The sequence below is a fragment of the Ascaphus truei genome, chromosome 2, assembly GCF_040206685.1.
Source record: "Ascaphus truei isolate aAscTru1 chromosome 2, aAscTru1.hap1, whole genome shotgun sequence".
NCBI classification, from domain to species: domain Eukaryota; kingdom Metazoa; phylum Chordata; class Amphibia; order Anura; family Ascaphidae; genus Ascaphus; species Ascaphus truei.
Genome location: NC_134484.1, coordinates 211,498,655 through 211,570,743, shown reverse-complemented (window position 1 = coordinate 211,570,743; position 72,089 = coordinate 211,498,655). Strand labels below are relative to the sequence as shown.

At 42.8% G+C, this 72,089-nt stretch overlaps 1 protein-coding gene across 1 annotated transcript; it reads right to left on the bottom strand.

Moving 5' to 3' along the window:
- Positions 1–40,300: 40,300 nt before the first annotated feature.
- Positions 40,301–59,458, bottom strand: LOC142488186 (uncharacterized). The gene is made up of 5 exons (XM_075588559.1): positions 59,405–59,458; positions 52,202–52,292; positions 50,729–50,806; positions 49,957–50,363; positions 40,301–40,342 (listed from the first exon to the last, which is right to left on the bottom strand). Exons 1-5 carry the CDS (start codon positions 59,456–59,458, stop codon positions 40,301–40,303), a joined length of 672 nt encoding a protein of 223 aa, XP_075444674.1.
- Positions 59,459–72,089: the final 12,631 nt, after the last annotated feature.

The following is a 72,089-nucleotide window of genomic DNA, read 5'->3' as shown; positions in this document are numbered from 1 at the left end:
GTTAGACCAATTAGTAGAATCTTCCCCATTCTGGGTCAGTGCCGTGATGGGTGCTACTACCGATAAGAATCCCTGAATGAACCTCCGGTAATAGTTGGCGAAGCCAAGAAAACATTGGATAGCCTTGAGGGACAGAGGATAGGGCCACTCGAGTACGGCTTTGACCTTGGTAGGGTCCATAGCGAGGCCGGTATCAGATATAGTGGATCTTTGTTGGAATTGACATTTCTCGAGCTAGGCGAACCAGTGGTTCTCTCTGTAAGACTTACTTGATGTGAGCCGTATGTTCAGGCGTGGTGAGCCGTATGTTCAGGCGTGGATCTGGAAAAAATTAGAATATCGTCCAGGTATACTATCACATAACGGTCTCTGAAGATTTCATTGACAAAGTCTTGGAAGACAGCAGGGGCATTACATAGACTAAACAGCATGACCCGGTACTCATAGTGCCATCGCGAGTATTGAATGCAGTCTTCCATTCGTCTCCTTGTCTGATTCTGACCAGATTATAGGCGCCTCTGAGATTCAATTTCGTGAAAATCCTTGCTCCTTGAAGTTTGTCAACCAATTTAGCTATCAACGGAAGGGGGTAGCGATTTTTTATGGTGAGTTTATTGAGACCGCGATAGTCTATGCAGGGTCTGAGGGTTCCGTCCTTCTAATTGACAAAGAAGAAACCTGCCCCTGGGTTTGCAGGTATAGACAATGGATATGATCCTCCCCTCGGGGGAATGGCGCCGGGTATAAGATCAATCGGACAATCGCACGCATGATGTGGCGGAAGTTCCTCCACCTGGCTTTTGTCGAATACATCGCGGAAGTCTTCATATACTACCGGCAGTTGTATCTTGTCAGGATCCGTGACCTCCATGCCTGCCACTGCCTTAGGGTCGGACATACAAAATTCCAAGCATAGAAACTCCATCGTAAATGCATGGACTCTGTCCAGTTGATGACCGGATAGTGGATCTGGAGCCACGGAAATCCCAGAATAATGTCCATGGAGAGGGTGTGGGGGGTGTGGATAACGTCCAGTGTTATGGTCTCGGAGTGGAAGTCTCCGGTCGAGATCCTGATGGGTGTAGTTTGAAGGGAAATGAACACAGGCTTCAAAGCCTACCACTCGATCTTTGGGTACCAAGGGTATCCTTTTCTTGATCACAAACTCCTGATTAACAAAGTTTCCCCCTGACCCTGAATCTAGAAAGGCCCGTGTATTAACTGTGAAGGTCTCACTGGATATGGAGATGGGTAGGTAAATCCTAGTAGAGGGTTGAGGAGGGGGATAGGTTTCGGTGCCCAGCGTGATCCTCCTAACTCTAACTGGGTTATGGCATTTCACCGGACATTCGATCACCAAGTGTCCGTTGTGGCCTCAGTAGAGACACAAACCCGCCCGTCTTCTCCGTTGCCTCTCAGTAGGTGAAAGACTAGTCCCTCCCAGCTGCATGGGTACGTCTAGAGCGGGAGCTGTGGGGACTACAGGACCTATGGTGGAAAAGGAGGGTGATTGTATACCTCAAGGATGTTTGTTTCTCTCCAACTTTCTCTCTTGGAGACGCTGATCCATGTGGATGCAAAGGGTTACCAGGTCATCAAATCCAGCGGGGCGATCGAGGGGTGCCAGTTCGTCCTTCAAACGTTCGGACAGGCCCTGCCAGAAGACTGCAGATAGGGCCTCATCATTCCAGCCGGTCTCCGTAGCCACCGTCCAAAATTCCAGGGCATAGCAAGCCACGGTACGGTCTCCCTGGGAAATATTAAGCAGAGTAGATGCAGCGGTAACCTTACGCCCCGGAGTGTCAAACACCCTTCTGAACTCAGCGATGAAGAGGGCGAAATCTGACATAAGATCGGGGCGTTGCTCCCAGATGGGAGAGGCCCACGCCAGAGCGGCGTCAGTCAGCAAGGAGAGTATGTACGCCACCTTTGATCGTGTGGAAGGGAAGTGAGAGGGAAGCAGCTCAAACTGTATAGAACACTGGTTCAGAACCCACCGACAACTGGTGGGATCCCCTGCATACCGATTGGGCGTAGGCAGTCGCGGCTCAGAGGTAGGCGGGAGCGGTTGCGAGTAGACCGGGGTTGGCTGTTGACAAGGTCAGGTGGCTAACTTGCTCGGTAAGTGTGTCAACGTCTTGTTTGAGTTGGGAGACTAGTTGTTCCTTAAGTGCGACTGTTCCGGTAAGTTGCTGGAAGCATTCCTCATGTGTGTCTAAACGTCGGCCCACTTCCGTGGGGTCCATGTTTGTTGGGCTGAGCATATTGTCACGCTGCACTTACCACAAACAGGACTAAAGACTGCGGGGCAGAGATGGGGATGGAAAGACACCGACCCACAACCACGCAGTCCGGTCCGGAATACGTAGTCATACAGCGTAGTAGGGTTGGAGAGGTCAGGGTAATCAGGGTGCTTGCCGTAGTTCTGTGTTGGAGAGTAGAGGATGGTAGATATCCGTTTGCCAAGGTCCAGGGTTTGCGAAGGTAGAATGGTCAAGGGACGGAGCCGGTGTCAAGCATTGGAGAGCGTGGGAATCCGTAGAGCAGTTGAAGGTCAGGACAGGAGAGAACAGACAGGTCAATGGCAAGCAGGGTACAAGGCACAACGAAAGAGCAGCAGTAAGCACAATGCATAATAGGAGTTCATGCTCAGCAGGGAAGGAAAGGCAGGAGTAAGTATATACTGCTGCGACACACTTTATTCGAGCAAATACCCAGTATGTACCTGGCAGATACCTGGAATGCGCCGCTCCTCACCTCTGACAAGCCCCGTTGCGTTTGCCTTCCCAGCCTGGGTTCATGCCTGGCTGACGGGCGGCTGATCTGTTAAATGATAACGAATAGGATTTAATAGGCTGCAATGCTTCGCGTGTCTACCAGATGGCATAAATTCATGAATTGTAATGCAGTATATATATATATACTGTGCAGTATTGCAGCCAGGGGGAATAAAATGCTTCAATCCCTGCTTGGAAAATACCTCAATGCACTCGGGCAGAAAACAGTCACAAACCTCAATACACCCGGGTATACCCGAATTCGTGGGACTAGCCAAGCTCGAATAAAGTGTGTCGCCAGTGTAACAGTGAAGGATCCAATTACTATGCAGGGGTGTGATCTGATCCTCCAATAGCACCAGGAAGGTAAGTAGCTGAAACAGCGTTCAGGTGAGGTATTCCTGGGTTCTCTCTTGATTGGGTGCCGGGCGACCTGCGCACGTACGCGATGCGTGGAGCACTGACGTCACGCGGGCGCACGGCCGAGATTCCTCCATGTGGGAGGCGATGATGGCAAACCTCAGAGCGTGCGCGCACCGCTTGGCAGTGCGCGGGTTAGTGGCTCTGCCATGTGACCCACCAGCCGGGCGGGATCTGGCAGCGGTGCTTACACCCCCTGACTCAGGTATGATGGGGGGGTGGCCAGAATTAGGCACTCAGTTTAGGGAAGCGGTGCAATCTGATCCCACCTGGGAGTGCATGAGACTTCGGGCGTCCGAGTCTAAGCCAAATGAGGGGTCTGATTACTACCTGTGGCACCACGTGCTTTTGTATAGTGAGCGGGGGGCTACAGGGTTAGATAAGGTTTGGACTGGCAAGCGACAGTTAGTGGTACCCACGGGGTACAGACAACAGTTATTACGGTTTGCCCACACCATCCTGCTTGTGGTGCATCAGGGGGTCGGACGCACGAAAGCCTGGCTCTTGCAGCATTACTGCTGGCCAGGGGCATCCAGCGAGGTGGCAGATTTCTGCCGCTCCTGTGATGCCTGCCAGCTAGTAGGTAAGGTGGGTGATCGTGTGGCGGGTGATCATGTGAAAGCAACCCTGAGACCGTTACTGGTGATAGGGGAACCCTTTCAATGGGTGGCAATGGACCTTGTGGGGCCTCTTATGATTCCAAGCTGGACAGGGAAGCGCTACATTCTCACGGTTGTGGATTTTGCCACCCGGTACCTTGGGGCACTGGCTACTACTGATGCTAAGGCAGTGGCTACGGTGTTGATATACATTTTCACTAGGTTAGGTTTCCCTAGTGAGGTCCTAACCGATCAAGGGTCACAATTCATGAGTGAATTGCTACAGTATTTCTGGGATGCATGCGGGGTGAAGAACCAGCGCACGACCCCTTACCACCCCCAAACCAATGGACTATGTGAGAGGTTCAATGATACCTTAAAGCAGATGCTTAGGATGTTTATAGAGGCAGAGGGGAAGGACTGGGAGATTCACCTGCAGCACTTGCTGTTTGCGTACCGAGAGGTACAGCAAGAATCTAAAGGCTTTTCTCCCTTTGAGCTGCTATATGGTAGGAAGGTACGGGGACCTCAGGACCTATTCTGGGAGGGACACTTCTGGGCTTCAATATGTGGTAGATCTCAGAGACCGGTTAGAGATGTTCATGGGGTTGGCGCAGGATAACCTTAGGGTTGCTAAGACCAAGCAGGAGACTTGGTATGATCAGAATGATCGTAGTAGAGTTTATCCCAGGACCAGCAGGCCACAGGATAGACGAGAACACAGGCCTTTACGTGGAGAGTAGCAGCAGGCCTCAAGATACTCAGGAAACACAGGCCTCTGCATGGAGATTAGCAGCAGGCCTAAGGAAAGCAGGAACTATTAACAATAATTAGAGAGGTTAGTACACAAGGAGACAAGTCAGGCGGCTTGTGACAGAGACAGTAACATCTAGAGAAGGATTATGCTCGGCTCTGATTCAGTGCCAAAGCCCAGCATATAAAGGGCGGAGATCCAACCACAGGGGGAGGGTGTGTGAGCATTCCTCTAATGACGGAGCACAGGCAGAAGCTTCAATGAGAGGCAGCACATGTGTCATTGATTGCCAGAGGAAGCCTTTGTAACTGCAGAGGTCTGCAAGGCAAATCAAAGCCAGGAGCGGATTCCTTACACTATGTTGTACAGGTAGATGCTGAGATAGATGCTGAGACAGGGAGGACCACAATCTATCATATCAACATGCTCAAGGAGTATGTAGCTCCGAGTGTGGCATCAGTGCTAGCCATTTGCAGCCCACCGATGGGGGATCCGGCGAGCAATGCTCTGCCAGATATCCAAGGGGAGGCAAGGCAGGGGGTACCATAGAGCAGGTGGAGATAGGTTCTCAGCTGAGTGTCAGGCAAAAAGCAGATCCCAGGGCTATGCTAGAGCAGTATTGGGCTCTGTTCACAGATAAGCCAGGGAGGGCACACATTACTGATCACCCAGTATTACACTGGATTTGTGACCCCTACACAAGCATGCTTACCGAGTCTCAGCCGAGATGAAGGGCAGTATAGAAAGGGAAGCAGAGAAGATGCTGGCCCTAGGGGTAATTGTACCATCTACCATCCCTTGGGCTTGTCCGGTAGTCCTAGTACCTAAGAAGGATGGGACCACCCTGTTCTTTGTGGACCACCAGCATCTCAACGCAGGTACGGTTTCAGATGCCTACCCATGCCCCGCATCGATGAGTTGCTGGATGAACTCGCGGGGGCAAGGTATCTGACCACCATGGATCACAGTAAAGGGTACTGGTAGATCCCCTTGACCCAGGAGGCTAGGGAGAAGTCGGCTTTCATCACCCCAAGTGGCCTCTATGAGTTTTTAGTGATGCCATTTGGGATGAAGAATGCACCGGCTACCTTCCAACGCCTGGTCAATCGTTTGCTAGATGGAATGAAAGGGTTTGCAAGGGCATAACTGGATGATACTGCTGTGTTCAGGAACTCTTGGGAATCACATTTAATTCATGTAGCTGCGGTGCTAGCCAGGATTAGGGAGGTATTTCTCACCTTAAATCCTACCAAGTGCTTAGTAGGGATGGCGGAAGTCTGGTACAAAGGGCATAGGATGGGTGGAGGCCACCTCAAGCCAGAACCAGCTAAGGTAGAGGCAGCAGTGCAGTAGCCCACTCCCAAAACCAAGAAGCAGGTTATGGCTTTCCTAAGCACCGCAGGCTACTATAGAAAGTTTGTTCCACAGTATAGTGCCATTGCCAAACCCCTGACTGACTTGACCCAGAAGCAACTGTCTGTGCTGGTAGTCTGGTCTCCAGCCTGTGAAAAAGCATTTCAGGATTTGAAGACTGCATTGGCCAGTGCACCCATCCTCGCTGCTCCAGATTATTCAAAAAGCTTCCTGGTGCAGACTGATGCCTCAGACTTTGGCTTTGGGGCTGTGCTCAGCCAGGTGGGGGAGGAGGGCAGTGAACATCCAGTGGTTTATCTGAGCCTCAAGCTGCTGTCCAGAGAAGTGGCCTATGGCACTATTGAGAAGGAATGTCTGGCCATAGAATGGGCTCTCAAAAAACTCCAGCCCTATCTGTATGGCAGATCCTTCACTGTTATCACAGACCATAACCCCCTTAGTTGGTTACAGAGGGTGTCGGGAGAGAATGCCAAACTCTTGCGCTGGAGTCTTGCCTTGCAAGTATTCAATTTCACTATTCAGCACAAGAAACGCAGCGAGCATGGTAATGCTGATGACCTCACCCGGCAGGACAATTCCCATGAATTTCTGACCAAAAACCATCAAGTCAGCCCAACCACCAGACGAGGTGGCCAGGGCAGACCTTGGGCTGTGAGTGGGGGAGGTGTAGCGAAAATAGGGTTAATCAGTGCATTAATAAAGGCAGAATGCTCGTCTGGTTAACCATATTTCATATTGGGGATGAAGGGTTTAATTTCATATGCACTACACATGTATCATTTCCCCTCTGTACCTTATTGTCCCCGTTTTGCAGGATTGTATGTGCCTGCAGTACTGAATTCCATTTTATACCTGTTTACTGTTTTATAGGCACAAGATAGCGCTGCGAGAGCCGAGCCACAAGTTAATTGGAGAAACGTTTCATGGTCTCTTTGTTCCATTGAGTAACATAGGTATCCATTACTGAGGTTGAACTCGCAACTGCAAGGTCAAATGAATGAAAGGGCTGCGGTTCAGACTCAAGTGGGTACCGGTTACAAATGTATCAAGTCCTGGTTAGGAGCGTAACTTGAAAGGCGGCAGGCAATTGCCGTGGGAAATAGGCTCACCAAAAGTCAATTGACGTGGGAAGGACATAGCCCAGCATTGCAATTTCAAAGAGGAGCACCTAACTTGGGAACGGAATGGGCTACCACCCTGATTTTTGGTATGCAGCCCCAAAGTAACACCCGAAGCACACATATTAAAAATATAACTTTGGGATAAGTGGAACACATATTTTTAATAAAGTGTCCCTCTGTCTGCAGTTTTAAATGTACAGGCAGGATACGATTTTTTCTACCTGCCTTTGTAAGGCATCCAGTGAACAAATGTTATACACACATGAGCTGGGGGCCCTTTCTTCTCTAAACTTCAGAGACCCCCTGTTGTGGCCTATGGGTCTAGAGAAGTGTTGCGGATGAAAGCCCCCAGAGCCGCAAAGTGTTAATTAGCCGGGATTCTCGCTGAATGGCAGATCCTGTTAGTCATCTGGGCTAATTCACACCTTGGGTCCAACTCCTAGTCTGGGAGACGACAGGAAAAAGGGGAGTATCCATATGGTAAGCAGACAAAGTGTCAGATTGGCAAAGGCGCTGAACCAACCAGAAATCCCTGTAGTGCCCACTCTGTAAACTGTGGGCAAGTTGGAGATTGGTGGGTTGGAGGTTCCCACAAAGGGGATTGGGCGGGTATGTTGTAGATATGCTATCAGACCCTATATACATGCCCTCTGAGCTATCCCCATTGTCTTTCTTTTACCATGTAATCGAATTACCACCTCGCTTCTAATAGGACCTAACTCTGCTTCGGGAATTCGTTAGTCGAACTTTGCATTACTCACGGACATATTGGGCTGGCAACTAGCGACCCTTGGAAAAAGACTGCATTTTAAAAGACATTTTTCCGGTGCTTTGTTTAATCTCTGGACATTTTATCCCATTATCTCCCTAAGTAAGTGTTTGTCAAATGTATTCTAAGGTTGTCGTGTGTCTGTCTATCAATGAAATAAATGTCAGTTTATTTTGCTCAACTTGTGTGCTCAATCGAGATCCCCAAAATATAAAAATGTTGAAAAGGTCCGTCCATCGTGACAGGTGCGGCCAGAGGATTTGTCCCGGGCACTGGCATGCAAGTGACCATGCCAGATGGAGGACCGCGGTTCATCCAGGTAGCCCGGGTATTTTTGGATTGGAGGTCCGGACGTGGCATGAGGGAGGTGGGGATATTGCCCGGGTTTGATGCCAAGATCCTCCTTGGCAATGACCTGGGGCATGACCCGTGTTTTCACAACTGAGCTGGACCATGTTGCAGCGATCACCAGGAGCCTGGCAGCCAAGGTCGCACCGGAACCAGCCCCTGTCCCCCTGCATTTGGGACCTACAGTTCTAGGGGTCCCTGCGGAGACCAGACAGATAAGCCAGACTAAGTCGCACACTGACCCTGACTTACTGTTCCCTTTACCTGTTCCCAGTCCCCCCGAATTAGTCTTGACGAGCGGGTGGCCAGAGCTAGGTACCCAATCTAGGGATGCGGTGCGATCCGACCCCAGCCTGCAGGGCATGAGACTTTGAGCATCCGAGTCTAAGCCAGGGGATGGGTCGGATTAATTATTGTGGCACCGTGGGCTCCTGTATAGAGAGCAAGGGACAACAGGTTTAGATGAGTTCTGCATAGAAGTTGAAATCCAAAGATTCCTGTGGTGCACAGCAAAATAGGGTAGAGGACCAGCAAGGTGTAGTTTAAAAATATACTTTATTGAAACAGCATGGTACAGGGGACACACACTCTGACGCGTTTCGGACTGGTATAGTCCTTAGTCATAGAGCTGATCCGCGCCATTCATCCACACTGATTTAAAGGGCTAAGCCCGCCCCCCTACGTCATCGCGCTCCCCGTTTTTGGCGCGAAAATCGCTGATATGTGATCTAATTGGCTTGGACTCCCAGCGCATAGAATGACTAACTGCCGTATATATGTTTGAAGGGGAGTGATGTACATCCCCCTGCGTCATCGCGCTACTCATTTTGGCGCGAAAATCGCCACACTATAGCCTCATTGGCTGAGACTCCCAGCCAATAGGAACGCTGACTGCCCTAGGTATGCCTGAGGATAAGGGGAATGACGCGCATCTAGCTTCAGCGCCCAGACCCCTCTGCCGACACGTAACGCGTCGTTGCTAGGCAACGACTATAAACAATAACAAAAGAATCCTCAATCCTCCCAGAGCGATACCAGGCTATATAGTACTAATAGGGTATCCAGGGAGGCGAGGAAGGAGGGGAGGGGAAGAGAGGGAGGTGAAGGGGAAGGGAAGTGAGGGGGAGGGAAAGGGAGGGGAGGGGGGAAGGGGGGAAAGGGGGAAGGGAGGGGTAGGGGGGGTAGGGGGGGGGGTAGACTTGCAAGAAAATCATGTGGGGATGAACTAAACAAGTTAAAACTAACACAGTAAAAACATATTAAATCAAGTACAACAAAACATGAATAACATACAAATACATAATGTAGCGAATCTAAAATCTGAAATGGAGGTTACATGTATAGATTGAGGAAAAAAGTTGTTCAACAATATTTATCATATTAATGTATTCAACTAATGTTATTGTTGATAATTAACTTTTAGTAATGCATAAGTTTTGATCTATGAATAAACATATGTCATAAAAACATATACAATATAATAAAGTATTTTTTTATTTTTGTTTTCACAACTGAGCTGGACCATGTTGCAGCGATCACCAGGAGCCTGGCAGCCAAGGTCGCAGTGGAACCAGCCCCTGTCCCCCTGCATTTGGGACCTACAGTTCTAGGGGTCCCTGCGGAGACCAGACAGATAAGCCAGACTAAGTCGCACACTGACCCTGACTTACTGTTCCCTTTACCTGTTCCCAGTCCCCCCGAATTAGTCTTGACGAGCGGGTGGCCAGAGCTAGGTACCCAATCTAGGGATGCGGTGCGATCCGACCCCAGCCTGCAGGGCATGAGACTTTGAGCATCCGAGTCTAAGCCAGGGGATGGGTCGGATTAATTATTGTGGCACCGCGGGCTCCTGTATAGAGAGCAAGGGACAATAGGTTTAGATGAGTTCTGGACCGGCAAGCAAAAGCTAGTGATACCCACGGAGTATAGGCAGCAGTTGTTGCGGGTAGCCCACTGTGGCGATGAAAGGATTAATCAGGCCATTAATAAAGGCATTATACCCGGCTGATTAAACCTAAATCGCATTGGGAGTGAAGGGGTTAAATGTATGTGCATCACACTGATATATTTTCCCCTACACCATCCTTCTTGTCCCCATTTTGCTGTCTATTCCCTGACTGTAGTAATAAGAATTAATACAAACTGTGCCAAATGGTTTTCAGACACAAGATGGCACTGTGAGCGCTGAACCAAGCGCTGAATGAAGATGCGTGGCTATGTACGGGTGGCCGTGTTGAAAGTATAGTTATCCATTTCTGAGCTCTCGATCTTAAAACCGCAAGGTTAATTGAAGTAGTAGTTTGCGGTTTAAACTGAAGTGGTTCCTGACAGAATGTATCTGTTGCCTTGTTAGCTTCTTAATTTGAAAGGGGGAAATTATATTGACGTGAGAACTAGGTTAACCACTGAACCCACATAATAGCCCTTTTAATTAAGTAAGCTAACTTGCGAACGGAGTGAGCTCAGGATAAAGAAACCCTACACACACATATGAAATTTACAGTAGTGGCACAAACATAACATATTCTGTAGTATACTGTTAATTTTAAATGTACATTCAGGATAAACTTTTTATGTAAGCCCGGGAAATATCCTTTAGCATGCAAATATGCTAAGGGTGAATGAGCTGAGGGTATTTTCCTCTCCGTACTTCAAAGAGCCCCTGCTAAGTGGGAGCCTCTGAGTCTAGTGAAGACCGGAGTTGAAAAGCCTCAGAGATCCAAAGTGTGAAAGTGGCCGGGATGTTGCTGAGTGCCAGATACCAGTACTACCGATACTCAGCATGGGCCATTCACACTTTGTGACCAAACCCCAGACTGAGCGTCGACAGATAAGGGGTGGACCTCGGTATGGTAAACTGCCTATGTGTCAGGCTGACACATGCGCTTTGCAAACCAGAAAGCCCTTTTTGCCCGTTCTGCTAACACCGGGCAAGTCGGGGATAGGAGGGTTAAATGTTCCCATGGAGGGGATTGGGCCCGCATGTTAATGATAGGACTGTAAACCCTATAAACCTGCCTGCCGAGCTATCCCCGGGATGATTCATGATTTATCCAAGCGTGATTCAAGATCCCGTCCAAGTACAGCGAAAGCGGTTCCAGAACGCAAGGGGTTAAAACATCGTAACCAAGGATTTACCCTTACTTCGGGAATTCATTAGCGCTGGGGATCTCAGAACGAACCCCAACGAACCAGAACAAACTTTTTACCTTTTAGAGACAAAAGTGTAGTCCGGCGCGTGGTCTCAATGATCTTCCTCTCCAAGATATATGTGGAAAAAACTGAAATCAGGGGAAGGGCAAACCCCAGACAAGCAGTGTAATATAGGTAAAAATTAAGCAGAAAAAAAGAAAGAACTAGTGAAACAGATTGTGGATCTTTACACTTGCCTGTGTCTGTTTCCCACGATGTGTTCTTCTCCATGTTGCCTTCTGGTATACCTTAAGGATGGAGAGGAGAAGGACATAGCATAATACCGTTTTATTAGAGATAAACAGACAGTGTTAAAAGTTCTACTCACAAACGTTCAATAAAATAGGCTCAGTGAATATGTCCCCAGCGTATGCAGGAGCAATCTCCACATTGTTCCTTGTGGACGCCGTCTCAGCGTTCAATTCAGCAGCTCACAGTATGTGGAGGTTCCTCCAGGCTTGCGCGCAGTCTGGAGCCCTCTCCCATGTCACATCCTCTGATGGGGACTCGGTCTGCGCATGTGTGTGTGTCCGTCTGATTCAGAAATCTGATTGGGCAAAATGATGCTCACTCAGGGTACGGTGGGTCCAAATGTCCAAAAACAGTCACCAAACGCGTTTCGCCAAATGGCTTCCTCAGTGATGTAGTGTTAGGTGTGGGTACAACATATTTATAGTGCAAATTCAATCTCTTATGATATACAGCTGATATTCAATTACCTTCTAATAATCTTTACATACATTCTCAGCATATTGACCTCAAAGCATCTAACAAGTATATTCTTAAAAAAACCTCTTCATAAATTGTAAAATCTTGTAGCCCATAACAATATACATCTTCTTAATTGTGAACTATGGGTGGTATAATTAAAATTAATGCTCACAGCATTATAAATAAATAAATTGATGTGTTATTTTACATAAGTGCTCCTACAATATTTATAATGCTGTGAGCATTGCCATCATGAATGCAATGGCAGTAGCTAAAGCATTATTGACCATTTTTACTAGGGTAGGTTTCCCTAGCGAGATCCTAACCGATCATGGGTCGCAATTCATGAGTGAATTGCTCCAGTGTCTCTGGGATGCATGCAGGGTGAAGAACCAGCACACGACCCCTTACCAACCCCAAACCAATGTACTATGTGAGAGGTTCAACAGTACCCTTAAGCAGATGCTGCGAACCTTTACATAGGCAAAGACTGGGAGATTCACCTGCAGCATTTGCTGTTTGCATACCGAGAGGTACCAAAAGAATCTACAGGCTTTTCTCACTTTGAGCTACTATATGGTCGCAGGGTATGGGGACCTCTGGACCTATTCAGGGAGGGATGGGAAGGGGAGACTACCAATACTGATGCTTCTGTGCTTCAATATGTGGTATATCTCAGAGACTGGTTAGAGATGCTCATGGGGTTGGCACAGGATCACCTTTGGGCTGCTCAGACCAAGCAGAAGGCTTGGTATGATCAGAATGCCCGTAGCAGAGAGTTCATCCCAGGACAGCAAGTACTTGTTCTCAAACCAACTCGGGAGAACAAATTGATGGCTGCCTAGTTGAGACCGTATCCGGTACTCTGAAAGATGAACGAGTGCAACTATGTTTGTCTAGTGGAGTGCAGGGATGAAAAGCCTCAGAGATCCAAAGTGTGAAAATGGCCGGGATGTTGCTGAGTGCCAGATCCCGGTACTCAGCATGAGCCATTCACACCTTGGAGACAAACCCCAGATTAAGGGTCGCCAGTTAAGGGGTGAACTCCAGGTATGCTAAGTCACATGGGTGTCAAGCTAACACATGCGTGGTGTAAACAGGAAAGTCTTTTTGCCCGGTTTTACAAACTATGGGCAAATCGGAGATTGGTGAGTTAATTGTTCCCACCGAGGGGATTGGCATGCATGTTACAGTATATATAGGTCTGTGAACGCTATAAAACTGCCCACCGAGCTATCCCCTGTGTGAATCATGACATATCCAAACTTTGCACAAGATTCTGTTCGAGTACAGCGGTAGCGGTTCCAGGATGCTAGGGGGTAACAACATCGCAACTAAGGATTTACCCCAAACTCCGGAATTCATTAGCCCTGGTGACTCCCGAACTAATTCTTACGAACTACTACAAACTTTCTTTATTTGACGGAGATATTAGATCGGCAACTTGCGATCTAGCAAAACAGACTTTAATCAGAGACTGCATTTCTTGCGCTTTCTTGCAAAGGACAATTTATTTCGTTTTCCCATCCTAGTAAGTGTTGTGTTAAGTGTATTCTTAATCTGTCGTGTGTTTGTCTATCAAGGAAATACATTTTAAAAAAAATTGCCTCCTTGTCGTGTTCAATCGAGAATCCCAAAAATATAAAAAAGTGTTGATAAATTCTGGTCCACTGTGACACAAACCCCTGACTGACTTGACCCTGAAGTGGAAGTCTGGGCTGGTAGTCTGGTCTCCTGCCTGTGAAGTCTCCTTCCAGGCTCTGAAGTCTGCACTGGCCAGTGCCCCTATCCTAGCTGCACCAGACTACTCCAAAAAGTTTTTGGTGCAGACCGATTCCTCGGACAATGGCATTGGTGCTGTACTAAGCCAAGTGGGGGAGGAGGGCAGTGAACACCCAGTGGTGTATCTAAGCTGCAAGTTGCTGCCCAGAGAGGTAGCTAATGCCACCATTGAGAAGGAGTTTTTGGCGATCGTATGGGCACTGATAAAGCTTCAGACTTATCTCTATGGTCGACCATTCACTGTGATCACGGACCACAACCCGTTAAGTTGGCTCCAAAGGGTGTTGGGGGAAAATGCCAAATTACTGCGCTGAAGTCTTGGTTTTCAAGAATTTGACTTCCCCACCCAGCATAAGAAGGGCAGTGAACATGGCAATGTGGATGGACTTTCTCACCAGGACAATCCTTGTGAGCTAACAACCTCAAGAGCTGCCAGGCCAACCCAACCACTGTACGAGGTGGTCGGGGCAGGGCCTGCGCCTTGAGTTGGGGAGGTGTGGCGGTGAGAGGGTTATTAGGCCAATAATAAAGGTAGCTAGCTGCAGTTAAATGTATGAATGAGAAATGTGCTAACTGTATTTGCGACACAAGTGGGAGCTTCTAGCGCTGTTCCAAGCACTACATTGAAGAAGTGTGCCTGAGAGTAAGTAGCTGTATTAAAGATAGGTATCAGTTTCCAGACCACTGACGTTGAAACCGCATAGTCAATTGAATAAGTGGTCTGTGGCTTAGCTGAAGTGCTTTCTTACTACAATCTTTCCGGCTGTCTCGTTATCCATTTAAGCAGAATTGGTGGTGCGTGTCTGCGGTTACCGATCAAAGCCAGGATGGATACATTGTATGCCGGCTTGTAACCCAGACCGACTATAGGTCAAACTGCAGCCCACATCACAGAGCCCCTTCAATTAAGTGGAGAGCGCACAACGCCAAATAGTGAAGCAAATTCAACAATATATTATAGAATTAAAAAGGGGGTAATATATCTGCGTACATAAAAAAGGTTGGTAAAAGTTATGTACTGCACCGACACACTTTATTCGAGCAAATACCCAGTATGTACCTGGCAGATACCTGGAATGCGCCGCTCCTCACCTCTGACAAGCCCCGTTGCGTTTGCCTTCCCAGCCTGGGTTCATGCCTGGCTGACGGGCGGCTGATCTGTTAAATGATAATGATTAGGATTTAATAGGCTGCAATGCTTCGCGTGTCTACCAGATGGCATAAATTCATGAATTGTAATGCAGTATATATATATATACTGTGCAGTATTGCAGCCAGCGGGAATAAAATGCTTCAATCCCTGCCTGGAAAATAACCCAATGCACTCGGGCAGAAAACAGTCACAAACCTCAATACACCCGGGTATACCCGAATTCGTGGGACTAGCCGAGCTCGAATAAAGTGTGTCGCCAGTGTAGTGTGTATCACACTGTTTACCACTCAGCTGTTAGCTGTAGATTCAGGTGCTTGTTTCCCTCTGCTGCTGCAGCTCAGTTGATTCTGGGGCAGGACGTCAGTCTTTTCACTCCCAAGGGGATTTCCCTTCATGCATCCAGGTTCAGCAGCTGGTACTGGGGCTCGGTGAAATCGCTCCTGCTTCCTGGCCGATATGAAGCTGCTCCTGTACCGCGGCAGGTGTATCCTCTGCACAGAGGTTAAAACGCAGCTTGCTGCTGTCTTCACAGCAGTGGTGGATTCAATAGGGAAGTTTGAACAGTCTTACAAAGTCTCTCACAAGTGTCCAAAACAGCACACAGGATGAAATAAAAACAGGACAGGCCAACACATAGACAAAGGCCAATGTAAGCAGATATAAGGCAATAGAATGTTACATCCAACTAGTTTCGTAGAATTAACTACTTCTTCAGGGAATAATTAGGCCATTACCCAGAGGTCTTAAATACCTCACATAGATACCTTATTGGTCAACCAATTAGGGATAGACCAATCATCTATAATAGGTAATGGTCTGCGTGATAGGGAAGATGTGTAGTTTACTTTTAAAACAACAACTTTATTAACAAAAAAACAAAAAAAAAAAAAAAAAACAATACCTATTTAATATAAACTTACATATAGACAAAACCTAGCATAAATAATTAAAAACATGCTGGAATAAAAGAAACACAATATTAGTCGACTTAAAATAGACACCATCATTACTTGCATAAAAAGATGTAACTAGAAAAAAGCGTAGGATAAAGAAAGGAAAACAGAGATACAGAGATAAATGATACATCCCCTAGGTACAGAGGGGTGGTGAGCTAAAGATTCAATAAAGTGCCCAAATATCCACATCCTCATTTAACCCCTTAGGGGACATAGTATCTAACTTATGTATCCAATATGTCTCTTTAGAAGACAATGTTTTAACTCTGTCCCCTCCTCTTCTATTTACAGGAATCAACTGAATCCCCTTAAAAGTGAGACTTGACGGATCTTTATTATGGTGTATCAGGAAGTGTCTAGATACACTATGTTTTTCAAAACCATTTTTAATATTTCTGACATGTTCCTGAATCCGAACTTTAAGGCTGCGTTTGGTTCTGCCTACATATTGATACCCACAAGCACATTCCAATAGGTATACAATATGTGTAGAGGTACATAGAATAAAGTCATCAATATTAAAAACTTCCTTCGTTACTTGTGAATAAAAATTGTATTTGTCAGGATGTTGGTATTTACAAATCGTGCAATTACCACAGATATAGTTGCCTTTTGGTTTAGGCCCTAGCCAGTTCTTTTTCGATGTAGTATTGCTCTTACTTATAAAAACATCACTAGGAGCTAACAAGTTTTTGATATTTTTTGCTCTCCTGTAAATAAACCGTGGTTTAACGTCAAGATGTGATCCCAAAATGGGATCATTGCACAGTATACCCCAGTGTTTGTTAAAAACCTTTTCAATGTCTCTATGAACCGAATTAAAGTCTGTAATGAAAGCCACATTAAGAGTGTCCTTTTTTGTGTTTTGACCTTCTTTATTTTTAATCGTGGATCTATTTTGAACTAACATATCCTTACGATCCATATTACGTACCCTTATGATCTCTCTTTCTAGAAGTTCCTTAGGATATCCCCTCTCTCTAAATCTCCAAAATAATTTGTTAGCCTGTTGGTTGAAAACCTCTAAACTACTACAGTTACGTCTGAGTCTCACAAATTGCCCCCCTGGTATGTTGTTTATCCATGTCTTTTTGTGATTACTATTCGCCATCAGCACATTGCTGGTATCCAGCTCCTTAAAGAAGGTCTCAGTCTCCACGGTGCCATCCATTTTGGAAGTTAATCTTAAATCCAAAAAATCTATCTGGGTGGCATCCACCTTGTGTGTGAACTCAAGGTTGTAGTCATTCCTATTAAGGTTGGCTACAAATGCACTGGCTGAATCGTAATCACCATCCCACACACACAGGATGTCGTCTATGTAGCGTCTCCACACAACGACATTCCTGTGGTATGGTTGGTCGGGCATGATAAACTGAGACTCCCACCTTCCCACGTACAGGTTTGCGAAGCTGGGGGCAAACCTAGTACCCATTGCAGTTCCGCAAACCTGTAGGTAGAAAGTGGAGAGAAACAGAAAATAATTATGTTTCAATATGAAACTGATAGACTCTAGAATAAATTCCCTATTTAATGGATGCAGATCAGAGTCTGATTCCAGAAAGGAATTAACAGCATCCAACCCTTTCTGGTGAGGTATATTAGTATACAGGGATTTTATGTCACATGTAATCCATACATATGAACGTTTCCATTCAAAATCTTTAAATAAGTTTAGAACTGCTGTAGAGTCCTTCAGATAAGAGGTTAATTTTCCAACATACGGTTGGAGAAAAAAATCCACATATTGACTAAGGTTGGCTGACATAGATTGTATACCTGACACAATTGGGCGTCCAGGTGGGTCAACCAGAGCCTTATGAATTTTCGGCAGGTGGTAGAATATGGGTATCCTAGGAAATTCAGAAAATAGAAAAGCAAACTCTGTTGTGTTGATGACGGACAGGGCTACTGCGTTGTCTAATAGTGCTTTAAGCACCCTTAGATATTCAGCTGTAGGGTCCTTAGGTAATTTTACATATGACGTTGTATCGTTGAGAAGCCTTAGAGCTTCTTTTTGGTAGTCACACCTATTTTGGACTACTACGCCCCCACCTTTATCTGCCTGTCTTATAATGAGGCTTTCGTCATCACGCAAAGTTTTAAGGGCTAAGGACTCACTTGCACTGAGGTTGTGTTTAATATCACCTGACTTAAAATTACTAGATAAAATGTTAAAATCATTGATGACCATATTAAAAAATGTATCAATATGATGACCCTTGGAATGTGCGGGATAAAACTTGGATTGGGTTTTAAAATCAGTATGTTTGATTTTAACTTCCGTATCTATATTACTCACAGAAACCATTGCAGCCTTGTCAGAAACAAGATCCCTATCGTGTTTCAGAAAATGTCTCTTTAGGGTAATATTGCGAGTGAACTTATGTAGATCTTTGAACAGCTGGAAGGAGCTGGGTCCACAAGTTTTGGAGAAACTCAAACCTCTTCCAAGTACGTTCAATTGATCCTTGTTCAAAGCTGTTGAGGAGAGATTAAAGACCCCTTGGTTTACTACGGTGTTCTTTCCCAAGAGTACTCTCTTCTTTTGTGCTCTGGTCCCTCCTCGTGTTCCTCGTCTGATGTAACCCTTTTCTTTCTTTTCTCTTGAGGAGTATTTTGTATATCTTTTACTGTGTTCACCTTCCTTTCTAGTCTGGTTCTTACCAAATCTAAAAAAGAAGGTGAATCTGTAGTGGGTTCCGGTCTAGCAGGGCGTTTAGGTGAATATCTAGGGGAGATCCTGGGTGAGTATTTAGTTGTTCTTGGATGAGGGTCTTTATGCTCATATTCAAAATTCCTATGTTGGCCCTGTGGCCTTGAGCTATATCTAAAGCCCTCAATGTAATTTTTCCCTTTATAGTTGGGATTACGATACCCATTACCATGATTAGAGCGTGAGCGATCTCTGTCTGATCGGTCATTTTTACTGGTTCTGCTCTCTCTCCTTTGTTCATAGGTGTGGTAATTTTGTTGTCTGCTTTTTGAGTGTGCAGATCCCCCTCTTCCTTTTTTATGGGGGATATATTCATCACCTACTACTCTTCCTCTATCCTTTTTAGCCCAGTCCCTTTGTCTCCCTTGCTGATAATCAAGTTTGTCTCTTAAAAATTTATTGTGTTTCGTTTTTAAAAGTTCATCTTCCTCATACTCTAATTTGATTTTTAAATCATGCTCAATCTCTGAGCAATCAGTATCTATCACTATCGCTTCTAGTGCCTTAATCGCTTTCAAGATCTTTTCTAGATCTTTGATCTCACGATTCCTTTCGTAAATTATTAGCCTGATGAGGTCATTAGAACACGCATCCTGTATTCTATTCCACTCCTGCATGAACTTGGGGTTATCCTTACCGAAGGTTGGGCTTTTTGAGAACCTAAGTCCTCTTGGTATTCTACCCACATCCAGATAACTCTGTAGGGTCTTAGTCTCAAGCCAATGTTTACCTTCTGTAAGCAATAACCGTTCTAATGTTTTAAAATGATCCTTAACTGTGAGCTCTGATGGTTCCTTATGCTGACCATGTAGCACTTCCTCAGTAAAGAGGAGTTTAAAATGTTCCTCCCTTTTCTCCCTACAGTTAATCAAGCTCCAAACCATATTGTAAAACTACTAATGTACGCAGACCAAATAAATATATAAATAAAAGTAACAGTGATTAGTGATAATTAGATGTGCAGCAGCAGTGAAGAGCAGAGACAGTAAACACAAAAAACAAAACTGTGCGCTACTACCTAACTACCTATAAAGTTTAAATGTATAAATATATACAGTACAGTGACTATACCATCAATTTAGTGATAAAAAATGTATAAAAAATTAAACCACAACTCCCACAGTGAGATAATTAAACATTAAATAATAAGTGCCACATAACCGTGTTGGGGATAATGGCGTCTGCAGCTGTAAACGCAGGGGTGGCTCAGCACCCCACACACACTAAGAGAATGGAAACAAAAGAAAACAGCGCACAACGCCAAATAGTGAAGCAAATTCAACAATATATTATAGAATTAAAAAGGGGGTAATATATCTGCGTACATAAAAAAGGTTGGTAAAAGGCATGTAGTGTGTATCACACTGTTTACCACTCGGCTGTTAGCTGTAGATTCAGGTGCTTGTTTCCCTCTGCTGCTGCAGCTCAGTTGATTCTGGGGCAGGACGTCAGTCTTTTCACTCCCAAGGGGATTTCCCTTCATGCAGCCAGGTTCAGCAGCTGGTACTGGGGCTCGGTGAAATCGCTCCTGCTTCCTGGCCGATATGAAGCTGCTCCTGTACCGCGGCAGGTGTATCCTCTGCACAGAGGTTAAAACGCAGCTTGCTGCTGTCTTCACAGCAGTGGTGGATTCAATAGGGAAGTTTGAACAGTCTTACAAAGTCTCTCACAAGTGTCCAAAACAGCACACAGGATGAAATAAAAACAGGACAGGCCAACACATAGACAAAGGCCAATGTAAGCAGATATAAGGCAATAGAATGTTACATCCAACTAGTTTCGTAGAATTAACTACTTCTTCAGGGAATAATTAGGCCATTACCCAGAGGTCTTAAATACCTCACATAGATACCTTATTGGTCAACCAATTAGGGATAGACCAATCATCTATAATAGGTAATGATCTGCGTGATAGGGAAGATGTGTAGTTTACTTTTAAAACAACAACTTTATTAACAAAAAAACAAAACAAACAAAAAAAAAAAACAATACCTATTTAATATAAACTTACATATAGACAAAACCTAGCATAAATAATTAAAAACATGCTGGAATAAAAGAAACACAATATTAGTCGACTTAAAATAGACACCATCATTACTTGCATAAAAAGATGTAACTAGAAAAAAGCGTAGGATAAAGAAAGGAAAACAGAGATAAATGATACATCCCCTAGGTACAGAGGGGTGGTGAGCTAAAGATTCAATAAAGTGCCCAAATATCCACATCCTCATTTAACCCCTTAGGGGACATAGTATCTAACTTATGTATCCAATATGTCTCTTTAGAAGACAATGTTTTAACTCTGTCCCCTCCTCTTCTATTTACAGGAATCAACTGAATCCCCTTAAAAGTGAGACTTGACGGATCTTTATTATGGTGTATCAGGAAGTGTCTAGATACACTATGTTTTTCAAAACCATTTGAAATGGTTTTGAAAAACATAGTGTATCTAGACACTTCCTGATACACCATAATAAAGATCCGTCAAGTCTCACTTTTAAGGGGATTCAGTTGATTCCTGTAAATAGAAGAGGACGGGACAGAGTTAAAACATTGTCTTCTAAAGAGACATATTGGATACATAAGTTAGATACTATGTCCCCTAAGGGGTTAAATGAGGATGTGGATATTTGGGCACTTTATTGAATCTTTAGCTCACCACCCCTCTGTACCTAGGGGATGTATCATTTATCTCTGTATCTCTGTTTTCCTTTCTTTATCCTACGCTTTTTTCTAGTTACATCTTTTTATGCAAGTAATGATGGTGTCTATTTTAAGTCGACTAATATTGTGTTTCTTTTATTCCAGCATGTTTTTAATTATTTATGCTAGGTTTTGTCTATATGTAAGTTTATATTAAATAGGTATTGTTTTTTTTTTGTTTTTTTTGTTAATAAAGTTGTTGTTTTAAAAGTAAACTACACATCTTCCCTATCACGCAGACCATTACCTATTATAGATGATTGGTCTATCCCTAATTGGTTGACCAATAAGGTATCTATGTGAGGTATTTAAGACCTCTGGGTAATGGCCTAATTATTCCCTGAAGAAGTAGTTAATTCTACGAAACTAGTTGGATGTAACATTCTATTGCCTTATATCTGCTTACATTGGCCTTTGTCTATGTGTTGGCCTGTCCTGTTTTTATTTCATCCTGTGTGCTGTTTTGGACACTTGTGAGAGACTTTGTAAGACTGTTCAAACTTCCCTATTGAATCCACCACTGCTGTGAAGACAGCAGCAAGCTGCGTTTTAACCTCTGTGCAGAGGATACACCTGCCGCGGTACAGGAGCAGCTTCATATCGGCCAGGAAGCAGGAGCGATTTCACCGAGCCCCAGTACCAGCTGCTGAACCTGGCTGCATGAAGGGAAATCCCCTTGGGAGTGAAAAGACTGACGTCCTGCCCCAGAATCAACTGAGCTGCAGCAGCAGAGGGAAACAAGCACCTGAATCTACAGCTAACAGCCGAGTGGTAAACAGTGTGATACACACTACATGCCTTTTACCAACCTTTTTTATGTACGCAGATATATTACCCCCTTTTTAATTCTATAATATATTGTTGAATTTGCTTCACTATTTGGCGTTGTGCGCTGTTTTCTTTTGTTTCCATTCTCTTAGTGTGTGTGGGGTGCTGAGCCACCCCTGCGTTTACAGCTGCAGACGCCATTATCCCCAACACGGTTATGTGGCACTTATTATTTAATGTTTAATTATCTCACTGTGGGAGTTGTGGTTTAATTTTTTATACATTTTTTATCACTAAATTGATGGTATAGTCACTGTACTGTATATATTTATACATTTAAACTTTATAGGTAGTTAGGTAGTAGCGCACAGTTTTGTTTTTTGAATTAAGTGGAGAACTTGTGCTAGGAAAGAGCTAGCACTCTAATTTTTGGAGTGCAGCTAGGTAAAAAGAAAAAATGAAGATACAAATGTGTTTTATATCTGTTGCATAAGCAGAACATACATTTATAAATAAACTGTATTGCAATGGTGTTTTCAATGCAAAGGCAGGAACCCTTTCCTGACGATCCGGCAATGAATCCATTAACATGCCCATTTGTTATGGATGAATGAGTTGAAGGATTTTTCATCTCCGTACTTCAAAGGGCACCCAGCTAAATTGGTGCCCCAGTGTATAGAGAATTCCGTAGTTGAAAAGCCTCAGAGACCCGAGGTGTTAGGGTGGCCAGAATATTTGTATGTACCAGATACTGGTGTGAAGTATGGACGCTTAACACTTGATAGCCAAACCCCAGACTTACTGTCGCCAGGTAAGAGGTTGGACCTGGTATGCTAAGTAGCTCAGGTGTGAGGTTCATGCATGCTCTTAGCAGACAGTATATATTTAAAACCAGAGACAGAACATGAAACACAGACAGAGCTCAGTGCACATCCAGTGAAACTTATACACAGTATAGTGCCTAAATATTTATGTATAGACATCTATTAAATAAAATGGTCTTTTAGTTTAACATTTTAGACAAAGTGTTGTAAGCCCCTGAGCCACTACACAGCAGACCATATCTCAAGGGTCCCTAACACTAATATAAATTCTACAGGTGGACTTATCCCTGTTCAAAAATGGGCCTCTAATCCAGCAGTGTGGTGTTTAACTGCTGGTAGACAATTAACCAACATCACCTGGCTGATTACAGATGTCAGAAAAAGCCAGCCTCTGAGACAGGAAGAAGAGATTCTTCCTGAACTAACACATGAGCTGAGCTGACCCAGGAAGCAGAAAGACAGAGAGTTCCTTAGTCCACAACTGGGCTGACATGTGGAACAAACAGATGTCTTGAGTTGTAAGCTGACAACATGACAAAGGGGACAAGATCTAAACCTGAATCCTGACATTACCTTAGCACACAAGGGTGAACAGAGAAGCCTTCCCCTACAGCTACAAGAAACAGATAAGACTTTTCTTATAAGACTGTTATCTATATATAAATGTCTATGATTTGGGCTGATGAATCGCTGCACTAACCACGCAGTTAAAGAGGGCTGGACTGCAGGTGTAAATATACTACAAAGTGGAGCTGATTTTGGTTGCAGATTTTCACATGTTTGCTGTGTTTAAAGGGACAGGCGCAATAAAGCCTTATTTTAATTTCACCTTAAACAGTCTACATTGCATACCTCTGCACATGTCCTCTTACATATGGTGTCAGAAGTTGGGTTTGAGAGGTGGCCCTTGAAGTTTAAAGGGGCACCTGAGACTGCCTGTGAAAATTGTTGTGCTTTTGCTTGCATAGTTCCTGCAAACAGTCTGAGCAACAAAACCAAAGAAACACATCCAGGCCGCAAAATTACACTGCTTGTGAAAATGTTGTGCTTATTTTCCTGCATATAGTTCCTGCAAACAGCCTGAGCAACAATGCAAAGAATCACATGCAGCAGGGACCAGCATTAAAGGGATACACATCCAGGCAGGAAATCTACACTGCACTGAAGAAAGCCACACAACCACAGATGGACTCTTTTCCCCATCCCAAGAGGAGAGAGAGAGACTGCTGAAGCAGGTAAACCTTACTTTCCTATCACAATGGTGTGTAATATGGTTGCTGATAAAGGGGCTTTGCATTCCAGCCATAGTAAGGATTCAAGAAGTGAGTTAGTGCTCCAGAGGAGCAAGGCTTTGTTTATTGTTTTCTTTAAAAAAATAAATAAAAAATTGCGCTGAAGCAGTGAATACAGACGGTGACCCATGAGCGGTACTGATTCTGGAAGTAAAGGCTGCCACACCACATAGAACTACCAGCTGTGAATGGAGTATATGCAGAAAAGTGGGAAAGTTGATGCAAGACTGTGCTGAAGATGGGAAACTTTTACCGACTGTGACTGACGCAAGGTACTGATTTTGGAAGAAAATGGTGTGAGGCTAATGCCTCTGCTGAAGCAAGGAAATGGGCAGCTAGCAAGCATTGTATTGAAAGAAATAGTGCCCCAATAGGTCAAGGTGAAGAATACACCTGTGTGGAAAAAAAACCCTGGGAATTTAAAATGGCCACCCAGCTGAAATGAAATACAGACACTGCAAAAATGGGGAAGAAAATGTGTTGCTGGTGTAAAGAACCACACCACCCGGAGAAGTGTCCCTAGAGGCCTTATTCAGATTATGAGAGTGAATGCATACACAGGACTGCTGATGTTTTAAAACTTACCCAAGGGAAGAAAAAGTCTACAGAGATGCCTGTGAGAGCTGCGACCTCTACAAGCAAAATATGCCCACCTGTAGGACTACCACCATTTTGGGTTCTAGCAAATACAGTGATAACAGTTGCAATAGCGCCTCCTGAGATCAGGAAGAAAAATACACCTGGTCGCCCCAAAATAGAGGACAAGATGCGGCATTCCTGTAATTATCCTACCCCACGGAAGAGTGGCCCTTCTGGTCCGATAAGGAGGAAGACATCTCTTACAAGGAACCCGAACCGAGTCACATCCACAAAACACCCCAAGAATGGTGGGGGTGCCTGACCTCGGTACGAACCGAAAAGACCGCTCTCTATGATGACGAATGTGATCGGCAGGAGGAAGAGCGGGAACAGCAGATCGCTGAATATTTACGCCACCTAAAGCAACTGCAAGGAAAACATGGTGGATAGAGTGAAGCTGCTGAAGTTTCAAATAAAGACGGAGACCCCAGTATCCCTGATGGGACGGAGTCGTCAAAAACAAAAAGGCGGAAATAAAAAAGGGTCTTCACTTACCGTGGAAGGAACAGACACATCTGCAGATCCCGGGGAGGAAAAGGGGGTCCTAGATGCTCTGCAGCCTAGAGAAAATGGAGAATTTGTCCTGCGGATGACCGAATATCCAGAGGGCCCAAGGCAGAAGTCGTGTACCAAAAAGAAGTGTCTGTCCGGTGCTAATAGTGAGAAACGCGCAACCAACCATACCAGGGAAACGGAGCCGGAACCAATGAGTTATGTTTCCTTGACCAGCCCTAAGATGCCCTGAAAATTGCCAGGCGTGACTGTGATCTGCTCCGGGAACAATTGAAACTGGAGAGGAAAGACAATGCTGAGCTACAGAAGACTGTTCTCGCAATGTACTCTGAATCCAGGACCGACTTGGAGGATCTAAGGACATATCTAGATGCTGATGGGACGGCCGTTATTCGAACATTTAACGCGGTGTGTAGATCGGAATACCCATTAGATGGCGCGCAATTTATTTGAATCGTGCCGACTTAAACACGCGGCTTGTTTATCGTTTTGTCCGGGTAAGAAAAGGGCATTTTAGCGTTGTCTGCAATACCGTCGAGAAACTCAAGTGGGCGATCGCGAGTTGTTGTCATAAAAATCCAATAGCAATTCAATGTCTGTATTATACACAGAGCAGCGTGTGTACTGTACTGTGCGTACTGTATCTGTATTATACACAGAGCAGTGTGAAACGCATACTGTAGGCGTGTCACAGTATCATATTTCTGCGCATTAAACATTATGACCTTTGAAAATATTTATTTGGACTGATAATCCATCAGACAGTACAGCGCTCTCGCCCCCGCACACACACAAGGCTCTAGGATTTCAACTTCTTATCTACAGTACACCTCTCCCACACCATTCATTTATAATGAATGGCTTTCTGGTTTGAATCTTCCCGAGCGTGGCCTTATAGTACATTCCTGCGCATGCGTATACTGTATGACTTCCCTTTTTTTTTAACAGTATTTATTTTTCTTTTCTCGAAATGGGCTTGCATAGCAATTATGGATATTATGAGAATCACACAGCACTGTTGCTTTTTAATTCCACACTATTCATGTACGTTATTTCTGAGGTGGGTGGCATACTGTAGTACTGTGCTTTTTATTTGGGGGTGTGGGGATCAAAACATTATTATGATGACCTTCATACAGCTCGCACCCCCCCAGCCCCCCCCCCACACACACAGGGCTCAAGGATTTCAACTTCTTATCAACACCTCTGACAAACCAAGCCACGCATGCGCAAGTGCGATAAGCTAAGCCTTTCTAACTTGCCTTTTCTTCAACACAACACTCACCCCCCCCACTAGTAATAAGATTAACATGTTGTGTGAGATACAGGCTGAGCTAAGCAAGCCCTTCTAAAACTGCTATTGTACTGTAACAAAACAAGTCAACTTGAAGTTCAAAGCTTATCAACAACACAGCAACAGAGCCCTCCAACAGAGCCATTCACGTAAATGTACTGTTGAGTGATTATCATGAGTTGGGCAGAAGACATGTTAGATAATCCTTAATGCAGGAAAATAGTATTTTTCTATAGAATTGTATTGCATTATTAACAGAAATAATTGATTAAACAATATAAATATAATAATTTTTATAAAACTTTTTTTTTTTTTGTATATATTGTTTCCCAAACTAATGTGAAGTGCAATGCTTTGTTTGTTGAACTGTTCATAAGAATTTCAGGTATGCAAGAGGGGGTCAGTTTAAAAAATAGAATTATTTTTTAATGCATGATACAGTACAAAAGTACAATACAGTAGCTCTTGTCTTTCTCTTCGTTATGGCATTGCGAGATGGGGGTAGATCAGGGAGAGAAGGGGCTGCAGCTCTGAAAATACAGTATTTCAAAAGATTTTTTTTAAAACAATTTTTTTATTACTATGTTTTTTTATGGCAAACACGAATTTCTATACTGTAACTACTGAGAGAGGGTGGGAGAGGGGGGTTTGTGTAAGATACAGGCTGGTTTGTACATGAACACCGTACTACTATCTTATACACGCCCCCCCACCTTCCTTTTTTCATTGCGGCAGTTCTGAAAATGAAAAGAAACAATAAATGCAGACATGGATATTTTTAGGGCCATACTTACCTGTATGATACTTACCTGTGCCTTATTACTTTCCCGAGGCCTCGCCATTACGTTGTATAACAATTGGCAACACAGTCGCAATATGATCGATATATTTATTACATCTGGCTACGGTGAGTATGTTTTCCAGAAATGCAGTATCCCTTTCTCCAATTCATCCTTTTATGATGGTTTCCACACTTTTCTGATATAATCCTTCAACTCATGCCATACCATTTTGATGGGATTAAAATCTGGTGATCTGGAATACAGTAGGAGGGGAGAAAAAAAAGTTAATTACTTACTGTAAGGAGATATAAACTGTGTAAAACAATGAGAAATGGTTACCCAACTTACTCTGCTGGCGTCTCAACCCAGTTAATACCGCTGGCAAGAATGTGAGCTGTTGACGCTGTGTGTTTCGGATCATTGTCATGGAAGAACCGGTGACCAGATGGGAAATCATTCCTAATGTATTCGACAACATGTGAAATTATGTGATCTTGGAAGAACGCTTTATTCATGATTCCTGGAAACAAGAAAATAAAAATGTACAGTAACATTAGGGTGCAAAATACTGTACGGTAAAGCTGTCCAGTGCATGAGGCAAGGCCACAGGCACAGCATGTGTATTTGTGCATTATTTTACCCTCAAAGATCATGATGCATGCTGGTCCTTGTCAAGAGACGGCACCCCACACATGCATCTTCACTGGGTGCTTGGGATGCAGCTTCAGAGATAGGCGTCCTTTTTTGTAGAATGCAAAATGGGCAAATCTCTCAAGCGCTACATTTGTCTCATCAGTAAAGATGACATCCTGGAAAGTCTCGCCACTTTCGATCCATGCCCATGCCTGGTCCACTCTTTTTATTTTGTTGGCTTCCCTTATCATAGGATACGGTCTGTAATGACAAGGATTAATGTTAGAGGTACTAAATACTGGAGATACAGTATGATGGTTCCCAGCACTCAAAAAACGAAAAAATAAGTCAAATACATCTACTGTACAGTATAGAAAACTAATAGTAATGTATTGAAACAATACAGTATACAATATGGACAGTATTACATACAGTACAGTTGGCCAACCCTATTGTACAGTAGGCTAGGAGGGAGCCTAACATGAAAATAGAAGGCTAAACAAGAACTGTATAGTACTTACTTAACACGCCCATATTTCCATCTCAATTTCCGTCTCATCTGCCTGATGTTTGTCACAGATGCTTTTATTTTGTGAATTGCCTCTAGTGCATTCTTTACCCTTGTGGCACACGTGATCATTCTGTTCACTCATTTGGTCCACCAGAAGTGTTGTCGCCCTACAGTGTAAAGAAAAACAGAACCATGTGTTACAGTAGGCAAATTAAGCGTCCCTCCCTCAAATAAAGCATCCCAACAGACTGCACTGTCAAACACTCAGTCACTCCTACTGTATCACCCAATCACTGGCATAAAAGCTGGTGACATACAGTACTGTACTGTTGATGCTTTGTGGGTGTGTGTGTACAGTAAATGGAGGATTATTAGTTACCACAGGCATACAGAACACACAGGCAGACACAGGCATACAGAACAGTACAAGATGTTGTTAGAGTTACAGTATGGAGGATAAGAAGTACTACTGTACCAGCGTTGGATCTGTAAAATGCTGTGTCCATTCTGGTACATATCCTTTATTCTCAAGCTGAGATCTTTTGAAAAAAATTTTTATTTGGCATCGCTGCTGTTAGAAAAAAAATGCGAGCACACACAGAGCAATTCGATGTGAATTCGATGTGTATTGAATGTGCATTGAATACACAAAATGGATGGTGTATTTATACTTTAATTTAATGTGCCTCAACGTCACTCGACAGGATTAGTACACAGTACGCCCACTTTTAACACCTGCACCTCGTGTCCATGCCCGCGAAAAATTTCAAATAAAAGGTGAGACAAATTGCATAGACTCTCACACACACTGATCTCTATCTGAACTTTCTCTTGTCCAGATACTGCATTGTGTATTAGTCCTTCTGTTTCCATGGATCACCCCCGATTCTACGAAAGCAGGAACCAGCTTGCTTCTGCCGTGCCGGGTTACACAAATTGGTCCCAAAGGGATCAAGAAAAAGACCCTCCAAATGCATGTACAGTACTCTATGATAGTATATAACTGATATGGTAAGTATACAGAGGAGTGGTAATATTGTTTGTCTTTATTGCCAAATGTATATAGGCTTTTATTTTGTTTATTTTACCCAAGGTGGTAAAATCCAATATTACTTCGACATCAGCGGAGTATTATTAATCTCCAAAAAGTAATTTATGGCACTGTATATATATTTTCTTCAAGTGACTTTACTGAAACACATGAGATAATCAGTCTTATTTTCTCTGAGTGAGTTACTGAATTGCAAATTTCGCGACTTATTATCTAGGATACTTGCAGGTATAGTAACATATATGCTCCTTTTCCGGATTCGGTGTAGTATATAGCACATTCTCTTTTGGCACCCAATTTCTTTTACACTTTAGTGCATTTAGTCTTCTAGTAGACTTTTTGCAAATTTGCATATGGAATTTGCACTAAATGTGTCTGAATTGTGGATGTATAGGATGTATAAAGTGTTTGTATTATAAAATTATTTTCACCAGAGTTGTCCTATCCGCATAGACAAATACAATCCAAACTTAGTTGAAATGCTGATATAGGAGTCTTTGTTAGTAACCTTAAGTAAACACTTGTCCCCAAAAACACATATAATTCAATAGTGTTTTAGCCTTCTTTCTCTGTAATACCCAAGCTATTAATACAACATCACGTGTAGTGGAAACTGACACTACCAATCTCCATAATGAGAGGTACAGCAATTGATATCCACTCAAATAGTAGGTGTCCACAAAGATGTGTAAAAAACTGCCTAAGAGGAGAGGCAGTTTGTAATGGAACACAGAGTATATATGTATAAATACAACCACCCTGCCGTGGCGGGTCAGGAGTGAAAGAGGCGAAAATACAAGCCATATTCAGATGGCTGATGTCGAGATCCGATGACGACACCGAACGTGACGCTCTACTTCATGACGCGCTTTTCGCGAGGCAACTCGCTTCTTCCGATGAGGAGGAGTCTAAAGGTAAGGCCCTGTATACGTGATATTTATGCTCCTAAGAAGCGTGACCTTGGTCTTCTTCGCCTATTGGAGTGAGCAGAGTTAGAACCAATAGGCTTCTCTAAATCTCGGACCAAATTAAATGAAAATAGATGGCTTTAGGTATAATATTTATTATTGTTGAGACTGATGGGAGATATGAGGGTATAAAGATGTGAACCAAAGGGTCCCCAGAAGGGCAATGGAACAAAGGTTATGATCAAATATAATACATTGTAATGTCAAGGAATGTGATTAACTCTATGTGGTCTGCCCCTATTGGACAATGCAGACCATCTACTAATTAAATAACTAACTAGTGAAAGATAATAAAAAATAATTAGATAAAAGGTAATATATAATGAATTAATAATAAATTTTAACTAATTCTATATAAATAGAACATGATATCAATCTAATAAGTGAAAATTGTGATATTGGTGAATGGATGCAAAGATGGTTTGAAAAAAGGGGGCAACCACTAAGTGTATATGTGTAGGAATGTGACTACTAAAATAGGTGATCTGCCCTTAAATGGTCAATACAGATCGTGCTGATAATTAAACTATATACCAATTCCCAAACTAACCCTTAAGTGATGAAGTGGTTGCAATGATTAGAAAGACGAGTAGATGTAACCCTCGTTCAATCCCTGAGGGTTTAGTGTCTGTAGCTGGAATATCCAGCGACATTCCCTCTGTAATAGTCGTTTGTTCCAATTGCCCTTTCTGGGACCTAATGTGACATTTTCAATGCCTGCAAAGGATAATATATCACTATTGCCATTATGGCATTGTAGAACATGTGTGGCAACTGGGGTTTCTTGTGAGTTCCTTTTGTCCCCTAGATGTTCCAATATCTGCTTTTTTAGTTGTCTATGAGTCTTGCCTCCATATGCTTTTCCACAGATACATGTGATCAAGTAAATTACACCTGTTGTTTCGCAGTTAATAAAACTTTTTATCTTGTGTGAGACTGTCTTTGATGTTTTTGTGAATATTTTTGTAACTTTCATGGCTTTACAGGCCTTACAATGTGAGCATGGATAGGATCCCAAAGGTCTATCCACCAGCCAGGTTCTGGTTGATTGCGTTTGAAAATGACTTTTTACCAGACTGTCTCCAATATTCCTAGCTCTTCTATACCCAGTTGGAGGATAATCTGAAAGGACTTTCCTCCAGTAAGATGTTCCAATGTCTCTGGAGGATATTCTTGATTTGTTTTGACTGATTTGAGAAAGTGCTTATAAATCTGATCTTTGCATCTAGTTGTCCTTGTGGTTTCGGAGCTAGGAGTCTGGATCTATTAGATATTAAAGCTTTATGATAGGCTTTGTGTGTCAAGGTCTTGCTGTATCCACATTCATGAAGTCTAGATTTCATGTCTAAGGCTTGGAGTTTAAATTCGCTCAATGTTGAACAGTTTCGGCGTAGCCGGAGGAATTGGCCAAACGGAATATTATTGGTAATATGTTTTGGATGGTTACTCCGTGCTTCCAAAAGGTTATTGGTTGCGGTCGGTTTTCTATAGATGCTTGTTTGTAAGTCGCCATTTATATTTTTTAAAATGGAAATGTCTAGGAATTCTATTTTCTCTTTTCATACTTGGTAAGTGAGTCTTAGATTATTTCCATTTTTGTTCAGAGTATTGATAAATTCATATAGTAAAGGTTCTGGGCCATTCGAGAAGAGCAAACTGTAATCTATATACCTCAGCCACATTTGTATGTATGTTGAATATCTGTCATTTTCCGCCATGAAGACCACCGTTTCCTCCCACCAGCCTAGATATAAATTGGCGTAGGTGGGAGCACAGGTGGTCCACATGGCGGTACCTTGTATTTGTAGGTAAATTGACCTGTCAAATAAAAAGAAATTGTGGCTGAGGGTATAGTCTAACATTTTGATGACAAAGGCATTATGAGGTACAACACGTTCATCTCTTGCTCTCAAAAAATTAATTAACTGCTTTCAACCCCAAAGTATGTGGTATACTGGAGTATAGATTCTCCACATCCACATCCACATCCACATCCAAATATTTTTGTTTTTATTAAGACCCTGATATCTCCATAGAAGCCATTGTAATTTCTGTATACTTACCATATCAGTTCTATACTATCATAGAGTGCATGCATTTGGATGGTCTTTTTCTTGATCCCTTTGGGACCAATTTGTGTAACTATACAATTTTTTCCTCTGTTGCACCTTGATTTTTAAGTAATTACCTTAATAATTTAAGTAAAGACCTTAAGTAATAGGAGAGCAGAATAGGTTATATATGTTTATGTTCTGCCGTGCCGGCCAAGCGAAAGGCGGAAGCTGTTTCCCAGCCAAAACCTAAGTGAAAACCAAAGCAGAATAAAGAAAATGTTCCGAAGGCTCCAAAGGTTAAGACACCTGGGCCTTATTTTGTGAAGAAGAAATTTGGCGCCCTTAGCACAGTGCAAGTCAAGTGGAGTCCCGATCCGCTCCTTGCACCCCCCCCCCCGCTCACCTGCTCCACAACCCATCCTTGACGCTACTGCTCTCCTGTCAACCCCCTGCCGACCTGCTCCACAACCCATCCACGACGCTGCTGCTCTCCTGTCAACCCCCTGCTGACCTGCTCCACAACCTATCCTTGATGCTGCTGCTCTCCTGTCAACCCCCTGCCGACCTGCTCCCCAACCCATCATTGAGGATGCTCTCCTGCCAACCCCCTGGTCACCAGCTCCACCAACCATCCTCGACGCTGTTCTCCTGGCCACCCCCTGATCATCTCCTCCACCACCTACCTATGCAAATGTCTACAGCACGGATCAAAAGGTTGATCTTCTTTTGGAGACCATGTTGAGTATGGATATGCGCATGGAGAAAATAGAAAAAAATATGGAGAAAATGGGAAGGAACATGGAGAAAATGGAAAGGAAGATTGTGGGGATGTATTCTTTGCTGCGAGTTCCTGTCCCTGAACAAGTATGTCCGACGCAGGAGCAGAAGGGTGACCTGCATGATGTAACCTTCACGCTTCCCTCACCAAGACCCCCCCGCTCCATCACCAGATCGTCTGTACCAGTATGCCTTTGAGGATGAGATGTCAACTCCAGTAAGGCCATGACAGGAGGAAAGCATCCTCCCAGACCGCCTACCCTCGCACGCTGCAAGAAGTACACCAGCACCCAGGATTGTAACGCTGCCGGACATCATCTTGACTGACCTGACCCAGCACGCCCTGGAGAAATACAAGACTGGAAGTGCTGGTGCAGCCCTTAAATTTGCCCTGTCAATATTTAAACACCCCATCACTTTTGAGATGGACCCACAATGTAAATAATGAAGGAAACAAAAGAAAGAATGCTCTGCCAGCAAATTTAAGAAAGACCATTTTGAATGAAGTGGAGCGTTTTTTCCGTGTTACCCCAACAATTATGAGAGCTGTGAGAGAAACTATAAAAAAATAAATAATACAAAATTTGTTTTAAAAAAAATCTTTTGAAATACTGAATTTTCAGAGCTGCAGCCCCCTCTCTCGTCGATCTCCTCCCAAATCGCAATGCCATAACGAAGAGAAAGACAAGAGCTACTGTATTTTTTTTTGTACTGTATTATGCATTAAAATATAATTCTATTTTTTAAACTGACCCCCTCTTGCAGACCTGAAATTCAACAAACAAAGCATTGCACTTCACATTAGTTTGGAAAACAATATATAGAAAAACAAAAAATGTTTTATACAAATTATTATATTTTTATTGTTTAATCAATCATTTCTGTTAATAATGCAATAAAATTCTATAGAAAAATACTATTTTCCTGCATTAAGGATTATCCAACATGTCTTCTGCCCAGCTCAGGATAATAACGCAACAGCACATTTACGTGAATGGCTCTGTTGGAGGGCTCTGTTGTTGTGTTGTTGATAAGCTTTGAACTTCAAGTTGACTTGTTTTGTTACAGTACAATAGCAGTTTTTGAAGGGCTTGCTTAGCTCAGCCTATATCTCACACAACATGTTAATCTTATTACTAGTGGGTTGGAAGTGTTGTGTTGAAGAAAAGGCAAGTTAGAAGGGCTTAGCTTATCGCACTTGCGCATGCGTGGCATGGTGCATGGTTTGTCAGAGGTGTTGATAAGAAGTTGAAATCATTGAGCCGTGTGTGTGTGTGTGTGTGTGTGTGTGTGTGTGTGTGTGTGTGTGTGTGTGTGTGTGTGTGTGTGTGTGTGTGTGTGTGTGTGTGTGTGTGTGTGTGTGTGTGTGTGTGTGTGTGTGTGTGTGTGTGTGTGTGTGTGTGTGCCGGGGGGGAGGGGGTGCGAGCTGTGCGATCTGTATGAAGTTCAAAGCTGTTCTGTAATTCAAAGACATATTCTCAATAGGTCATCATAATGTTTTGATACCCACACCCCCAAAATAAAATCACAGTACTACAGTATGTCACCCCCTCAGAAAGAACGTACATGACTAGTGTGGAATTAAAAAGCAACAGTACTGTTTGAATCTCATACTGTAACCCCCAAAAATATATATTTGTTAAACCTGAATTAAAAAATTAAAATGTATTTTTTGACCAACCCCCCTTTGCAGACCTGAAATACTAATTAACAGTTTAACAAAGCATTGCACTTCACATACTGTAATGTAATGCAAGGGCATTTCTCTTACCTGTTATTAAAAAAAATGTCAAAATGAGACATACAGCACAGTACAGTACACGCAGTAAAAGAAAAAACAGTAGTCTGTTGCAAAAGTGGAAAGCATTGAATAATAAATAATACATGCTGTATAGAATAAAAGATATACATTTTTATTTTTGGTGTTTATAAGAAAAGTTGTGAAGATGACAGTAGTGTACAATGTAAGAAAAAGATTTGAATATTAAAAAAGCAGCATACAGTACAGTATAAGGTTTTCTATAAAGCTCACAATTGTTCTATCAATAAAAATGGTACTGTCACTAAATGTTTGCCTACATGGCAAACAATGTGCAAGCAACTTTAAAAAAAAAAGCGATATTGGAGGTCCATCCAAATCCCTTCTTTTGTCTTTTTCCGCTTGATGTCAAAGTTTATTTTCTGGGGAAAAAGAAACAAATATGCTATTATTAACGGTATTGCGCATGCGTCAAGTCGTGTCATTGGGAATTAAAGCAGCCGTTCAAGCAATATCCTACATCTGTGTCTGTAGGATGAGAACAAACTTCTGATTGGCTCTGACTCTTCAACCCCACCCTCTCCCTACATTTTTAAGCTGCAACGTCAGGTACTTCGACGGCCAATCAAATCATTCTTCAGAGTGCACTCAACAGAGAAACATCCCCTCAACTCGCATACAGTAGTGTATAGATGCCCTGTAAAGTACGTACGTATTGTTTAAAAAATAATTTTGTTTTGACACATGCAAGCTTGAACTGCAGCTCTAAACTTACAGTAATACTGTCATGTACTGTACAGTATAGTATAGTTTAATACAGTGTAGTACATTACTGTACTGTATATTTACCTTCATTATAAACTTTGCCAAACGGGAGGTGATGACTCACTGTGACTCCTCAAGTTTGCATTATAGTTGACAGGTGACAGCTGACCTGGAACACTTGTAGTTAACAACTGATGAAGCGGGAAAATATTTTGGTACTGGTAAATGCAAGCTTGCTGGTACCTGTACGCGAAATCATGCCAGGCTGGAAATTTTCCAAGTATTCAGGCGGGGACAGGTACAAAAGATTGCCGTTCACCAGGTTAGCACTGACGGTCGGACCGGCCAGTGCTGGTGCTGTTGCCGGCACATTGCTGGATCGGGATTGACGATTCTTATATGGGTTAAAACCGACATTTCTTCTTTTGAAATTGCCATGATCAAACATACTGTGAAATTCTGGCATGACACCCCAATATCCGCAAATCTCTCCGGCATTAGGGGCAATGCGACAAAAACACTGATCGTTACTTTAGGTTTTTCTTATCGCGCGCTTCCACTTATAAACATCTGGTGAAACCTTGTAAAAATCGTAGTTCGAAATGAAATATTCATATATTTCAGATACAGTCGCCATTTTATCTGCTGCAGCATTTATTGCCGAATATATTAAAAATGAATAACTACAGTCAGATTTTTATACGCCTCTGATGTAGCCATAATGTCCACTCAGCTCAGCTATTGTGCGGGGAAAGAAAAAGGCACACATTAAGTATTTAAAGCTTTTTATTAAGAACGCCTAATTTAATAATGTCTTCGAAAAATCAAGGTCAATTCACAATGGGCCACTGTAAGTATGTACCAGTATAGATGTGGGTGCTATCTGTTTTAAACACCTGCACCCTTACATTGTAACAAAATACTGTATACTGTAGCACTGTAGCATGCACATTACAATTCAATACAATTCATTAAATGCATCAATTTCTGCCACCTGGTGGATACGCAAAGAATAGCAACCAAATTATAATTCATTAACCTCTGCCACATGGTGGATATGCAAAGAATTGCGTCCAAAGAAACAATAAACCATTAAATTAAACAGATCAACCGAGTGTGGCTGCCCGGTGCCGGATTGCGCGAACGCGGCATGAATAGTGGTCAAAACGCGGAAATACCGAATGGAATACAGCGGTCAACATGAAAACTGATTTGCGATCCGTTCGAGTAACCGCCGTCCCATCAGTACAGCAAACGCTACTATTACCACCATGGATGAAAAACAGAGCAAATCTGATAGACTGATTGCTAATCTGAAGCAGAAATATGAGGAGGCACTGAAAGAGATTTCAGTCTTTCAGAAAAAGGTTCGCAAGTGCCATAGAGAGGTGGAAGTCTCTAAGAATGAGGTTCACACTCTCCACATAGAACTGAAAGCCTCACACCAGGAGGTCAACGGAGTCCGGACAGAGGGGGACATATCCCAGAAAGAGGTTCATACTCTCCGCACAGCACTGGATGCCTCCCACCATGAGATCGGCAGCTGCCGCAAAAAACTGGCAGTCTCCAAAACGGAACTTTACAGTCTCGCTGAGGAGCTGGACAATTCTAAAAAAACTATTGTCAATCTTAGTATAGATCTCAAAGTCTCTCAGAAGAAGCATCAGACTCTCAACCTAGAGATGGAAGTCTCACGCCAGGAGACAGTCAGTCTCCAAGCAGAGGTGCGAAAATGGAAGACGGACTACAAGGAGGCCCTGAATATTACAGAGACTGTAAAAAGAGAAAATTTTAAACTAGAAAAAGAAAATTCTGAGTTGACAAACCACATCAATAGAAAGAATGAAAAGCTCCATGAGCTGGAAAAAATAAAGAAACTACTGGAAGGTGAAAAGGTTGAAGCAGAGCACTGACTGCAGAACCAGCTACAAGGTTTGCATACACACCTCTAGAATGCCAAGGAGAAGAAGCGTACTCTGCAGGAAGAAATTCTGCAGGCTGCTAAAGAGGTACAAGCGCTAAAGAAACGTCTGAATACCCAGTGTGTCCCCACAGAGCAGTATGGGAAGCTAAAGGCCATGCTGCATGTCACCAGATTCAATACAATTCCCTTGATTCAATACACCAAGGAGAAAACAGACACAGCGGCAACCTTGACAACAACAATTACAGAGCTCCAGAATATGAGGAGACACTGATACAAACCCAGAGAAAGCAAAGTGCGCAGATAAATTCCCTGAGAAGAGACTTGCAAGACGCACTCAAAAAAACAGGGATCTCGAGGCGCATGCGCGACGGCAAGGAGTATGGCAGCCTAGTCTGAGAGCTCCTTGCCTCGCTTCCCGATATATCACGTAAAATCTACCAAATTCCACACCAACCGGCACACAAACTCATATAAAGATTAAACAATTAACCAGGATGTCACGGAAGACCCCCAAAACGACAAAAAAACGAGGGCTACCAGAATATTTTGGCAGACCGGGGCCGCGCGGTGCAGGCTCAGAAATGGCGCCGGTTTCAAACGCCGGCTCAGAAACTGAACACGACGGGGAGGAGGAGGAATTAACCCTGCAGGAACAACTGCCGGCAAGACAATGCGACATAACTAGACTTTGCACTGATCTTAAAGCTTTCTTTCAAGCTGAAATAAAAGAGCTGAAAAGGGAAGTGTCCGGACTGGGTGAAAGGACAGGAGTTCTGGAAACAAAAGTGGACCAATCTATAAGAGCCATCCGGAGACAGGATAAAAAAACTATTGACTTACAAGAACAAATTAATGAATTAAAGGAGCGTCAAGAAGATGCTGAAAATCGCGACAGGCGAAATAACCTCAGGATAAGAGGGGTCCCGGAGAGTGTCTTGGACTGTGAGGAATATATTATGCACTGGATGGAGACACTGCTCCCTGAAAACCCGAAAGACACCCTGGCAATGGACAGATGCCACAGGGCACTGAGAGCTAAACCTTTACAAAACGAGCAACCGAGGGACATAGTAATACGTTTACACTATTACAAAACAAAAGAAACCATACTTAATAAAACCAGGCCCCTACCTGTTGTGGAACATGAAGGAGTGCGGCTCTCGGTGTTCCAGGACCTGTCCCCAATAATACTGGCCCGCCGGAGAAACCAACTGCCCATCACCAGAACCCTGAGGGAGAAAGGAGTCAGATACCGGTGGACCTTCCCCTTCGGCTTACAAGTAGCTCGGGGAGGCAGAACCTTCACCATCAAGGTCCCGGAAGATGGACCCTCTTTCTTGGGCAAGCTGGGACTGGGAGAAGGCCCCATAGCTGCTGACCTGGCGAGTCCAACCCCGGACCTCATCTGGTCACAGACCCCAAAGTCCCCCCGAGCGCAGAAAGATAAAACCTAAAAATGTGAGTTAAAACTAAAGTTCAGAGTTATGTAGCTGTTTGGTTGCGCTACGAAGTTAACTACAACAGGTCCCAATGCCCACAGATGAAAGAGACATCGTTGATCTATGCCCTAATAGACTGTTGAAAGTGGCTAGTTAATAAGCTACGAACTCACTTACCCCCTGAGAGTCCGGATCGTGGAGATGAAGAAAAAGCAGATGTCCCCATGGTGTCCAAGATGGAGCTCGTCGCAGAAGATGGCGGTGCAACACGAGGCTGATGGAGTCCACGGTGACACGCAGGAGCCAGATGGCAGGTTTGGGCGAGAGCCGGGAGAGCGCGCAAGCACCTCTGTATCGGGAGAAAGCTGGATCCAAAATGGCGGCGGCCGGAAAGACGTCAGCAGGAAGGGGGCGGAACCGGCAAAACAGACGCCATCTTGGAGGAGGCAAGGAGTAACAGAAGGACCCGAGAGGTGACCAAGACGCGCCGGAGCGGGGGAAACGGAAAGGCCCTCACCGGCATGAGTTAGACAGTCCCAGCTCCCGGCGGGCAAATTTAAACAGGTCAAAGATGCGGAGGAAAGCAAAAGACGGCAACTGACAAGAGGAGAAGGTTTGGGAAGTAGCGGGGCGGAGGAGGAAGGTGGAGAGAGAGACAAGGGCATAAGGGGAATGGAAAAGGGGGGTCCCAGATAGTTTAAAGGAAAGGGGGGAGATGAGGAGGGCAGCACAGAAGCGACGGAGACGAAGGAAGATGCAGGTAGGATCAGAATGGGATGATAGGAGGTTAATAGAAAAATAGAGGGAAGGAGGAAGGCAGGATTAGGGTGGGATAAGGTAGGAGACTGAGAGAGGGAGTAAGTAGGCAGGACGAAGAATAGATAGAACACAGGGAAGGGATTAGGATAACGAAGGAAGTAGAAGGTTCAAGTATGTAGATAGAGGGGGGAGTCATCCGAGGGGGGCACCTTAAGAAGAAGGAGAGATGAAAGTGATAGAACAGGAAAGGGGAGGTAGATAAGAGGGAGGTAGAGGGATAGGGGGAAGTGGAAGGCACAAGCAGGTCGTACTAGGAAAGGTAGAGAGGGGGGGACCAGGAGAGATGAGAACAAAGTAAGTGACGGGGTAGATAAAGGAGCGTGAGCTAAAGAAGAAAAAGGGACAAGGAGAGAGACGTGAGTAGAAGGTGGAGAGAGACAGTCGTAGGGCCCGAAGCTAGGAAGATCAAAAATAAAGAAATATCAAAAAGGGGACACTATGGGGAGGGACAAATTAGAGACATATCAGGGGGTCTATTCAGGAGGACTTAGACGAAGCCTCTAAAGAAGGGGCAACGAGGCGAACGGGACCTGTTGGGTTTAGCCAAAGTTTGGTAGATAGGAAGATTTAGTAGTTTAAGGGAAGCGGGGGGGAGCAGAGGGGGGAAGCCTGCTCCGAAGTCTACATGGGCCTGGCGCTAGGGCGGGGGAGAAAAACCCCTAGGTGCACGGGCGCGACCTTTGGGGTTAGATGGTCAGGGAGGGGTGTTAAACATCACGCCCCAAGACTGGACATCCGGCACAAGAGCCAAAAACCCAGAGGCAGAAGTATCGGCGAAAGGAGAGATGCAAGAATACGCCGAGAAATATTAATTGTTATTGTATGTTGTGTTGTGTATTTGTCTACCCCCCTGTCCCTTGGTGTTTGTTCCCTTTCCCATATCCTTGCAGAGGGGCCCGGAGAGATTCGAGCGGGTGGAAAAGGCAAGAGACCCACGACAAGACAAACTCGGTATGACAAGATGAAGCTACGTCAGAAGGCCCAGCACAGATCTACTAATGAGTAAGGACATAGGGCCTCATGCAGTAAGCGTTGATAAGGGAATTATCGCCATTTTATAGCCAAAATTGGGTTTGAGATTCAGTAAGCGCCGATAAGTGCTTGATTTCGCCATGTTTCGGAGCCGATTATTTTGTTATGGCCAGTCGGCTGCCGATAAGCCTGTTTTCGCCACTGATCGCCACTTTTTTAAATCGGCTGGATTCAACAACAAAAAACAGCTTATCGGGGCTGATCGGCACTACGAAATTGAGATGTTATGGCCAATTTCTCCCGCCAACTAAAGTTGGCAGTTTGGAGGGGAGAACGATCGCTAAGGCTGCCGGAACGGCACTTAGAAAAAAAATATATTCTGTACATCAATGGAGTCAATGGAGCGGGGACGTATAACAGTATAGTACTGTTTACGTTTCATTGCTCACAATACAAACGTCATTTGCATTACAGTGTGGGGGCATTCCCTGCATTGTGTCACAGCTGACGTGTATTATTTGCATAAGATTATACTTTTACATGTTTTCAGCATTTGCGGGTCACATTACTCATCATGTGATGATGTGTCAAGGGAAAATACTATACTCAACTCTTAAAGGAGAACCTCACATCATATCACACATTTTACTGAACTGAGCGACAATTATTTACATGATGTTACACATGTCACACATCTAACACATACACCGTATATTCATGTTCTTTTAAATTACACAATGCTTGTAATGTGTCACGCATCTTTAAACGTTCATGTACATCTAAATTCTCATGTTTACATCTACGTTTGGTCCTCCCTATTTTCATGACGTCACTTATTGGACGATCAATCACATTGCATGTTTACATTGTAACCGTTGCATTACAAGCACTTCAACCTAACTTATACACACATGTACAGTAATTCATCATTGGGACACCTTGTAAACTCATTCTATAGCAACTATCCTCCTTACAGAAATGCATGCATATGCACACGACTATTCAGTGTTGTCAACATGTCACAATAACATGGCTAATTACACATGTTACACAAAACTTTTCCCACGTCAATCTCAGCCTTTTTGTCTAATTACATGACTGACTGTTGCGTTCACAAGTGTTACATGCATTGCACATGCAACTATTTATTTGCAAGCAATGTTTGTACAAAGCTTCACGTCACATCATTGGCAAATATCATCATTCCCTGCAGAATACACACAACAAATACTTATAACAACAACTGCACACAGCTTGCCACAGAAGTACTTTATTATGTTAATGTAACACCTTGCATTTTACTATGTCACCTGACATCATCACATACCTATTTAAAGGACGCCCATTACCTGCTCATTCACAGCTACTCATTTCAAAATGTTGAGATTGTTTAGGAGACGGAGGAACATTCTTTTCTATGACATGCTTGATGATCAAGAGAATCATATAGGGCAAGGGAGGGACACACCGAGGGACAGTGACAGGGACAGTCACGCGGATACGACAGGGACAGGGAGAGGGACAGGCCGAGGGACAGGTAGAGGGACAGGAGATCAGAGGAGAAGACAGAGGAGACAAGTTGTGCCTCGTCCGCGTCTGTACAGGGAGAGAACCCTGTTAGATGGGATGAGTGAGGAGGAGATTGTAAGTCGCTATCGTTTGAGTTCAGCAGCAATCTTATCTCTTTATCAGGAGATAAGGGGAGATTTAGATTTTTTCACAGCCAGAGGTCGTGCAGTCCCTGGGCTTGTTAAAATGCTGTGCTCATTACATTATCTTGCTTCCGCGTCATACCAGACAACTGTGGGCATAGTGGGCGGGGTCTCGCAATCTACATTCTCGCGGGCCTTGACCCAGTTTCTCTATGCACTCAATAGACGCGCTAGGAATTATATTCATTTTCCTACAGAGGCGACAGAGTGGCTGGAAGTCAGGACTGGCTTTTATAATATAGCAGGGATACCATGTGTGCTGGGTGCAATCGATTGCACACATGTTGCTTTGATTGCACCTAGTCAGAGTGAGCATGTGTACCGCAATCGTAAGCACTACCATTCACTCAATGTACAGGTGGTATGTGATGCGACGATGAGGATAATGCATGTGGTACCCAAATTCCCTGGTTCCAGTCACGATTCCTCCATCCTGAGGAACTCTTCAGTCTTCCATGCGTTCGAAGAGGGACATTTTGAACATGGTTGGCTGCTGGGTGAGTACACATTTACATGTTCTAACACAAAACACATTTTTATGTAGGAATGTTGGCATTGTACAATTTGATCACTAATGTCAGCTTATGTGTGCTCCATTCATTATAGGTGACTCAGGATACGGAATTAGGCCGTGGCTCTTGACTCCGGTGCTAAACCCTCAAACTGAAGCAGAGGACAGGTACAATGCAGCCCATATATCTACAAGATCTGTTATAGAGAGGACATTTGGCCTACTCAAGACCAGATTTAGGTGTCTGGACAGAACTGGTGGGGCTCTTCTATACAAGCCTCAAAATTGTCTGATATTATCCTTGCCTGTTGCATTTTGCACAATGTTGCACTCAGGCACAATGTACAATCAGACCTAGCTGAGCCTTTGGTAGATGATCATCCCACCCAAGTAGCTGCTGAAAATGAACAAACAGCCAGTGGTGGCCAGACACGCCAGAATCTCATCAATTCATTTTTTTCTTGTAAGTAAAAACATATATGTTCCAAGTTATACTTTTATAGTTACATTATGTTATCTTAACAATAATGTTTTTTATATACCCTTCTGGTAGGACACAGATGAATATGGGTTGCACACCTTTCTTTTCTCTGCTGTGTGCACAAAGGGATGTGGCACCGGTATGTTATTGTTGCACAGGTTATATAATCCCTCTTCAATTGTACTTTAGTTGTGTGTATGTGAATACAACTGGGGTAACAAAGCACTAATATTTTAGCATTGTGTTATTCCTTATGCTAACACAATACACATATTATGCCCATACTCATTCATGCTTCTAGTATGCTTACATACAATGTTATTGGTGCAGTGTAACATGTACATCCATATGATGTGTACACCAGGCTGATTTACATTTGGAATGTCATGAAATATACATGGTGTTGCACATTCAACACCAAATACACACTTTGCTGTGTTGTTTACGGTACTGAAGATGGCATGTCAATGTTTGCAATTTATATATTGTTCCTTTGCATTATAGGTATATCTCCAGTATGACTGATCATGGTATGTATATTTGCTGACACCTCTCATAAGATGTGCCTACATCAATCTTCCTATAATTATTTGAACTCAAAACCCAACATATTGGTTTAAACACAAATGTAACATATATGTACTTTCTGTATCATGTATATGCATTTAGCTACTCTTGAGCTTTCATGTGCATTGTATTAGAAAATGATTACTCCCATTTCATCACATTTTATGTATGTTTCCTTATAAATTCCATTAATGTAATATAGAGGTGTTTGGAGACAAGGGGATAACTGTACTTATTTGTTTACTTACGGGAGCTCATTCATCACGGATGAAATTGACTGATCATAACACTCCATGCATGAATGCCTGTAATCACAACAATGCGTACTACATCTTATATTTAGCAATGTAGGTGTTTTTTAATGCTAGGAATTAATAGTCAACATTAATTTAAATTAGTGACATGTGTATGTATAAGTCACACGTGTGTGGATGTGTCCTACATGTACCAAGTGTAAAACTGTTAACAGAAAACACAATTTTGTCGCAAATGTTACTGTCATTTAGCATTTCTAATTTACCAATATGACAATGTTGGTAATATTTTAGGAATATAAATCACGTCACTTCATCATTATCATGATGATAATTATCAAGTATTCTCACAATTGTAACGTCAATCACGTGCACATTAGCATAGACACACTTTTTAAGACAACTGTTTGTGTCTGTATCAATTTGTGTAGGATCCATGTATAACACCGACAAATGATAACACCAGCTTTATTATGGTAGCTTATATCATCATATTGACTATACTATGTATTTTTAGAACGTTTCATAAACACAGTAAACTATAGTTAGTTAGGTTAATGAAATATACACAGAAACGTACTTCATTACATGATGTTGATGTCATATTCAGAACATCATGCATTGTAGGGGACCACAACATCTGGCCAATAACATTATTTGCTACAGTCCCAAACCATTTTATCAACATACCCATGTAACAAGAGATTTTAAACAATAAATGGCTAGTTGGTTGTAAGTGTCCTTTACATTGGGAGAAGGAGTGGCTCAGTGAGTAAAGACACACACTGGCACTGAGAGTTTGAAGCAGAGGAGTCTGGTTCAATTCCCGGTGTCGGCTCCTTGTGACCTTGGGCAAGTCACTTTATCTCCCTGTGCCTCAGGCGGCAAAAAATAAATTGTAAGTTCCACGGGCCAGGGACCTCAGGCCTGAAAAATGTGTCTGTAAAGCGCTGTGTACAACTAGCAGCGCTATACATGAACATGCTCATATTATAATTATTATTATTCTTATTATTATTGTTACATAGTTTCGACAGTCATACGTTCCATTACACAATAGAATTCACAAATGTGTTAGCAGAGTGGGAATGGTTGTTATATATAAAACACACCATGCCATAAAATGATAGTAGTCATTAAAGAACACTCAATAAAAATTCATGAGGCACTATTTTGCAACATCATTATGTTAATTAAGTGCTTATGCAATATAGGCATAAGGGTATCACATTTTTAATTGTTTGTTAATAAGCGCTGCAAGCAATATAAAATTAGTTCCATATGTAGTATAGTAGTCGGTGGCTCCTCCTCACAATCATCTCATATAAAGGTAGACTCTTCTGAAATCATACATTGATCCGATTGTATCTTCCCCGACATCTCTGAAATACAGCAAACACATGATGGTCAAATATGGCACCTTACTATATATGTATCCGTGACAACGCGTTACACAGCTCTATATGATTGTGTACATACACACGTCACTCACTTATATGTTAGAAGTACAAGTGTACATCAGTATGTAATGTTTCTTTAAATTTGTAGCAGGCATAACTATGTATATGATGTGAACGTTGCCTGTATACTGAAAAATGTGCGCGCACATCTTAGTGTGCGCACGCACTTCAGGCTTGGCTGCACTAACTGTTAGCGCATGCGCAAAACAAAGCGTACGTTGTGCGTTCAATACATCTTGAAAATACCATTAAACATAAAATCTTTATTTCAAATACAATGAATACGAAACTACATTCGTTCTAAACGAGTACATCTGTATTCTTTTTAAACAGACGTGTTTGGACAGAAAGGACGGCCGATAACACAATGCGCAAATGCAATACGTGTGACGTCATGTTAAACCAGCGTGAAACGCACTCTAACACTCCTCCCACTCAATTAACATTCGGCTAACGCCCAGTTGACGCCTACAAACACTGAGCCGCACACATGACACACTGCAGTTACCGTTACTATAACAAAACATGACAGCCAATAGGCTTTGAGGCGCGCACGTCGCTTGGGGGCGGGACTTACATCCGTAATCCTTTTTAAGGACGCCTTGGGCCATGACAAGGGTCCCACGTCATACGTGGTGGACCCGCTTTTAAATGTTGTAGATGTAGCATGATAACAAAACAGGTATGTGTTAGAGTTAGGGTAAAATGTTGCTAATATGTTTAAAGTGATAGGAAAGTACGTATATTTATTCCGTCAGCAATGTGTACTACTCTTTCAGGTTCTACTATATTGTATTCGGAAACAATTTCTTTGTGATCGCTACATGTTATGCAGTCTGCAATGTTACGCTGTATCCACGCATTGAAAGGGAAAATGGTGGTTACAAAAAAAAAAAACATTTAAACGCAGAGTCAACTCATAACGGTTGTTATATTTACCATTCTTCTAGAATTAACTCTTCGTCTGGCTGCAACTGGTCGCTCCAGAAATGCAAGGCTTTTTCATCCACGCTTGACCCACCCGCTGAATCCAGTATGACACACATCTCCTCCATGAAGCGCTCATAGGAATCGCCACTGCTTTCTTCAAACAATTGGTCGGGAGGTAGGTTCATTTCTTCGGGTACCCATTCCATTGCATTTTCAGCTGAAAGGCTTGGTACATAATCATAGTAGTTTTGTTGTTGTACAATGTGGGTTTCAGGAATGGAGGGTGCAGATATTGCAGCAGGTATCGATTCACACGGAACAGTAGTAGCGGATCCATTGCTATTGGCATTAGGAATAAATATGCCTTTAACCACAATATATGTGCCCTCTTTCACGGTGAAATGTTTTTCTTTGGCAATCTTCCAGAAACCATAGTTGTCTTCTAGCTTATCCTGCACACGTTCAAAAAAGTCATTAGTTGATAAAGTGAATGTTATTGAGGAATTAAAATTGCGCGCATGCCCACGGTCTTGGTAATAAGGATATTTTGCTCGAATCAAATCATAGATTTGGCGTGTGCTCGCTTGGTGTCCGCAAGTTCTCAAAATAGCTTCTAATACCATGTATTTATACCCTAAATTCGGATTCATATTTGTCACGAATTCATCAGCCATTGCAGATTAGCACAAAAGATGTGTGCAGGTATCTGTTCTTTGCTCATCAAAATGAAACTGCTCAATGGCTAACAAATTGCTGTGTTTCCTTTTCAAGGTCAACAAAACTATAAACTGTAACTCCTTATTTCAAACGCCAATTGGATGTGTAGTTTTAATTGCTTGAACATTTGTGGTTTGTGATAGCCGCATGTGGGACAAACATGTATCCTTTTTTTATCTCGTTTCTGAAAACATTCCTACACTTTTAATTCAGTAACATTGAGTTTTCTTGCAAAATAACAAAGAGCACTGTGTGAAAATAGTGCTTAGACAGCCATATCAGTAAATACACACACCTGCAAAATGAAATGTTTTTTTCCCACATACATTTCTGTGTGTATTTGAAAGTCTGGTTAACTCCCTGTCTGCATGAGTTTAAATACGTGTGTATCTATATATATATATAAAAATATATCTCTCATAAATATATATATATAAAGTGTATATTGTGTGTGTGTGTGTATATATATATATATATATATATATATATATATATATATATATATATATATATATATATATATATATATATATATATATATATATATATATAATTTTTTTTTATTTTTATTTTTTTTTATATTGCAGGAGTACACACAACATATTGATGGCAGTAAGTAGGCCTTGTATGAAACCTATTTAAATGGTGATAAACATGAGTGAATTAAGTACTAAACATTTGTTTGCGCCCAATAATGTTAGAGGCTCACACTTAGTATAGTTCTCAAACATTAGGCCTGTATTATTAAAATACTGTGTTTTCACAAGGAAGCATGAAGTGTATGTTTTTTGTAAATACATCTATACCAGTTTAGATAGTACTATATATACATACACACACACACACACACAGTGTGTGTGTGTGTGTATGTGTGTGTGTGTGTGTGTGTGTGTGTGTGTGTGTGAGTGTGTGAGTGTGAGTGTGAGTGTGAGTGAGTGTGTGTGTGTGTGTGTGTGTGTGTGTGTGTGTGTGTGTGTGTGTGTGTGTGTGTGTGTGTGTGTGTGTGTGTGTGTGTGTGTGTGTATATATCCATACATACTATATATATATTAGTATACATTCAGAGATGTTCTTGAAACAAGAACACATAAATGATTAAAGGACAACATTACAATGGCCAGCAAAGGTAAGTAATATTTAACACAAAATCCTGCTGTACACGTACAAGAAAGATGTTTGCAGTTAAATAGGTGCTTTTATAATTGCATGTGAATAATATGCACATGCAATGATTACATCAAGTAACACACCCAAATGCAATGTTCTGCTGCAAAGTCAATGGCAGCTTCTCTAAACTTAGCAACTGGCTCCTGGTGGACCATTACTGAACAGACGATTAATACATAAATATTTATAACACTATTCATTAATTACGAGTGTTAACATTTCCAAAACTTCACGTGTACAAGAACGTACTTGAAAGTTTGGAAACAACACAGTCTTCAACATACATACAATATTACTTAAATAATCTGAAGTCAACAAAACAAGGCCAAAGACATATTTTGTGAATTATAAAATTTATTTTTTTGTTCCTTTTGAGACCGAGTAACAGGCCTGCTTGTTGTCTCTTGAATTTTCCTTTTTCGTTTGCCAACAACTTTAGCCACAACAGAGCCACTTTGAGTGGCCTCTGGCACTTCACGGGCAGGGCTTGTGGCCAGTGACTCACCTACAGGGCTTTTGGGCAGTGATTCACCTACAGGGCTTTTGGGCAGTGATTCACCTACAGGGATTTTGGGCAGTGATTCACCTACAGGGCTTTTGGGCAGTGACTCACCTACAGGGCTTTTGGGCAGTGACTCACCTACAGGGCTTTTGGGTAGTGACTGTTCACGGACAGGGCTTGTGGCCAGTGACTCACCGACAGGGCTTGTGCCCACTGACACATGTGAGCAAGTTGGTAGACACTGCACAAGTGATGGTTGGTCTGTTTCATGTGTGTCTTTTGTTGTTTTTGACCAAAAACTGGTCAGTAGTAACTGCTTGTGTTTTGTTTTTGTGGCCTCCTTTGTAGGTGTCAGCTGCTGATTTTGTACAGATGGCAGCGGTAGGATGTCGTCAGGAACCTGCACAGCAATGTCTGCTACTTGACCGGTAACATTCGGACCTGGTGAATGAAGATCAGAAGCATGTGGTGAAAACTGACCTGCATGTACAGATCCTGCCTGTGAGGTGTTCAAGTTGAATTGTGGTACATTAGTCATTCTCAAGTAATTAGCTTGTGTTTGCTGAACAACTAATGCTTCGAATGAGGTGTTGATTTTTTGCAACTGTTTAGGCACTTCAATGAAGACTCTGTGGAGATGTGCCAATTGTGAAACTGTTTCTTCCTGCAGTGCAATCATCCTTTCCAGCACTGTCATCAGGTCAGAATGGCGACGATTTTCTGCTTCCACAATTTTTCCCTCAGAAGCTACAATTGCATCGTATGTGGTATTTGCTGGACGATTTGGCGGTAAAACAGTTTCAATTGGAACCTCTTCATGGTCACTTGCTTGTATTTGTGTGTCTATGGCGGCATCATCATCATCATCATCATCATCATAATCCTCATCATCATGTTCTACAAATAAATGTACACATTATTAAATGGCATGTTAATCTCTGCTGTGTTACTATGTAATTCTACTGTGTCATAAGTAACAACTAACATGTTTCCATACGTTTTATAACCTCACATTAAAAACTACCTTGACTTAAGAATAATGTTTGGACTCAGTATGAAATATGAGTGAATGAAAACTTGCTGTAAACTCACAACTCCTACATGATAGTTAACATCACTAACACAATACATGTTGCCTTACACTTCATTTTCACATACACTAAGTAATCCTATTTAAAGAACATGTGCAAAACAAATAATGAACATGACAACATAACATATAGAAGAGCACATATTATATGGCCACCAACTGATACACTCACCTTCTAGGTGTGTTGAGCTGGCTGACCCAGGTGAAGACACTTGTTCCGTCTCAGGTGACACATGTCCTTCAGGGGCAACTATATATAACAATAACATAAGTTTTACATTTACATGTGTAAATATTGAACAAACAGTTATTGTATGTTCTGTATTTATGAGTACCTAACAGCATCATTTCCTTAACCCAAAATATGTGTGTGAAAGTGAACATAAATAGTTGTAATAACAATGTACATGCCTGTGTACTTAGAACTTTTGAGTTCCCTAACATAAAACATACTATGTTTCTGCAGTAATGCGTGAGGATAAATAGATTAAATTTGAACATAAAAATCATATGTTGTGTAGTGATATCAGTATCATAATGTACATAACTATCATGAGATGACCATTCACAATGGTTATCATGAAGGTGGTCATATTGCAAAAAGTGTTGTTTTTGGTAGAGGATATGTGTGGTACATTAATAGAAGATGTGGCACACCTGAATGTGGCTGTGACTCAACAAGACAACACATGCAGTGTGTGATAATGTGTCGTTGATAGTAGTTCAACTATAGATATGAGTGAACTAATGTGTGACGTACGCTTTGATAAGTAATGAGTTGTTGGGGCATTTAGTAGCTAAAGTGAAGCTTTCAAATGAGTGTGATTAACTTCAGTTGTGCTAGTCAGGTTGTAATAACGGTATTCCCTTCCCCAAAAAGCCTAATCAGCCACACCTTTCAATTACTTGAAACAGGTGAAAATGGTGTGAACTAAGTTGACCCTAAAATGAGCCTGTAATTAGTGTGTGTGCTGAACCCCACCCCCTCTGTTGAAGTGTATGCTGTGATGAGATATTAATTGCAGCTGCTTTAACACAATGGTAGATGAGCTAAATAGTCGTGTGCAGTTTTTAAGTTATGAAAACAATGACATAACATATGATACGTGTGCCTCATTATGCTGTCTGTATATGAGTTAAAGCAAAAATGTACCTTTTCATAAACAACTATAGATGTGTTAGTGCAAGTGATGTTTGTAGGCCGTTGCATGCAATATATTTGATGCATGCTTACAATAGGCAGTAATGTCATGTTTGTCGGAGTAAAATAAATAAAATACACAATAATATTATACATATTTATGTTCTGTACCTGTAGCTAGTAATAATTTCTCATTAGCATGTGTTACACATGTGTACTACCCTGTTGTTCCCCATCTTCGCCCACCATCAATTGCTTCCACTGCAGCAATGCATTTTGGGAATTCACATGTAAATGAGCACGCAATGGCACGTGCTATATTAGTTACTGCTTTTAGTAGGACTACAACATATATGTCTATTTTGATATATATATATATACAGAATCAGACATATACATATATAGATGCAGGTATGCTTATATTGTGAAGACAGTATAAAAAGCAGTGTAAATATGCAAAATAACTGTAAGCAACGACACGCCTAGTACAGTAATATTTCTCACCTGGTGGAAATTGTGAGGGATAAATTCCAATATCCCGGTCACCAGGTAAGCCTTCCACGATGACGGGAAGTAATTTTGCCCGAAGCAGCTCCTCCAATGGAGTTAATATGAGACGTTGTGGTGTCGGCCCACCTCCAGTGCCAGTAGCATGCACGCGTTGCTGTTGTATTTTCTTTTTCATTTTTGACCTAATATCATCAAATCTCTTGTGACAATTCCGCTTGTCCCTCACATGATTCCCACACGCATTGATACCAATGACTATTGTGCCCCACATTTCTTTTCTGCTTGATGAACTTGTCCGCCCTTGAAAAACATATAAAATATATGAGGTAAATTAATAATAATAGAAGCACCAGTTTCCTACACTGCTAGCTGTTCCAAGAGATAGCAAACATGCTGTTTTAGGTTTAATATGTGAAGCACATGAGCATTCACTACTAAACATATACATGTAAGCAAGGTTGCATTCATATTGTATGCAGTTATGGCAAATTGACCGCCTGTGTTTAGTTGTCCTTGTAAGGCATGATAAAAAGCTGTGTTTCCAGACTAATTAACATAGAAAGATATTCTGAACCCATATTTGCATATGAACAAAACTTAGATGACCTAGGATCACATGTATTTGAATAATAAATGTAAAGGTACACTTACCTAGTAAATGTCCATATATACTGTCATAGTGCTCCAGAATGCCAGTGACAAGAGCTGTATTTTCCTGGTCATTGAAGCGAGGATTACGTGGCTTCTCCACACGTTTCTTCCGAGCAGGTTTAGGGTCAGAGCTTGGCTGGTGCTGACTGGACTCTCCTTCTTCCAATGGAAGAGCCTCCAAAAGCTGCCCACCAGCAAGCACGCCACCACCATCCACCCCATCAGCAACTGCGCCACCAGCAGCACTCCCAGCACCAGCACTCCCACTCCTAGCATCAGCACTCCCACTCCTAGCACCAGCACTCCCACTCCTAGCACCAGCACTCCCACTCCTAGCACCAGCACTCCCACTCCCAGCACCAGCACTCCCACTCCCAGCACCAGCACTCCCACTCCCAGCAACAGCACTCCCACTCCCAGCAACAGCACTCCCACTCCCAGCAACAGCACTCCCACTCCCAGCAACAGCACTCACACTCCCAGCAACAGCACTCCCACTCCCAGCAACACCACTCGGTGCACCAGCAACATCACTCCCCTGAACAGTACGTTCACTCCGACGCATACTCGCACGAGTAGCACTCCCACTCCCACCAGCATCACTCTTCCCACGCTTTGCGGGCATACTTCCAGCACTCACAAAAAACAGACAATAAATGTACAGCCAATCACACGAAACACTTCCACATATAAAACAAGACAAAGATATAAACAAAACAACAATGGACAAAGCTCACCCAATACACAACAAGTCTCTCAGTCAATATGCAAATCTTCAATCAGCCAGCTCTGTGCGTCTCTCTCTCTCTCACTCCCAACAACACAGAGAATGATTAGCAGTACACGTTGCCTTTAAATATGGCGCGCTATCCAATACATGCTTGTTTCGCCTGATTCAACAAGATTTGTGATTGGGCAACCTAACAGCACCCCGCCACGCACGCCGATACACCTGTGTGTGATCGGCTAATCATCGTGAGAGTGGGCGGATTTGTTTTCGGGTTGATTTTGAATGTATTCGGCACTTACTGCATACAGAGAGGAAAAATCGCCAATAACATGACTAATCGGTAAGATTGCCGATTTCACATAATCTACGCTTACTGCATGAGGCCCATAGTGTTAGTATCCCATAATGTTAAGGGCCTCAATAGTCCGGCTAAATGGAGAGTCGCATTTAGAGACTACAGACGCAAAGGTGCGGAGGTGCTCTTCTTACAGGAGACCCACTTTTCCCAAACCAACTTTCCCAAGTACTTTGATAAGGACTTTCGGACTCACTTCCTAGCTTCAGCTCGAGTAAAAAAAAGAGGGGTCGCTATCCTACTCCATAACCGTATACCATTCAGGCATGACAAATCATATAGTGACAGAGAGGGGAGATACCTAATAATCACAGGCTCCATCAGGGAGTATCCAATAACATTGGCTACAATATACGCCCCGAATGACAATGCGACATCATTTTTTAGTAGTTTCTTTGATAAGCTAAGTAAAGTTGCAAAAGGGAAAATTATAATAGCGGGTGACCTGAATAGAGTCCTCAACCCAAGCCTAGACCGTTGCACGACCACTAACAAACCACACAGACAGGACGTATTAACTTTGACAAAAGGCCTAACAAGTTGTCAGCTTATAGACATATGGAGAGAGCAACACCAAGGAGTACGTGAGTACACTTTCTACTCTCACCCCCACAATACATACAGCCGGATAGATTACTTCCTTGTGTCCAACAGATTGGTCCCTGGGGTCTCTCGTTCAGAGATCCATGATATTTCATGGTCTGACCATGCACCTATAGAGCTGCGGTGCACATTAGTTCCGCTGGACAGACCTAGAGCGAATTGGAAGCTAAACGAGATCCTCTTAAAGATCCCGGATCTCGGACGGGAGGTAGGTGAAAAAATTACAGAATATTTTGAGGAGAATGAGGGGAGCGTGGCGTCACAAGCCACGCTGTGGGAAGCTCATAAGGCAACCCTCAGGGGAATATTGATGAATCTGGCCGCCAAGCGGAAACGGGAAAGAGAGAAAAAAACTAAGGACTTAGAAACACAAATAGCTGAGCTCTCTGCCCTGCATAAAACGAATAAGAGGGAAAAAACGCTTAAACAACTTTTAGACGCCAAAATTAAACTTAATCTTCTCCTCACCTCCCAGGCTGAGAAGGAAATGGCTTGGTCGAAGCGTAAATTTTATGAAAAAGCGAACAAACCTGATACACTCCTTGCCAATAAGCTAAAAAATAAGCTTCAAAATTACTCTATTCACGCAATTCGGAACCAACAGGGGGACCTTACTTCCATACCTGGGAAAATCGTAGAGGCTTTTAAAACCTACTACGAAGAACTATATAATGGAGACAAGGTCACTCATAACACTAAAACGGGAGAGTTATTGAACACCTTCCTAAAAGAGGCAAGTTTACCAACATTGAGAAGGGACGAGAGAGAGGCGCTGCAGGCGGACTTTACTCTTGAGGAAATACTGGAAGTCATCAAAGCATTAAAACCGGCCAAGGCGCCGGGGCCCGATGGCTTTTCTAATCTATATTATAAGAAATACGCTAAAATTCTAGCCCCACATATGCTAAAACTATTTAACGATATTTTGGAAGGGGCCTCCTTTCCAGCACAAATGCTTCAGGCTTCCATCTCTGTGATCCACAAACCTGGAAAGGACCCGGCAGACTGCAAGAGCTACCGGCCCATTTCACTGATCAATTCCGATATCAAAATCTATTCTAAACTCATAGCAAACAGGGTGGGTAGTGTCCTTCCCAGGTTAATCCATGCGGATCAGGTAGGGTTTATCGGAGGCAGACAGGTGGCAGACAACACCAGAAGAATTATTGATCTGATCGATCTGGCCCAAAAGAAAAAAACACATTCCATGGTGCTAAGTCTGGACGCAGAGAAAGTCTTCGATAGAATAGACTGGCCCTATCTAACGGAAACTCTGGGAGCATTTGGCTTTAAGGGACGTCTATTGAGGGCCATCATGGCGCTGTATGAGGGCCCAACGGCGAGAGTGAAGCACCAGGGCTTTCCCTCTGAGCAATTTCACATAAAAAGTGGAACGAGACAGGGATGTCCACTGTCGCCGTTGCTGTTTGCCCTTTGTATAGAGCCACTGGCGGCGCACATACGCAACAGCCCAGATATCACAGGCATCTCAGATGGAGAGCAGGAGTATAAGGCCGCTCTGTATGCGGACGATGTTATCCTAACGCTGTCCAAACCGCTCGCGTCCCTCCCTAATGTATTTGGAATCCTGAGCAAATTTAACCGCATTTCTGGCTTTAAGATCAATCAGTCCAAATCAGAAGCCCTCAATATAAACCTTCCCAAGGAAGTGGAAAAACTGATTGATCTTAACTTCAATTTTAAATGGCAACCCTCAGCTATCAAATATTTAGGGGTATATCTTACACGGGACTACAAAACTCTATATAAGGCAAACTTTCCCAGGTTAATAAAGGCGCTGAGAGAGGATCTCAGGGTGTGGGCAAAAGGGGGCATCTCATGGATTGGAAGGATACACTGCGTGAAGATGAATCTCCTCCCAAAGATGTTATATCTTTTCCAGAGCCTACCTGTACCGGTGGTTCACTCTGACATCCTCTCCCTGCAGTCAACTATTATGAATTTTATATGGAATAAGAAAAACCCACGAATTGCTAAGGGTATATTAAAGAGACCCACAGTGAGAGGAGGATTAGCGGTACCTTGTTTGTTTGCTTACCACAAAGCGGCCCAATTGGCTCAAATACTCCAATGGCACACGGACCCAAGCCTTCGGAGATGGGTAGAGTTGGAGAGAAAGTGCTGTGCACCGATTGACATCCAGAAGCTAATCTGGCTGCCCAAATGTAGGGCACGCCAAATAGGCACACCGCTTCAGGCCATTGACAATTCGCTACGAGTGTGGGAGGCCACTAAATTTAAATGTAAATTAACTACAAAAGCTTCTCTTATGACGCCAATCATTGGCAACCCAGATTTCGCTCCAGGGCTGAACAGTAAAAATTTGACGTACTGGATACAAGCGGGCATAACCCGTCTGAAGGATCTGGAGGGTAGGATACATATTCAAACATTTGAGCAAATTAAATCCGCAAAGGATATCCCAAACACAGATTTTTTTAGGTATCTCCAGATCAGAGATTTTTACAACCAAACCCCCATTAGACCAGCACGCACCAATTTTGAGCAGCTGTGTTCCAGAGACGTGGACACAAGGGGACTCACATCTAGAATGTACAGGGAAGTGGTCTGTCCGGAGACAACAAGCGAGACCCGGTTAAGCTACATGCGACAGTGGGAGACTGACCTAGGGGAGACGCTAGAGGACGAGGAATGGGAGCAGATCACACAAGCAGTAGCTAAAATCTCCATATGTACCACACTGAAGGAGAACGCGTATATGGTCCTGATGCGGTGGTACTACACCCCAGCTAGATTGGCTAAATTTGTTAAGGGCTACTCTCCGCTCTGCCCAAAACAGTGCGGGGAGGTGGCCGACCTGCGACACATGCTGTGGTCATGCACGAAAGTGTTCCCGATTTGGGAACAGATTAGAGATTGGTTACAGCGGATGCTCGATTGGGAGATCCCGCTGGACCCGTGGTTGTTCCTGCTGGGCAGACAGATCCAGGGTATGTCAAATGCGACGCACAAATTAATTGCGCATTTTGCAACAGCCACTAGATGCGAGATCGCAGCATTATGGAAGCAACCAGAAATCCCAATTATCCCCAGGATTCGAAATAGGATTTGGCACGTATGCCGGATGGAGCAATTAACGAGTTTGGTTAATGACACCGGCACAAACTTTTTAAAAGTCTGGTCGCCTTGGCTGACTCAGACAGATATCCCCGGGGTGGATGCCACCGCAATCTTGCGTTAATAGGTTCAGGCGCGTTCTCCTTGGGGGGTCAGAGACTGAACGACAAATAGCGATGAACAGTTAGCGGACAGCCCCCGGAGTAGTAGCCCCCCAAAACAAATCAGCGGAGAAATCATTTTACGCCAGAGACAGAAGCAAGGAGTGCCAACCAGCACGACAGGAAGCCCGTAAAAGGCATCACGTCAGCAGGAACAGAAAGTTCTCAAATGAAAGTGGAAGGACGGGCTTTGGCCGTGGCAAGCCTGAGTTTCCAAAAAATAGGGGAGGTATGTAATAGGGGACTTATCCCTGTTCAACAATGGGCCTCTAATCCAGCAGTGTGGTGTTTAACTGCTGGTAGACAATTAACCAACACCACCTGGCTGATTACAGGTGTCAGAAAAAGCCTGGCTCTGAGACAAGAAGAAGAGATTCTTCCTGAACTAACACATGAGCTGAGCTGACCCAGGAAGCAGTAAGACAGAGAGTTCCCTAGTCCACAACTGGGCTGACCTGTGGAACAAACAGATGTCTTTAGTTGCAAGCTGACAACAAGACAAAGGGGACAAGATCTAAACCTGAATCCTGACATTACCTTAGCACACAAGGGTGAACAGGGAAGCCTTCCCCTACAGCAACAAGAGACAGATAAGACTTTTCTTATAAGACTGTTATCAATATCTATATATAAATGTCTATGATTTGGGCTGATGAATCGCTGCACTAACCACGCAGTTAAAGAGGGCTGGCCTGCAAGTGTAAATATACTACAAAGTGGAGCAGATTTTGTTTGCAGATTTTCACATGTTTGCCGTGTTTAAGGGGACAGGCGCAATAAAGCCTTATTTTAATTTCACCCTCAAACAGTCTCCATTGTGTACCTCTGCAAATGTCCTCTTACAGACTGACACATGATTAGCAACACTGATGGTTGGTAAGTAGAGGCACACCCTATCTAGTGTTTTTATGCCTCGAGGCGCAGTTCAAAGACCACATCAAGTTATAGCGCCTTACAATATAATTGGTACATTTACCGCGGAGGCACACTTTATCAAGTGTTTCTTATGCCTCTGGGCGTGGTTCAAAGACTGCATCCAGTTATGGCTCCAACAATTATAAAGTACCATATATTTAGCACTATATTGATAGCCTCAATAGCAAGAACCCCATCTGGTAAAGACATATATTGTGATTCTATCTAAATGCGTAGATACATTAGCCGACAGTATCAATTCAATAAAAGAATGGCAGTATCATAAAGTATGTAAATGCATGTTTTGACACATACTGTATATACTGTAACATGTAATGACCAGATGTTACATGCAAAACGCCAATACATTGTGTCTGAAGGTTCTTAGCCAAGAATCCCACTGCTTGATATACAGTCAAGACCCATGTCTTTTTAATGTCACTGTGAATTAGTTATACAGTAATACACATTAGTTATAATACAGATGGTACTAATTATTACAATGCTTCTATTTGTCTAAGCAAGTATAGTATCAACCTGTGTTATACACAAGAAGTTCCTAGTTGACCCAGCTGGATGCAAGGAACCAGAAGAGCACAGCAGCAAAAAAATGGGGACCAAACAGTTGAGTGCCATTAAAACAAGGTGATTTTAATCCATGAGAGAAGTACACAGGAACATACAGGTGGGCTAAGTGATCCTCTAATGCGTTTAACGCTTGTGCAGCGCTTTGACATGTTAGTTGTGGACTAGGGAACTCTCTGTCTTTCTGCTGCTGTGCTCTTCTGGTTCCTTGCATCCAGCTGGATCAACTAGGAACCTCTTGTGCCTTACACTGCTGCAGGAGAGGCACGCGACCATGAGCCTATACTGATGGTCACACTAATTGAAAGAAAAAAGCAAGGAGTGAACTGCGCTCTAATAATTGTGAACAAGGTGATGTGCTCTTATAGTGATTAAGTGATTAAATATATATATATATATATATATATATATATATATATATATATATATATATATATATATAAACCTGTTACTTTGATTGTGAAGGTGTGCAGCTGTATTCGTGGAATGGCTCCACAGACCAAGGCTAGAGGAACAAATACAAAAGAAACAGCGCAAATTCAGGTGGATATCCTCTTCTTTCACTTCACCTCCGATATCCCTGAAGAAGTACTCTAATAGTACGAAACGCGTTGGATAAGAGGACGCTTCTATAGCACTACCCGTTGTGCTTTTGTATCCTGTATACATTCTTTATTCACCTCCGTTCCCTCCCGCTGCCTCCCTGACCGGCTGATATTGTGAAACTGCTGGCCCCACCGGATGATGTCACTGACACGCGCCGGAGGTAGACGTCACACGCCGAAAGTCATCGAGTGAGAGCTTGCCTCCCTGGAGCAACAGCCGTGCAGTAGACGAATTCCACCGGGCTGCTGTAACTGGATGTCGGGATAATATCATACACCACGGCAACCTTGATCCATGCAGAGAGATTTAAAGGAGAAGTGAAAGGAGAGGATATCCACCTGATGATCACCCATTCCACTCGTGGCTGATTGGTAACATGTCCATATACATGTACTGCCAGTAATTATTTTATCTGATGTACGTGCAATACTCACCTGTTATAACAATATAATTTTTTTATTCATACTACACTATGAGGTCTTTTGCGCTGTTTCTTTTGTATTTGTCACACTAATTGAGTATGTTTCTACTATCATCATTGCTTTATTAATTGATCTCTTGGACTGTATTACTGGGCTAATATTGCCAACAGGACTGAGAACTGATAATCAATGTGTGCTGTGCATATATATTGAGATTTACTACTGGACTGATATCACCATCAAGATCTGCACTACCACCTATATACTCACATGCAATATATGACTATCTTGCTCTGGTTTTAACAACATCTGATACTATATGAATGCCTATGCTGTTAGTGGTTTTTGAGCACTAGTGTGGACTTTGTGGTCTCTTGTTCATCAACCTGTGTTATGATGTTATATCCACACAACCAGATTTTTCCAATTGGCTGAGTGAAGCAGCTACACTATTTGCATCTGATAGTGAGCACGTAGATGCAACTATAGATAACATCACAACCTGTTTTTTTTTATTTGGACAAACTATACAAGAGTAGACTCTGGTGGGAAGTGAAAAGTCTTGAGATTTACCTAAAAACAAATTTGATACCTAGGGGTTTAAGACTCAATCTAGCACCTGCCTTCCAATACACTGATCCAGAGTTTCTGAACAAATGGGACACTATTCTGAGTCACTGTTCAGCTTCACTCAATAAACTATTGATTGAATTTGAAAATGACTAATTAAAAATTACACAAGTAGAACTTAAGACACAATTGAAAGAATCAGGCAAATGAGGGGAAGATACAGACCTTATTAATAAAGAGAACAAACTGAAGGAATGTTTAGATAAATTTATTAAAGAACTTAAAAATCGTAAAGTACACATATTTCAGAGAGACACCAAGGACTATAAGGAGAGTAACATTTATAGACACAATCAAGTGAAGAAGGCAAGGGCCAACCATCAAGAATCTTCCACAGACTGGGATACATCGAATGATGAAAGTGATACATCTGATAGACATAGTTCTGGAAGGGGAGAGCCTGTGAGACCTGTTTTTTTTAGACCAGAGCCCCCACAACTTACCCTACACAGAAAGGGAAAGACTAGAAGGGTCAAGATGGGATGGATTAAGAAGCAGGGACACATGGGCTTACAGAGGCAGACCAAGATGCAGACAGCAATGCAGACGACAGTGGCCAATGACATCAATCACATAGTCAACTTGTCCAATTATGTATTAAGTAGTGAACAAACTACGGCACTTAATAAGGGACTTTCATTTTCTCCCTCAATGGATTATAAACTATTTGATTGGGTAAAATATGTACACCTGTTTGGGAGGAAATTAAACGAAGAGAATTGCACCAACTTAGATCCGAAGGATTGGAAGATCTAGATGATATGTATCTTGAAAATATCAGTGATCTTTCTGCTTTACAGGAAGAAAGCATGAGACCTGCATGTGAGGGACCTTTCTCACAGCTTAAACTCAAATCCAAATTCACAGCAGTTCTAGAAACCAGTCCCAATGTGGCAACCTTTATGAAGTTGGTCGTAAAAGATCTGGAGGGTTTACAAATACAATCCACATTGGGAAATCTGAATGAAGCAGAAAAACTAGCCCTAAAAGAACTCCAAGTTAATCAAATGATAACAAGAAAACCCTCAGATAAGGGCGGAAATATAGTCCTATTGGACACATTTGATTATGTGAACGAAAATAAAAAGCTCCTGTCTGATTAGGAATTGCTATCTGGTCTTGAAGACTGATCCGACTATCCAGTTTGTGAAGGAATTGAAATCTATTCTTGATATAGGTGTGTCAACTAAGGTCCTTACTAAGAAAGAATCAGAAGCGCTTCTCAATAGGAAGCCAAGGACAGCGACATTTTATTAATTGCCAAAGATACATAAAGGGGGCATCCTACCACCAGGCCGCCCGATTGTATCGGGCATAGCTAGCCTCACTGAACAGCCTAGCATTTATGTAGATCAGGTCCTTAGATCCTTTTTACCTCTCTCCCGTTATATCTACATCACACCATGGACGTGTTAAATAGACTTAATGATGTCACAATAGATGAGGGCACCTTACTGATTAGTATGGATGTTGAATCATTATATACGTCTATCATACACGACAATGGTGTAAATGCAGTACAATACTTCCTGCAGACTAGGAGCTGTGACTTTACTAATCACAACAGACTGATTATTGACCTACTTAGGTTTGTACTTACTCAGAACTATTTTGTCTTTAATAACACCATGTATCATCAGGTCAGGGGAACAGCCTTGGGGATCAGCTGTGCCCCCACATATGCCAACTTATATCTGGGCTGGTGAGATGGTCTTCCAGGAACTGTATCTTGAGTACACTTCTCACATACTCTTGTGGGCCAGATTTATAGATTATATTTTGATTTTATGGAAAGGATCCAGATAGACCTTTTGTGAGTTTATTCATCTTCTTAATACCAACACTCTTAATTTATGACTGACGTCAGAGATCAGTACAACGATCGTTGCTTTCTTAGATTTAATGATTAGCAGATCATCCTCTGGAAAACTTGAGACCACTTTACATCGGAAAGAAACTGCCACTAACAGTCTGCTACGAGCAGACAGCCATCATCCCTCACATCAAAACAGAGGAATTCCGGTCGGACAGTTTATCCGCATAAGGAGAAACTGTTCTTCAGACCAGGAATTTGAAAAGGAAGCTGCAGTACTCAAGTTAAGATTTAGGGAGAGAGGATACAGCAACAGGCTAATAAAAAGGTTGTATAAAAGAGCAAGGTCTACAGAGACAATTGTTGACTGATAAGATCAAAAATGGTAATGAACAGAACATTGTCTGGTTTATTGGGACTTTTAATAACCAATGGGCACAGATAAATAACATTCTTGGCCGACACTGGAACATCCTGTTGGAAGATGATGATCTCCGCCGTGTCCTAACAGTGAGACCTACCCTGGTGAGTAGGAGGGCGGCTAATCTTAAGGACTTATTGGTCCATAGCAACTTTGAACCACCCAGAAGGGATACATGGCTGGCGAAAAGATCATCAGACACATTCAAGTTTAATGGGTGTAAAGCCTGTGTATCCGTGAGTCCCAGTAAGACCTTCTATAACTGGGATAACACACGTAGCCACAGAATGAGACATTTTATCAATTGTAAAACATTGGGAGTTGTATACCAGGCCATATGTGTGCAACAAACATATGTTGGTAAAACTACTTGTCAATTTCGCCATAGAATCCTTGAACCTCTGGGTGATGTGAGAAACAACAGGGAAACACCTCTGGCGAATCATGTGTATGGAGTACATCAAGGAGACACTTCAGTACTATCCTTTGTAGGCATAGAGTCAATCCCGAAAAATATCAGGGGGTGATTGGGACAATGAGATATTGAAATGGGAGGCACGTTGGATTTTTGATCTGGGGACTTTGTCCCCACAGTGACAATGAAGGATTTATGTTCTCTCCTTTCATCTAAAGACATCTAATATCCCGTGACCGCAGTTCAATGACTAACTACCGTCCATTATCTAGACTCTAACCTGGACATATAAAGTATATCTATTATATAGTAATACTTTGCTAGTGAAGTCTAGGCTTTTAGATGCATACTCACCCATTTGGCTTGGTAACTATTCACAATAATATGTAGATTACTACTGTGTTTCATTACCATATCATAGACCAGGGTCCCTACTTGACGTGAACTTTGATGTAGTTCACATCAATTTATTGTTCTACTCTACGGACCAGAGACTTATCTACGGGCCCTTTAAGAACCCTCAAACAACTGTGGGTGGTCTGACTATAACAGTCAAATTGACAATAATAGTATAATCAGACCTATGGTGTCTCATGACTAAGAGTGCTTCTGTTTCTTAGGCAGTCCCGAGAAATATCAGGGGGGATGATTGGAATAACAAGATATTGAAATTGGAGCTACGCTGGATATCTTACATGGAGACGTCTCCACAGGGATTTACATTTATTCACTATACAACACAACCTTGCTATTTAAGTTCAGGTTGATAGACTGGAACTCACATCTTTGCCTTGGTATTAAGTTCCAACTATTTGTGAATTATTACTGTATTTTATCAGCAATATAGATGCGGGTCCATACTACAGGTGAACCTTTAGATAATCTATATTAATTGAATGCTCTAGTCTGTGGACCAGTGTCTTTGTTACTGGCCCTTTAAGGACCCTCGAATAACTGTGGGTTCTCTGACTACATTAGTTGAGTAAGATATATGTGCCATCTAAGAATTCTTATATCCAGCTGCTGTGGATTAACATCAAACCACTGCCAATTATCTAGACATTATATATATCTAATGCACAGCAATACTCTGATACTGAATGCCTAAGGTGATAGAATTGTATTCATTCCTTTGGCTTGGTATAATTACCAATCATCTGTGGACCATTATTATGTTCCATCACCTTATTGCAGACCTGAGTCCACACTCCCAATGAACCTGATATAGTTTACATTAATTAAGTGTTCTACTCCGCAGACCAGTAACTTGGTCACTGGCCCTTTAAGGACCCTCGAACAACTTTGGGTTGTCTGATCAAATCTGTTGAAACAGTAAAATCAGACCTATTGTATCGCAAGATTAAGAGTATCTATCCTCCTTCATTATTTTAGAATGGAATGCCCTTCATCTGATGCCCTAAGATGGTGTGTGTACAATTTTAAACCAGCCTGGTTTAACTGCGTTAAATAAAAGCAGTTACCAAGATAACCGCAATTGCATAAATACTCTCCCACCCCTAATGATACTTACCTTTGAGAAAGCGCACATCTGAGTGAAACGTACATCAGGCAGGAGGTGACTGTGACATCACCATGTGGAAGTACCTGTGGGGGAATTGAATATGAAGGATTCACACGCTACAAACACTGGCAGACTCGTGACACAGATAAGTTAAACTGTCCCTGTATTATCACTAAGGAGGACATGTCACTGCCAAAAGCTATATCCTAACTATATTAACATGATGCTGTCTGATTAATAACATTGAGCATGCTATATAACAAACATGTGGAGAAATAAATATCAATACATTCAATGTTATTCTCAGCTATATCTCTCTAACTTGGTAAAGTTTGTTAACTAAGTATTGAGTTGAAATTAAACATGTCTGTAACCGATTGTGCCTCTGGTATTGAGGTCACTAACTTAGTGTTAACCTCATGGTACATTATATCTGTACGGGCTATAATTGGATGCAGTCTTTGAACTGCGCCCCGAGGCATAAGAACACTTGATAGAGTGTGCATTTATATGTACTAAATACCAGAACTATAAAACAGAGTACCGTCTGTATTATAAATAATTCACAGTGACATTAAAAAATTGACTGTATATCAAGCAGTGGGATACTTGGCTAAGAACCTTCAGACACAATGTATTGGCGTTTTGCATATAACATCAGGTTGATACTATACTTGCTTAGACAAATAGAAGCATTGTAATAATTTTTTGTTCCAGCTAAAACAGACATAAGGTATTGATATAGCAGACTGAGTACACATTTAATTGATGAGAGAAATCTGTAATGGCTGTTTTCTTGTCATTACGTGATATATAGAGTATGTGTCAAAACATGCATTTACATACTTTATGATACTGCCATTATTTTATTGAATTGATACTGCTGGCTAATGTATCTACGCATTTAGATAGAATCACAATTAATGTCTTTACCAGATAGTGTTCTTGCTATTAAGGCTATCAATATAGTGCAAAATATATGGTACTTTATAATTGTAGGGACCATAACTGGATGCGGTCTTTGAACCACGCCCCGAGGCTTAAGAAACACTTGATAGAGTGTACCTCCGCAGTAAATGTACCAATTATATTGTAAGGGGCTATAACTTGATGTGGTCTTTAACTACGCCCCGAGGCATAAAAACACCAGATAGAGTGTGTCTCTACTCACCAACCATTAGTGTTTCTAATCATTTGTCAGTCACAATAGAATTTGCAATATTAATGGTTAAATATTGTGTGGTTTTGGAATCAGATTTAGAGATAGCGAGACATTAGGTAGAGTATGCATATTTAGACCTTGCACTATTGCTTTAGATACCACATTAGAGCATGGTCGACAGTGCATATAACTAGATGGACAGTGCTGTGCTGGGAACTGATACAGTATGTAACATACAGCAATGTTTTCATTCATATATTTTCTCTTCCGCAAATGGCAGGATCTATATGAACTCCTAAACAACTGAGGGGGTTCGAGAATCTGAGAAGGATCCTTCACACCAGAAAGTCATGTGAATGATTCCTTAGATCCTGACTGAACTGCTAGTTTACACAGCAGCATGCGTGGTGTATGTTGCTCAGTACATGTATAGCAGAGTGACATATTTGTATTCATTGAGAACAAATACAGACCGGCGCCTTGCAAGATATAGTCCAGTGAATGTCCATATGTACTGGTAGGGGTTAAACTCCTCTTAGATGATCAAGTCCCATTCATCCGGATCGACTTAGTGGCTCCATAGATAACGCCCGTGATATGTGGGGTTAAACACAAAAAGAAATCATAGTGTATACTGCTAAATTATAAATACAAACATATAACTCAGACTAACATCACTGATGGATAGGTTAGCACTTTTAGAATATAAAAATAAAAATAATGAGCAATCCACTGAGGTCAAAGAGCGTATATCATTTATTACGCAATATAACCAGATGGCACCTACAATTAGACAAATACTAAATAAGCATTGGCCAATTCTGATTAGGGATGAAACTCTTGCACATATACTTTCACTCACCCCGAGTATTATATTCACTAAGGTCACTAATTTAAAATCCAAAATAGCACCTAGCTGTCCACTAATTAAATCAAAATCATCCTTGTTGAATTCAACCAAAGGTTTTTTTACTTGCACTGCATGCACAGCTTGTGCATATGGTGTGACTAGGAAAACCTTTAAGTCTAATGTGACCTCGAAAATATATCCGGTCAAATATTTCATAAATTGCCATTCCACATATGTTATTTAAATTTTGCAATTTCCATGTGGCTTGCAATACTGTATGTTGGAAGAACTGTTAGGACCTTCCAGAGAAGAATAAACTAACACGTATATAATATCAGGAAGGGTGTTACCACACACAGTTTGTCACACCATTTTCTGACACATCATAACCAAAAATCCAACTGGTTTGGAGTGTCAGGCAATCGAGATAGCAGTATCCAGTTGGAGGGGGGGGGGGGTAACAAACTCAATCAGATCAGTAGGCGGGAGGCCTACTGGATCTATGAGTTGAAGATCCTCTCTCCAAATGGACTTAATATCGACTTTGAGTTAGGAGTATTCCTAGAAAATAAACCACCAATTCTGGGACTGGTTTTCTCTCTCTGATACCCTTTTAGCGCAATACCAAACAGTTATACTGTAGTCTGTTTTATTGTTTTTAAAGATTAAAGATGAGCTTTTGGATTAATAAAAATGTATATATGTGTATACATATTGTGAATTATTTCCGGACCTAACTGTATATATATTGTGACGTCTCATTCCCAGCGTCAGATCTTTTGTCCAGATCAAAGGCAGGAAACACTGTATTACTCTAAGCAGGGGTTTATTTACAGGGTATAAAGCAGGTACAGGGTTAACTCATAACACAAAACAGAAATAAAAGACCTAAATCCTTCCAGGAGTACTGACTAATACTGCTTAGTCCCTAACTAGTCGTGGGAGAACTAAACTCTTTTCCCCACTTTACCCAGTATACCTGCAGCAGGTCTCCTTTCAGATCAGTCTACAGCAGCTTCTCTCACCCTGTCTGTATAACTCTCAACATTGTGTGTCTGGCAGCATGGGAGGGGAATGTCTGTATCACTTCCTGACTATACAGGCTAGGCTAATTAGCTCATTAACTCACAGCTGCACAGACCTGTCCAGAATAATTAACACTATGAGAGCTGTAAAGTCCCACAACTGCCCCACTCTAGCCCCTTGAGGGCAGCGACGGCACCATATATCCCTCCCCCCAGCGAAACACAGTCGTGTGAGCGGCCCCTGCACTATGCCGTGCACCAACATCTTTGTTATACCTGTCTGACATCCACCGCTTCTTAAAGGTTTTCTTTCATTAGACCTTCTGCCGAGCAATAATAGAGCCCAGCGTAGTGTCCCACTCAGTCATCAGAGCTTCGAGCTCTTCGCCTAGGTCACGCAGATTTTTCTCTGCCTTCTTGCGGCCAGCACACTCAAACTCCAGGTCCTTCCTCAGGTCTTGAAGCTGTCCTTCTATGCTTCTTTTCTGGCTCAAGTCAGCTGCCAATTCAAATCCTCTCAGGGCCTTCATCTCTTCCCGGTGCTTGCTCTGGGTTTGTGCCAGCGCATCCTTCAGATTTTGGATCTCTGTAGTTTTTGTCGCTAGGATTGCTGCTGCTTCTGTTTCCCATGCCTCTTTCTCCTGGGAGTACTGATTTTTTGTGATGGAGCAGGCTCTTTGCTTCTCCAGCTCTTTTTGCAGCTTGAGGTTGTCCTCCTTTATACAGTAGTGACATACTTTATTGCACTAAATGCCGGCGGCATGCCGGGATCTGCCCCAGCTGCCACCAGTAATAAACGTGCGCCGCCGCGTTTCCCCCACTCACCCCCCCTCCTCATCGCGCGCAATTTACCCCCCCTTCCGGACCCCGAACCCGGCTTCTGCTCTGCCCCTCTGCTTCCCCGCACCCCCGCTTACCTTAATTTCATCTCCAGGGGTGTCGGGGAAGCCTGGGGAATCCGGGGAAGACGGGGAAGCCGGGCGCGCATGTGACTGTGACGTCACAGTGCGCCGCCACGCGCCGCGGCTACCCGCTTCCCAGCCGCATACAGCCAGCAGCGTTTGCTCGAATAAGAGCTGCCGCTGCTGTAGCTGTGAGTTGCTGGGACGTGTGTTCAGTTATCTGCTTTAGCTCTAGAAGCTTTTTATCCAACTTCAGTTTTTCAGATTCCAAGGTTTGGACATTTTTAGTTTTTTTGTATTCCGCTTCCAGTGATGCTCTGGTAAGGCTCAGGGTGGCCTTCAGCTCATCATGCTGCTCAGCGGGGACCCACTGGGTACTCAGTCACTTCTGTAGCACTTGCTGCTTTACTTTACCCAGCTCTGTTTTTAACGTGCAGACCTCTCGCTGAGAAGCTTCTTGCTTGGCGATGACTCGTTGAACATCTTGTTGGGATGCCTCATAGAACCGTTTCCAGTCAACAGTCTTTTGGTCTGGCTCACTTGGATTTCTGCTTATGGCGGTATCGGTACCCTTTGTCATGCCAGGGCTAGTAGTCATTCCTGTGACGATTGCGCCAAGCGCTCTGTGTTGTAGTCCACCTCTGGTCTTTTCTGATGCCACGGAGTAACCTTTCCCTGCAGCTTCTGTTGCACATGGAGGTTGTTCATTCCGCGGGGCCACATAGGAGTCCTCATCGTCCTCTTCTGAACTGCAAGAACTGTGCTGAACCGTAGAAACCCAGCGCGCATGATGCCCCACAGAAAAGTTACATTCCATTGGTTCTGTGTTCCGAGGGCAAACTGCGGCCACATGTCCAAATTCATGGCATAATTAGCACTCTATATACCTTCCAAAACTGGGATGGCGTTTTGTCTCCAGTCTACTGGGAACAACCATACCAGAGTCCCTCTTAGGTGCTGTGGGACTCCCTACTCCTTTACGCAAGTCAATGAGTCCTTGGGGATTCCTATTCGGTTGAACAGTCTTATCGGACCTCCTGGAGCGCAGGAAGTGAGAACCGGCACACTCATCTGGACTTGAGCTCTTGGACATCTCTTCGGCAGTCAAGTAACATTTGACTAAAGCGACCACCTGTTCGGCGTCTTTGGGGTCACTCTGGCTCACCCACTTCTGGATGGTGCGGGGGAGACCTCTCAGGAACCGGTCTATAATGACTCTTTCGACAACTGCAGCGATGGAACATACCTCAGGCTGGAGCCACTTCCTTGCAGAGTGTATAAGGTTATAGAGTTGAGAGCGGGGTGTCTTCTCTAAATCATAACGCCAGGAATGGAACCGTTGAGCCCCGACCGCGAGGGTGACCCCTAGTCGTGCCATAATCTCCGCCTTCAGGGTGCCATAGTCTTTAGCTTGCTCGGGCTCTAAGTCATAATAGGCTTGTTGTGAGTCACCCACCAGGAAGGGAGCAATTATTCCCGCCCACTCCTCTGCGGGCCACCCTTCGTGTACTGCGGTGCGCTCGAAGATTGACAGGTACGCCTCAACGTCATTGTCCATCGTCATTTTCTGAATGAGGTGCGTTTGTACCTGGTGAGCGACCTGTGGAGCCACTCTAGGCTGGGCGGTAATTTTCTCTCCTAACGCTCGGAGCTCCTGGTGTAGGCGAAGTTGCGCCTCGTTTTGCTCTTCTTTTAGTGTCTGATGTAGGGACAGCGCCATCTGCTGTACTAACGCTGCCGTGCTTTCAGTTTGTGACTTTGTCATCTGTAGTAAACCCTCATTATAGGATTTTGCCATCTGCTCTTGGGTCTTTGCCAGTTGCTGCAAACCCCGCATTAAAATTGCAGAATTTTCCGTTTGCTTGTGCTGAAGCGAGGTCAGAAATTCCTCCATTTTCCCTTTTCACTGCCTTGTGGACTGCCCGCGTTAAACTCCACCAATTGTGACGTCTCATGCCCAGCATCGGATCTTTTGTCCAGATCAAAGGCAGGAAACACTGTATGACTCTAAGCAGGGGTTTATTTACAGGGTATAAAGCAGGTACAGGGTTAACTCATAACACAAAACGGAAATAAAAGACCTAACTCCTTCCAGGAGTACTGACTAATACTGCTTAGTCCCTAACTAGTCATGGGAGAACTAAACTCTTTTCCCCACTTTACCCAGTATACCTGCAGCAGGTCTCCTTTCAGATCAGTCTACAGCAGCTTCTCTCACCCTGTCTGTATAACTCTCAACAGTGTGTGTCTGGCAGCATGGGGGGGGGGGGTGATCTCTGTATCACTTCCTGACTATACAGGTTAGGCTAATTAGCTCATTAACTCACAGCTGCACAGACCTGTCCAGAATAATTAACACTATGAGAGCTGTAAAGTCCCACAACTGCCCCACTCTAGCCCCTAGAGGGCAGCGACGGCACCACAATATGCATATATAACCCTTGTTTCTATTTCGCCCCTGTATTAATTTGAATATGTATTTACTGCGGTTTTTATATAGATCATTCCAGCCATCAGTATGTGATTCTGTATAATCGGTATATACTCTCTTTAAAAGGGTAATGCACTGTATATTTTTGTATGTTTATCATAGTGTTCTGCTACTATAAGTTGTTATGGTTTAGTGGGTGTATTGTTTATTGATTTTGTATGTATATGGAGTGCTAGTCTGTAGGCTGTCCTTTTAAACTTTTTGGATTGGAGGAATAGAAACCAATCACAGCCTCTGAAAGGGTACAAATTGAAGTACCAATCAAACACCAGTTAAAACACCTGAGAAAGTGACGTATACACGAAATGCGTAGGGTCAGAGGTCACAGCTACCACGGAGGAGTGTACAAGCAGCAATTCAAGTTTATGTATTGATTCAACAACGAGGAGTGGATCTTTCTCCCAGCGTGTGCCTGTGTAGTGTGAGAGCAGTCACAGAGCACACAGACAGCACTGCTGCGAATCTGCAGATGTCAGCATGCTGAGGGAGGAAAATAGGAGAGACTCTACCTAAATAGGACATAC

Excerpts from the sequence above, each read along its gene's own strand:
- LOC142488186 (XM_075588559.1), bottom strand. The coding sequence starts at position 59,458 with ATGTCAAAGCGCTGCACAAGCGTTAAACGCATTAGAGGATCACTTAGC. Across the intron at positions 50,807-52,201 it reads TCCCTCACAATTTCCACCAG|TTGCCCCTGAAGGACATGTG; the intron begins GTGAGAAATATT and ends TGTTATATATAG. Across the intron at positions 40,343-49,956 it reads ACACCTCACAGGCAGGATCT|GTGCCCCCCTCGGATGACTC; the intron begins GTACATGCAGGT and ends CTTCTTCTTAAG.